Source organism: Boleophthalmus pectinirostris, unplaced genomic scaffold (genome assembly GCF_026225935.1).
Source record: "Boleophthalmus pectinirostris isolate CB_2022bp ecotype Guang Dong unplaced genomic scaffold, ASM2622593v1 HiC_scaffold_6, whole genome shotgun sequence".
In the NCBI taxonomy this organism is placed as follows: domain Eukaryota; kingdom Metazoa; phylum Chordata; class Actinopteri; order Gobiiformes; family Gobiidae; genus Boleophthalmus; species Boleophthalmus pectinirostris.
This window is the reverse complement of record NW_026571447.1, coordinates 3,662,824-3,734,912: the sequence shown is the minus strand read 5'-3', so window position 1 is coordinate 3,734,912 and position 72,089 is coordinate 3,662,824. Positions and strand designations below refer to the sequence as shown.

At 39.3% G+C, this 72,089-nt stretch overlaps 2 protein-coding genes across 2 annotated transcripts in view; one reads left to right on the top strand and one right to left on the bottom strand.

The window, feature by feature from the left end:
* nek10 (NIMA-related kinase 10) overlaps window positions 1-11,814 on the top strand; it is a 24,222-nt gene extending 12,408 nt beyond the window's left edge. Inside the window, 15 exon segments of the mRNA XM_055164290.1 lie at window positions 1,077-1,179; window positions 1,261-1,336; window positions 2,280-2,409; window positions 3,541-3,611; window positions 5,039-5,237; window positions 5,843-5,875; window positions 6,541-6,598; window positions 6,678-6,746; window positions 7,150-7,195; window positions 7,271-7,305; window positions 7,388-7,494; window positions 7,908-8,018; window positions 8,429-8,513; window positions 10,310-10,338; window positions 11,564-11,814. Coding sequence (XP_055020265.1) covers window positions 1,077-1,179; window positions 1,261-1,336; window positions 2,280-2,409; window positions 3,541-3,611; window positions 5,039-5,237; window positions 5,843-5,875; window positions 6,541-6,598; window positions 6,678-6,746; window positions 7,150-7,195; window positions 7,271-7,305; window positions 7,388-7,494; window positions 7,908-8,018; window positions 8,429-8,513; window positions 10,310-10,338; window positions 11,564-11,617 — 1,206 coding nt within the window. The 3' untranslated portion in view covers window positions 11,618-11,814.
* A 7,811-nt stretch (window positions 11,815-19,625) lies between these two features.
* LOC110163988 (retinoic acid receptor alpha-A-like) lies at window positions 19,626-58,952 on the bottom strand. The gene is made up of 8 exons (XM_020929006.2): window positions 58,469-58,952; window positions 39,269-39,441; window positions 34,328-34,469; window positions 28,766-28,932; window positions 27,586-27,762; window positions 21,928-22,132; window positions 20,518-20,676; window positions 19,626-20,442 (listed from the first exon to the last, which is right to left on the bottom strand). The coding sequence occupies exons 1-8, from the start codon at window positions 58,650-58,652 to the stop codon at window positions 20,210-20,212; spliced, it is 1,440 nt and encodes a 479-aa protein (XP_020784665.2). The 5' UTR covers window positions 58,653-58,952; the 3' UTR covers window positions 19,626-20,209.
* Window positions 58,953-72,089: the final 13,137 nt, after the last annotated feature.

Here is a 72,089-nt window from a genome sequence, read left to right as displayed (position 1 = left end):
GAATGTTTAGTGGAAGGAAACTCATTTATGTGACACATTTGACAGATCCTATTTTTCGGATTGTAAGACACACTTAAAATCCTTTAATTTACTCAAAAATCGACAGTGCCCCTCATAATCCGGTGCGCCTTATGTATAAATTCTGGTTGTGCTTACTGACCTCCAACAGATTTTATGTGGTACACAGCGCTCAAAAATGTGACAAAATATTTTAGTATGACTTTGGTAAACTACAAAGCTGCACCACTTGATGGATTGTTGGAGCATTACTGTTCATTGTTTTGATGATTAAAATGTTTGTGTTTCATATTCACTATGCACTAGAAGTGGTTTAACAAAGACTTTTAGTATCACAGCCATAAAAATTAAACATTAAAATATACCGTATCAAATTGAAAGCTCACTGTACTGAGATATGTATCGTATCGTGGCCTATGGATTGAGGTATGTATCATATCTGCAACTTCTTAATGATACCCAGTAGGGATGTAACAATGTCCAAATCTCTCAGTACAATATTATCATGATATGCATCTCACAGTACTATATTCATTGTGATATTTTGGAGTGGCAAATATAATTCTAGATAGGACACGTTTTTGGTTTTTAAAATACCTTGACAAGATTTTGGTGCAAATTATTACTGTCAAAATCTTAAGAATTCCAGTAAAAGACACATTTTTTCATGTTGTCTGTGTTGAAATGAATCATGGGATATGTAGTTCCCAATGTTTATAAGCTGTTTCTACTAAAGAACTATGCATTTAAGCAAAGGAACTTATAATTTGATATGTTATGCCAGCTCTTGATATTATTGTGAAACTTCTGATAATACAATATCATGATATTTCAGTTATTGTTACATCCCTAATACCCAGCCTTACCCATGGAGCATTATGGAACCTACCTGGACCACTGAGGGATTACACAGATTTAAGACCACATTGGAATAGGAAAAAAAAGTACTACGATTTAATGTTAAAAATCACATTCTATTGTCTTCTACTGTGATATCTGAAGCTGTATTGAGTCTATTCCTTAGTATCAAGGAAGCACACTGGTAACTATGTTTTCAGATGTGCCTGGCTCTCAGATACCTGCACAGGGACAAACGCATCGTGCACCGGGACCTGTCTCCAAACAACATCATGTTAGGAGAGCAGGACTGGGTCACTATCAGTGAGTCACAGCACCACACAATACAAGATCATCTGAATACGCTCTGGGTAATGTGTGTGTGTGTGTGATCTCTCTCCTCAGCTGACTTTGGACTGGCCAAACAGAAGCAGGAGAACAGCAAACTCACCTCCGTTGTGGGCACTATTCTGTACTCCTGGTGAGCCAAGAATGACATCAACAGTTAACAACTGAATAGGCAACATTTTCCTCCTCCAGAAAACCATTTTGACATACTTTTTTTTGTCACTTTTTTTATTGGATATGATAAATTTATAATCATAACAAGAAAAAAATAAATAATAATAATAAAGGGAAATAAAAATAGGAACAGAAGCCTAGGTGACACTAGAATAGCCTACTTTTGCATAAATAATGTCAATTTTCCCCATTTCTTCTTCATTTGTACCTCTCGCAATCTCAGTTAGTTATTTTTTCCATGAGATAGTTGTCTTTTATTGTAGATGTCCACTGATCCTTTGAGGGCACAGAAGTTGTGCCCCAGTTCCTGGTTATTGATTTTTTGGCAGCTAATGACATCACTTTGAAAAGATATATATCGCTTTGGTGAATAATGTTTTCTGAGAAGTTATATAAATAGACCAGTTCAGGTGACAAAGGGACAGAATATCTCAGCACCTGCCCCAGTACATCACAAAATATTTCCCAAAATACAGTCATATTTGTACATTTCCAAAATATATGAGAATGGTCCATATTAATCTCTCCACATTTCCGCCAACACATCTGATGCATCTTTAACTGTTTACTCTTTAATTTAGGTGTAATAAAGAATCGAATCAGGTTCTTCCAGGCAAACTCCCTCTATGTTTGAGAGCAGGTGGTGGTGTGGTGATGCCGCCACATGTTTAACCAATCTTTATTTTCAGTTTTTATGTTCAATTCTTTTTCCCAATTCCCCTTCACCTTTAGAGTTGTGTTCTTACAGTTTTTAGGTGTTTATATACATTTTGACATACTTAAAAGCTCATAAAAGTTGATTTAATGAATAGGCAGGTAACTCTGTAGACCATGATTCCTTGCTAATGCTATTCCTGTTTACATTTGTGCTTGATTCTCTTGTTTGTGTGTTTGTGTTTCAGCCCTGAGGTGGTGAAGAGTGAGCCGTATGGGGAGAAGGCAGACGTGTGGGCTCTGGGCTGCGTGCTCTATCAGATGGTCACTCTGCAGCCTCCTTTCTACAGCTCCAACATGCTCTCCCTCGCAAACAAGGTCTCATCATTCACACAATAACATAATACCAATGCACTCTTATTTACGGTAGTGTAGTAGTAGTAGTATATTTGGTCATTTTGCAGCACTACAAAACAAAACAAAACAAAACATAGACTACAACCCCATGGATCATGTACAAAAGGGTTTAGGCTGAAGCAAAAAGTACTTATAATGGCAAACCCTATTAAACAATGACAATTCCAAGAAAGAAAAGCAGTGAAACTTTAATGCATAATTCATTCATTTCAGAGCTCTGTATCTTTCAGAACGTAACGCTTTATACCAGAGGTGTCAAACATAAGGCCCGGGGGTCAGATCCTGCCCTCCAAGACCTTTAATCTGGCCCTTGGCTGATTTTCTACTAAAATATTTGAATTATATTTTCTATTAAAATATTGGTCATTTTTTGCGGTGCTGAGCACAGCAGCGTCTCTAGTATCTCTGTACGTGGCCCCTCCCACCAGAGCAGCACAAATGAAGACTTGTCTCTTTCCAAACGCTCTTAAAGGACGATCGTTTTGACTGTTGACCGTGACACCCTCATCAGAAAAATGTCCAACATGAGAAAAGTGGACGTAGAGAGCAGGATTTTCCAAGAAAAATTTACTTTTTCCTATTTACATACAAGTTCATGTTAAAAAAAAGATTTCTGTAATAGATTTGTGTTTCTCTGCACAAATATTTGAACTTATTGTTATTTTTGGGGTATATATGCTATGAGTTTTCTGATCCAGCCCCTTTGGGATCAAAGTAGGTTGGATACGGCCCCCAGACCAAAATTAGTTTGGCACTCCTGTTTTGTACTCTTTTTAAAGTCTTCTACAGTGTTAGACTTTTTTAAAATCATCCATACAGTAACCCCTCTAACAAAAATACAATCACTTTTATCTTAGTTCTTATCTTCTAATCTAATCTTCATTTTTATAAAGATGCCTTCTTTTTCTTGTTTCTGGTCATACAAACTAATAATAATGATAAAGAAGGCACAAAAGGTATTGTTTATGATCCTACAGTGTCCAACGCATATTCCCTGAAGCATCATGTTATTACTTCTGTTTTCAACATTTGTAAAACATTGCTCTTTTCTAACACATTTAAACAGAACTGAAGTGTGGTTTGTTTGTGCAGATCGTGGAAGCCCAGTATGAACCAGTGAAGAGTGATCAGTACTCAGACAGAGTCGTCCACATGATCAAATGGTGAGAACTCAGTGTTTAAGGTACTACAGTCTGTGACCTGCAGGTAGAGAAACATCCAAGTGTGTCTCATTCTCAGTATATGGACAGGCCTCATGTGAAAACTCAGAACCTCCAGAATTCTGCAGGTGCTCAGGTTTAGGTAGTGTCCTTTTAGGTTTAAAGGTGTATTGTGTAACTTTTCAGGTGGAGGAGCCGTCAAATGCTTTTTTTCATGGAGATATTATTGCTTTACCTGGAATGTTTCACAGTATGGCATTAAACCTTTCTATTGTCATGGAGACCAAACCAGACCAAGTTACAGGTCAGATCTGTGGAGAGGCAACACACTCACTGTCGAATGCCTGTTTTTCAAGGTATTTTTGAGCCAGAACAACCTGTAACTGAATACATGTAAGGTAGGGCTGTTTTTTTTATTTTTTTATTAGTTTTTATTTTGAGTTTGTGCCAAGAGAGAAACAATATTCCTACACATATTAAATATACCATACTATAAAGAACAGAAAAGCACATTTTTCTAAAAAAGTGGGAAGAAGACAAAAAAATATATATATATACCAGAGTTCCCATGGTCATGGAAATACTGGAAAAGTCATGGAAATTGAAAATGTAATTTTCCAAGCCTGGAAAAGTCATGCAATTTTGTAAATTCAATGAAAATTTTGGAAAAGTCACGGATTTTAGTATCTCTTTCACACAATTCCAGTGTTCTGTTAAGTTCTCATGAGACTATTCTGATTATTTCTGAACATCTGCACCTTTTGTTTAAAAGAGACGAAAACAAATGCAAACTATAATCCCAAACCATAAGGTGAGTGGAAAGAGTTAACATTTCATATTTAGCCCTAAAAGTCTGATCAATTTTATATATGTAGGTGCCATAAAGTCATGTAACATTTGTCAGTGAAAAAGAGTGGGAACCCTTTTATATTAACCCAGCCCTATCCACTACGTAGTTTCAAATATTCCAAAATGATTTGGTTGCTGTACATTAAGGATGAAACTTTACAAATATTTACATAACCAAAATAAATTACATACTATGCATACTAAATATAATTTTAACCCAGTTTCTTTCTTTTTTTATATTGTACTGTATTATGGTCGTACAAACTAATAATAATAATATACAGGTGCATACAGGTAGAGCTGTTTAATGTCATACTGTGGAACATTCCAGGAAGAGTAGTTTTGTATTCATAGAAACAAGCAGGCAACAGTCCCCCAAACTAAAAGTTACATAGAGCACCTTTACGCAATGAGTAACAATGAACGCATATTATTAGATGAACTGAAAACATACACAATACATAAGTGTGATAAAATGACAGAAATCCCACACGAGATATTGTTGAGAAGCTCCTTCACAGACAGAGCAGCTCTCTGTCTCCCCCCGTGGATATATTCATTGAAGGAGGTGGTTTGCACAGGTTGCTGAGTCCGTCCCCAGAGCAGCGTCCAGACATCGTACAGGTCAGCTCCAGCATCTCAGATCTCCTGATGAGAGCCATGGACCGCCTCCACTCCTCCCACAATGCACTGGAGCGCAGGGCCCAGAGGGACAGGAAGAGGGCGCACAGATACTTCTTAGAGAGGAACCAGGCCAACGCGCACGCAGCCCCTACACAGGTGAGAATATATTAGCATGTCACAGTGGTGATCCTACACTGACTGGAGCCCTGGTCGAGACCCCCCCAAACCAGGACTATACCAGGACTTAACCAGGTCTAAACCAGGACTAAATCAGTGTTATTAGCATAAATATATACACGCCGCAACCACCAAGCTGATCGCAAGGACTTCACCAGGACTGGACCAGGACTACACCAGGACTCAACTAAGACTGGACCAGGACTGAACCAGGACTACACCAGGACTGGACCAGGACTACACCAGGACTGAACTAAGACTGGACCAGGCCTGAACCAGGACTACACCAGGACTGGACCAGGACTGAACCAGGATTAAACCAGGACTGGACCAGGACTGAACTAAGACTGGACCAGGACTGAACCAGGATTAAACCAGGACTGGACCAGGACTGAACTAAGACTGGACCAGGGCTGAACCAGGATTAAACCAGGACTGGACCAGGATAGAACCAATTATTTTTCTCTCGTTCATTGTTCATTTGATTCACCTGACTCCTCCGTATGTAATCACTACCCGCCCATAACGTTTCCAGATTCTATTTCCAATTCCAGAACGTTAACACCCGCCCGTTTCCGTTTCAGGAAAGGTGCAGGACTCAGGAAGGCAAAGACAAGGTATAAAAATAAGTTTAAATTTTATAAAATAAAATCAAAAGATATAATTTAACAAAGGCTCAAATTAGGCAAATTATTAACAAAAAAAAAAAAAAGCCAGGCCCAACTGGGGAAACTCAAATCCCAGCTGCAATAAGAGACTCCACCACATTCAGTACATTTAAAACTAATCTGAAACGATGGCTTAAGAGAAACCAGATCTGTAACCACTAATGTTATCTTATGTAAATGTCAGTGTTGTATGTCATGCTTGTGTGTTTTTTTTATTGTGACGTGTTTTATGTTCTTATGTCTTTTATGTCTCTATCTCTCTGACCTGCCAGGGACTACAGATGAAAAGTAGCCTTTGGGCTAATTCTGGTGTATTTACAATTGTATGTTCGTGAATATGCATTGTCCCTTTCAAATAAATAAAATTAAAAAAAAATAATAATCAAACTGAACAGAATTGAAAAAAACTAACCCCACCAGACAAAGGAACAGGACTGTTTAAATACTTGAGGACCAACTAAAGCAAGACAAGAGGGAGGGATTACACTAAATAATTATTTTGCTTTTGCTACTTCACTTTGTAAACCTTGTTTTTATACCTTGCTTTATAAACAAAGATGTATTATTTTATGTATTTAGGTTACTTACTGTATACTGTCTGTGTTGTGTTGCAGGATAAGTCCTCAGTGCAGATGGATTCTTCCGCTCCTCGTCAGCACAGTCCTACTCAGGGTGATTATCAAGTGATTTTCTGTGACAATGAAAAGTGCATGAAAGTGATTAGATTGTGAACAGTGTTGTTGTGCTCCAGGTGAAGGCTCAGAGGAAGAAGAGGAACTGTTGGACATCAAAAACAACGGACCCAATGGAGAAATGTGCGGTCAGTTCTTTTTGTTAATCTAACTTCTATAGTCATTTACCAATTCTGTCACAAAACTGTATGTAAAATATAATGTAAATGTGTTTAAACAGCACATGTTCACGAGCCTGTGATCAATACGAGTGTTCAACATCTCAACTTAATAAAAATCTCATAAAAATGTACATTTAAATGACCCATATTACACTGTTCTAATGCTGTTTCTTCATCACAAACACACCTGGAGTTGTGTTTTGTTTAACACACTAACCCTGCAGATTTACGCAGGAGGAGGTAACAATATTATGACATGGTTTAAAGTTCACAAGATTAACTTTCGTGTCATATAAATATTTGTTACACAGGTTTTGAATAGTATATGTTCTTATTATTAAGGTGATAATGTGTTTTATTTTCATTGTAGTTTTCAAATCAAAGCTGTGTTCAACCCCAGAGCAGTTAACAGAGCGGTAAGCCCCTCCCTCTTCTGTCTCACAAATATACAAATATGATTCATTCATTCACATCACATCACTTTGTTTCAGGGACTGTGGCTCTGCTAAGACCAAATCCAGACCAGGTACCACACATGCAGCTTGTGGCTCCAGTGGATATTCAGTCCTGGTGGTGTATAAATGTTCCTCTCCCTGTGTGTTGTTCAGGTTCTGTGTCTGCAGCCCTGTGTGTGTCCCAGAGCCGACTGAGACAGATCGATGACCCCAGCAACAGACTCCTGCTGCAACTACACAAAGTCCTCTTCATAACACAGGTGTACAACAGCACTATGCTCAATGTGTTTTTATGGTTAAAGTATACTTAATCCCCTGTGAGGGAAACTGCATTTGACCCATCTTCACCCAGTGCTGCTGTGGGAGTCTGTCAAGAGCAGTGAGCTGCTGTCATACAGCACCCAGGGGCCCGTCTCCAGATCTTGAGCTATAGACTTAGTCAGGAGGTTCTTCTGGGGGATTTTAAACTATCTGCATGTTTTGTGTGCTATTATACTCACATAAGCTACTTAAACAAATGAAAATATTCAAATTCCCCAGTAAGAAACAATTGTTCTGAGTGAGTTCAGAGTGTAGTTACTCAAGTAACTGTAATGGACAGTATCTCCTTATGAATTGTTTCTAGAGGAGTAGAGAGATGACCGTTAACAGGCTTAAATCCTCTGTTCTCCAGCTTCCTCCTGCTCTTCATCATGACTCCAAGCGCCACCTGGTGGAGAGGTTCAAGAAGTCCCTTTTCAACGCACACAGTGACCCATACAACCTCAAAGGAGAGCTCAGCAAGGTACAGGCTCACCTAGATTGTTAAAGTGTGTATGACAGGTTTTCATGATTTTCTTAGTTTTACATCAGTTTGTGGAAAATAAATTTGAAATGAAAACTAAAGAAAATGCAGGAGGTAGCGCTGAGATCTAAAATTGCATCCCTCTACCTACGTCATCATCAGCAGTGCCTAATCATTGTCTAATTATAACTATTGCGCAATTTAGACAAGTTTTGACCTTGTTTACATTATGGTTTCTTGGTAACAGTTATGGAATTAACTCTATATATGTCAGATGTCCAACCAGGAAGTACAACTGCCTTTTTTAGTCAAATCAAATGAGTAATTTAAATATGTTTGTATTTGACCTAAACTGACTAGAAACAGAATAAAAAATAAGTCTGATATACTATGACCATGTTTTCTTGCAGCTCCTCCAGGCGTCTTCTGAAGTGATGGAGCTCGGTTTGGTCCCTGACTGGTCTCTAGTCCAACAGCCCCCCACACACTCCGCGGGTACACAGCTCTCTGCACATTATTATAAACTTTGATTGGTCCCTGCGTGTTTCAGTAATCCTGTATTGTCCTGAGGCACCTATCCCCTATCTCCGCCCACTGCTCTAGACGTACTTGTGAATAATTTCAGACACCGGATCATGCATGTAGGGTCCAAAAATGTCACTTACTTTTACTTAAACAATGATACACACACATGCAAATCTGCTGCTTCTTGTGGTTACTTTTCACTTTGTAAAGGTGGGGCCAAAATGTAAAATCGAACTAAATTCATGTGTGTAGACTGCTTGCTTGGCTCTTATTAGTGTATTTCATTCTGTCCAGAGGGTGGCAGTATAAGCGCACTTTTATACTCTTAAAATAGGCTCTTTTCACACACACCTGAAGACTTTAGGAAACATGCGCATGATGATTTCCGGTGTAGTGACCGACACTGGGCATGTGATAAAACCGTGGATTCAGCAGCAGCATCTTCACAACCTGCAAAAACTTTCCATGGACAGTGTTGGGAGTAACAGATTACATGTACTGGAGTTATGTAATCAGAGTACTAATTATGAGTAACTGTATTCAGTTACAGTTACTGTTTCAGTGAGTGGTAATTGGATTACAGTTACTTTGTTGAAATAAATGGATTACACAGAGGTATTTTCCTGTTTTCACATTATGTTTATTTTTATTTTTATTTATTTATTTATATATATGTATATATATATATATATATATATATTTTTTTTTTTTTTTTTTTTTTCCCCGGTAATTCCATTCATTGGGCCCACTAAATGAAACTAAACCAGGTCTAAAACCAGGTCTAAACCAGGTCTAAACTAGATCTAAACCAGGACTAAAACCAGGACTAAACCAGGACTAAAACCAGGTCTAAACCAGGACTAAAACCAGGTCTAAACCAGGACTAAAACCAGGTCTAAACCAGGACTAAACCAGGTCTAAACCAGGTCTAAACCAGGACTAAACCAGGTCTAAACCAGGACTAAACCAGGTCTAAACCAGGACTAAACCAGGACTAAAACCAGGTCTAAACCAGGACTAAAACCAGGTCTAAACCAGGACTAAACCAGGTCTAAACCAGGACTAAACCAGGTCTAAACCAGGTCTAAACCAGGTCTAAACTAGATCTAAACCAGGTCTAAACCAGGACTAAACTAGGACTAAAACCAAGTCTAAACTAGATCTAAAACAGGACTAAAACAGGATTTAACAGGACTAAATCATGCTGCGTGGACGTGTCTCCTCCTCTTCGATCAATAATATTTTTAATACGGCTAAAAAAAATCCTCGTCTTTGCTTCTCTACAGCAAATCAAGTAATCTAAAGTATTCAGATTACATTACTCACTTTACGTAATTTAATGGATTACATTACAAACTACATTCTGGGGTATGTAATCTGTAATCTGTAGGGGATTACATTTTAAAAGTCACCTTCCCCACACTGTCCATGGAGGATATGACTCTAACTGCATCTTCATGTCACTCACAACATAATGGAACGGTACTATCACTTCTTTTTTATATATATATATTAAGTTACACAAATTATAATGCACAAATTAATTTATAAAAGGAAAAAAGAACGAATATAGTGACATGTAGATGAAGAAAACTGGGCCATTTTCACAGTTTTTTCCCAGATTTTGTCAGAGTTAGTATCGCAACAGAGCCCAAAGGAAGTCATCACCTGCTTGTTTCCAAATGTCTTCTGGTTTTGTGACGTGACGTAAGCGTGAATATTGCCCATTGTTACTTAACATTGTCTTGTTGCGTTGTTTCCTGCAGCAGATGGAGTCACCTATGAACAGATGCAGGTCAGTGCCATTGTCACTTTATAGGCAAAGGTCCTATATAATGCAAATTTGACTCTTGTGAGCTTTTAGACATGTTATTATACTGTTACCGCCTCAAAAACAGACCTGGAGTTGTGTTTTGTTTCATTCATACACGTTTAAGTAACCCTTTATTACTGGTCTTAAAAAAATCCTAAAATTTTTTCATTCTCGTTGTGGTTTATTTTGTACAATCATAAATGATAAACTTTTTTGCCTTTTTTGTCATTATTATTAGTTTAAATGACCACAAATGAAAATATATTTGTGCATGTATGTGTACATGTGTTTACGCACACTGTATGTATGTATGTGTATGTATGTGTGTATGTATGTGTATGTATGTATGTATGTATGTATCTGTATGTATGTATGTGTGTGTGTGTATGTCTGTATGTATGTATGTATGTATGTGTATGTATGTATGTATGTGTATGTATGTATGTATGTGTGTATGTATGTATGTATGTATGTGTGTGTGTGTGTGTATGTATGTGTGTATGTATGCATGTATGTCTGTATGTGTGTATGTATGTATGTATGTGTGTGTGTGTGTGTGTGTGTGTGTGTGTTGTGTGTGTGTGTGTGTGTATGTATGTATGTATGTATGTATGTATGTATGTATGTATGTGTGTGTGTATGTATGTGTATGTATGTATGTATGTATGTGTATGTGTGTATGTATGTGTATGTGTGTATGTATGTATGTATGTATGTATGTATGTGTGTATGTATGTATGTATGTATGTATGTATATGTCAACCACATGTTAAGGTAAAATAACTGGGGAAGGACATGATGAGTTTTTAAACTTCAACCTCCTCCTTCTGAGCACCACAAATGGTCCCAAACATGTACAAATATATATCCTTATGTTTGTAATATACCGTGCTCAAACAAAAATACTGATTAAATGAAATGAAGTCTGTGTACATCTCCAAAGCTCAAAATGCTCTGTTCCACCTTGTGATGTCATGACGTGTTATTTCTCAAGTGAACAGCTTTACTTTTAGTTCAGTAGAGATTGGCAGGACTGAAATGATCCAAATGATACTGGTGATGTGTGGATGAAACAAAACACAACTGCAGGTGTGTTTGTGATGAGGAAACATTAATATGGGCCCTTTTAAACAATATTTAGAATGATCATTTATCATCTGTTTTCTTCCGCTTTAATGTATGACAATGAATACTTTGATTATTTTAGGTTTTCATTGAAGAGCTGCTTGAAGAAAACGGCTACTACAAATCCACCAGGTGACTTCAGAGCAGCTACAACCGGACCAGAAGATATTTTACACATTTTATTTATCTCTCTCTTTAGGGGTACACAGAAAAGACTTTTACCAACATAGTAGCAACTAAATGTACAAATATAAAAACACACTCAGGCTGTTTTACTTCTTCATTGTTTTGCACTTTTTGAGGTCACACTGTGTGTGTGACAGATAATATTGGAGATGGTTAAACATATATATTAATAAACAAATGAATAATGTAGTAGTTTTTTTTGTTTTGTTTTTTTACATTCACTGTTTAATGACATGTACTGTGTCCACAGAAAACTGTACTGAAAAACCGTATGAAAGTAGATTTAGATAAACCTACAAAGGATGACTGCATAAATCATGGATCTATAATAAGAATTTTATTATAGATCTTGATAAGATTTGATTGTTATATATATTTCGATTTTATTATTAGGGGTGTGCAAAAATATCGGAATATCGATATATTGTATCATTTAATGTGATGATACAGTATCGATATCGTGGGCTGCTGTATCGATATATCACCAAGAATATTTTTACGTGTGTTTTACTAAATTATTTTGTTACAGAGCTACAGTTTTGTTGCTTGTGGAGTGAAAGGAAACTCATTTATGCGACACATTTGACATTTTCACTATTTTGATGATTAAATAATGTTTGTGTTTCATATGAACTTTGCACAAGAAGAAGTGGTTTAACAAAGACTTTTAGTATCACAGCCACGATTTAGCCTTTATTTTTTATTGAACCGTATCGAATCGATTTGAAATATATCATATCGAATCGAAAGTGCACTGTATCGAGATATGTATCGTATCATGGCCTGTGTATCGAGATATGTATCGTATCATGGCCTGTGTATCGAGATATGTATCGTATCATGGCCTGTGTATCGAGATATGTATCGTATCGGCAACTTCTTAATGATACCCAGCCTTATTTATTATAGTTCTATTGCATAAATCCAATGAATTCACAAGAGACTAGATCAAGACCTCAAGCAGCTGCAAACTACAAACCTGAAGGTCTAACGCTGGACGGCAAGACAAGAAGAAATGCATTTTTGTCTTTTTAGACATGTTTAGCTTCTTAACTCAAAATCCAGAGCGTTTATTGGTCATATGGTCTACAATATATTTTTTCTGGTTAATCATTAGGACAAAGCAGATATTTTTTGCATTACTATACTTATTTATTGACTCACTTCTAACTTCATTTGTCCCTGTAGAATTTTCCAAAAATTCTAATAATTTACAGACATGACACAGGTGAACCAGCTGATGTGACGTGGTTGCTGTCTTCAAAATCATATCAGTAACTTGGCGGTTTATTAACTTTTCAATAAAAGTAGGTCTTGTGGTAATTAGTTATTAGAAAGCATTTTACACAAATGAACTGACTTTGTCATAATTTAAGATGCAAAACGTTTCCCATATTCTCCATTAACATGAATGATCCTCATTTAACGGAAGTGTCACCACAAAAATTGCATTTTAGGAAAATTTAGAGACAAAAGTGGGTGAGGTGGAATAAGGTGGACAGGTAAATTCACTAATGTTGACCCTGTTCATTTCTATTAGTGACTAGACCCAAGAGTAAGTTAACCAGACGTCCCTGTTTACCCGGGACAGTCCCAGTTTTGAGCCTGTGTCCCCTGTCCCAGCAGATTTATTCAAAACCATTAATTTGTCTCAGTTTTATACTAAAAATGTCCAAAGTGTCCCTATTTTTGACCAATTTGATCCCTGCCAACAGTAAAGAGAGACATAAACTGTCATTTAAGTAAAATACAGAAAAGCTGCTTAAAAAAGACCAAAACACAAAGAAAATGTGACTATACTGACTCACATTAGTGCCGAGTGCAGAACAGTTTTCCTTATTTACTCACTTGTTTCACAATTTTATTATTACCAACCACCACAAACCAGGGATGTCTCAGTTTTTTATTTTATTTTGAAAATCTGGTCACTTTTTATAGACCAGAAAATAGTATAAAATCCACAGAAGACAATGAGCTGTGAGTGGATTTTAAAGACTAAATAAATGAGGTGAATCATTAACACAGGGATATTTCTGAGGACTCATTCTGAAGCATAATCAAAGTTCAAATAATGCATGGTACTTCTATTTAATGTTTTAATAAAGTTAGGGTGACCAGACGTTTCTAATTACCCAGGACAGTCCCAATTTTATACAAGAAATGTCCCAAATGTCCCTATTTTTGACCAATTTGATCCCTGCCAACAGTAAAGAGAGACATAAATGGTAATTTGTTTAGGTAAAATACAGAAAAACTGCTTAAAAACGACCAAAACACAAAGAAAATGTGACTACACTGACTCATGTTCGTCATAAATGGGCCAAATGCAGAACAATTTTCCTTAATTACGCACTCCTTTCACAGTTTTATTATGACCAACCACCTCAAAGCTGGAGTGTCCCAGTTTTTTATTTGGAAAATCTGATCACCCTTCCCCAGAGCTCACTGTATTACACCACAAACCTACCACGCTATTCTTTTTAACGGCCCCCATCTGTATTATTGGTCTTTAGAATGTTGTAATGTCATCTAAACCAAGCAATTATAAACATATTCAGAAAGTAATAAATGCTTATCCATCATAATACTGCACAGAAATATAATAAGGCTTAGCACAGTGGACATTTCACTTTTGAGGACCCCCTAGTGGCCCAGTCCATGACATTTTGGCTACGTTCAGACTGCAGGGCTTAAAGCTCAATTCCAATTTTTTTGTGAAATCCAATGTTTTTGCGAGGTCGTTCACATTTCCAATTAAATGTGACTTGTATGTGACTCCAGTGTGAACATTAAACGGCCCGAAAGTGTCCCGCATGTGCACTGGAGACACGACGACGTCAACCGCAGCGAGCGTCTCTGTGTTTACAGAAGTTGTCCAAACATGGACGCAGCATCGAGCACCTGGAGATTTTAAAGTTCCTCTCGTACCAGAGCCAGAACATGAACAACTTACTTGTTTTAAGGAGGAGATTGAGAAGGAGAAGGACGAGGTTTTTGGTCGTGGTGTTTTGTGGGGCAGCGGCAGTGACGTCCGTTGAAAGGAACGTGTGGATGTGGAGACGGAGCCAAGAGTGGTGAGTGGTGATGTGCTTCACTTCAGTGACACGGAGTTCATTAACAATTTTCACCTACTTCAGAGCAGAATAGTGACGTTTGTGTCTTGTTGATAACGTGTAGGTCGGATGGATGCACTTTGGCCGTTCACACTGAAGTCGCATGTCAAAAGATCAGATATGTAGAGCGGCAGTAGTTCAGTTGGTAGAGCATTTGCCCACTGATCTGAAGGTTGGTGGTTGGATTCCAGCTCTCGACATAAACATCACAGGTTGAGCATCAAATCCACTGACCCACAGGTTGACTGGTGTGATTCCAGCTCCCACAGATGAATGCTGTCATTGTGTCCTTGGGCAAGACACTTAACCCACCTTGCCCACAGTGTCTGTGTACACTGGTGTGTGAATGTGTGAGTGGTTCCTTGTTGTAAAGTGCTTTGAGCCTTGAAGGTGGAAAAGCCTATAGAAAAATGTGACCATTTACCATATGTATCGGTTTCAGGACCACATATCCAAAGCTGCGTTCAGACTGCAGCCTGAAGTGATCAAAATCCGATTTTTTGGCCTCTATGTGACCTGTATCTGATCTTTTAATGACTGTCTGAACGACACAGATCCGATTTTTTCAAATGTGACCCAGGACACTTGGATATGTGCTCCTGAAACTGATACATATCTGATCTTTTGACATGTGACTTCAGTCTGAACGGCCAAAGTGCATTCATCCACTTACACATTATCAACAAGACACAAACGTCACTATTCTGCGCTGAAGTAGGCGAAAATTGTTAATGAACTCCGTGTCACTGAAGTGAAGCACATCACCACTCACCACTCTTGGTTCCATCTCCGCACCCACACGTTCCTTTCAACGGACGTCGCTGCCGCTGTCCCACAAAACACCACGACCAAAAACCTCGTCCTTCTCCTTCTCAATCTCCTCCTTAAAACAAGTAAGTTGTTCATGTTCTGGCTCCGGTACGAGAGGAACTTTAAAATCTCCAGGTGCTCGATGCTGCGTCCATGTTTGGACAACTTCCGTAAACACAGAGCACGCTCACTGCGGTTGGCGTCGTCGTGTCTCCAGTGTCACATGTGGGACACTTTTGGGCCGTTTAATGTTCACACTGGAGTCACATACAAGTCACATTTAATTGGAAATGTGAACGACCTTGCAAAAACATCGGATTTCACACAAAAATCAGAATTGAGGGTTAAGCTCTGCAGTCCAAGTGGCCTGGGTCGCATTTGAAAAAATCAGATCTGTGTGGTTCAGACTTGTCATTAAAAGATCAGATACAGGTCATACAGAGGCCAAAAAATCGGATTTGGGTCACTTCAGGCTGCAGTCTGAACGCAGCCTTTGTTACACGTCTGTGTTGGAGAAAGAAAACTCTCAAGTCCAGTTCAGAAGACTTTAATAGACCAGCACATGAAACTAGGGATGTAACGATATCCAAAACTCACGATACAATCTGATCACAATGTTCATTTCTCTGTATCATAAACTGTAGATAAGACACTTTTTGCTTTTAAAATACATTGACAAGAGTTCGGTGTGAATCAATACTGTCATAATCCCAAAAATTAAATTAAAAAAACATATTTCTTCGTGTTGTCTGTGCTGAAATGCATCATGGGATATGTAGTTCCCTCTGTTTATTAACTTTTCCTACTATAAACCGATACATTCAAGCAAAGGAACTTGTAGCTGGATATATTCTGACAGCTCTCAATATTATTTTGAGACTTTCGGCGAAACATCACGATATTTCGATTATTGTTACATCCCTACATGAAACACGAAAAGATAAAAATGGACTGAGCTGAACCAGCCCCTGTGTAGAGACATTCACAACCAAAGATGAACACGATTTCTGGATAACATGAAGAGAATGAAAATATATTGTCCTTAAATTGAGCACAAAACTTGATATCCTTGTAGTTTAGACCTCTACGAATGTCTTCTGAAGTACACAGGACTCTGGGATTAGTGTTTCAAACGTGCACTGTGAACTCAAGATGTATTTTAGAATTATCCAGCAGCATCTCATCACAACTGCATCATTCGTTCTGGAGCCTTTAGAACTCTACAGGAGATTCACAGCTTTTGAATCTCATTACTTGTTACAGATTGGCTCCACAAACATACATGACATAAAGTATTCATCTCGTGGCTAAGTGAACTATTCACTTTTTTGTTTTTGTTTCATGTGAGTAATAGGCTCTGTGCAAAATGGCAGAAGGCTTGCTCAAATAACTAAATACATAAAGGTTATTATATAACACAAATTTGACTTGAATAGAGATTCCTGCATTAAAACATAGATCACAAATGAAAATAGCGTAATATGAGCCCTTTAAAAAACCCACAGAGGACAATGAGCTGTGGGTGGATTTTAAAAACTAAATAAATGAGGTGAATCATTAACCCAAAGACATTTCTGAGACTAATTTTGAAGCATAGTCAAAGTTAAAATAATGCAAAGTACTTCTAGTTGATGTTTTAATAAAATTAGGGTGACCAGCACTGTCCCTGTTTTACACAAGAAATGTCCGAGGTGTCCCTATTTTTGACCAATCTGAACCCTGCCAACAGTAAAGAGATTCATACATTGTCATTTGTTTAGATAAAATGCAGAAAAGCTGCTTAAAAAAGACCAAAACACAAAGAAAATGTAACTATACTGACTCACATTAGTGCCGAGTGCAGAACAATTTTCCTTAATAATGTCCCAGTTTTTATTTTCAAAATCTGGTCACCCTACATAGGAAACAGCGTAAAAACCACAGAGGACAATGAGCTGTGAGTGGATTTAAAAGACTAAATAAATGAGGTGAATCGTGAACCCAAGGACATTTCTCAGGACCTTTTGTCTCAAGGCGTAATTAGGGCTGTCGCAATAACCGCCAAAATGAATCACCGCGGTACTAAGAGGCCCACCGCAGTGGATGTTGGGCCACCGTGATCACATGACCACGTGAATTGACCCAGAGTCCTGCACGGGTCAATTTAACATTCCACCCGTTACCGCCCATGCCCGTGATAACCCAGGACTAACCCAGGACTAACCCAGGACTAACTAACCAGGACTACCAGGACTACCCAGGACTAACTCAGGACTAACCAGGACTAACCCAGGTCTAACCCAGGACTAACCCAGGACTAACCCAGGACTAACCCACTAACCCAGGACTAACCCAGGACTAACCCAGGACTAACCCAGGACTAACCCAGGACTAAGGTGTGCCCGTGTAGATCGTTTGGTGACCGCAGGCAAGAGGACCACAGCAGCTCCGCGCCGCACGGAGGTAAGTGCGGCCGTCGCCCGATCGCGCTTTGTGGGCACCTGCTCCGTGTGCTCGTGCCAGGGGCTCTCTCTCTTAAGTCCACGGGTACCCGACCTGGTGCAGGACTCTGACCCGACCTGGTGCAGGATTCTGACCCGACCTGGTGCAGGACTCTGACCTGACCTGATGCAGGACTCTGACCCGAGCTGGTACAGGATTCTGACCCGACCTGGTACAGGATTCTGACCCGACCTGGTGCATGACTCTGACCCGACCTGGTGCATGACTCTGACCCGACCTGGTGCATGACTCTGACCCGACCTGGTGCAGGACTCTGACCCGACCTGGTGCAGGACTCTGACCTGAGCCAGTGCAGGACTCTGACCCGACCTGGCGCAGGACTCTGACCCGACCTGGCGCATGACTCTGACCCGACCTGGTGCAGGACTCTGACCCGACCTGGTGCAGGACTCTGACCCGACCTGGTGCAGGACTCTGACCTGAGCTGGTGCAGGACTCTGACCCGACCTGGTGCAGGACTCTGACCTGAGCTGGCGCAGGACTCTGACCCGACCTGGCGCAGGACTCTGACCCGACCTGGTGCAGGACTCTGACCTGAGCCGGTGCAGGACTCTGACCCGAGCTGCCACAGTGAGAGCTGGAGAGATGCAGCGGCACTTGTTCCAAAGCCAAATGTTTCTTCTCCCGATACACATACACACACTATATCCACACAACAACCAATGTACATGTGCATCTGCAGCAAGCGCATCATCAGAGAGAGTTTTCAGTACCTCTGGAAATATTGTAACTTGAGGATGAGGGAGGAGAAATTTCTGGGAAATTCTGAGAAATTAACCACGATGAAAGTGAAAATAATGCCAGATACTTCTGTTTGATGTTTTAATAAAGTAAAGATTAGTGTGGAGACATGTTGAGCTAGTTTGCGTGCTGCCATGCACAGAGCCTTTCACTGCTCGCTCCAAACATCTGCAACATGACACTTAAACAGCAAATTCCACCATCGAACCCTGACCTGTCTCCAGCTCAGGTGAAACTACAGAGACTTTACAATGAGCTGGTGTGACATGAACCAAACCCACCGTTCCACCCCTCGCCCTCTCTGTGTACTCTCTCAGTACATGAAGTAGAAGTACATAAAGACGCTTCATGGTTATTCCAGTTATTGCAAACATTCCACGGAATAAAAAACATGTAGTTATAACATCTGTATTCACATTTCCCTTTTGTACAATTCAAACTGCCTTGAGTCAAAATCAAATACTGTATACAGACTCTGCTACTCTACTCTACTCTTCAGTCATGAGGTATAAGGTTAGTTTAGTGATGTTTCATGCACGGTTATGTAACTGCATGTGTCTGTACAGCGGCTCTGAGACATGATAATATTAGTGTCATCGTAAAAATGCATTGTATTTTGAGGTAAGAGCGAACAGAGCCCGGTGTAAAAGGTCAATGGTTTGATATATCCAGTCAAATATCCAGTTTTTATACATTTTTACAAAACAAAACAAAGAATATAATAAAATGTTATACCATTATAAGCTTTAAAAGGTTCACCATGTAACTTTTCTGTCAAGAGTTAGCCCCCCAAGCTGGTGTATCACTGTCAATTAACTTATACACATTATCATTCTTAAATCATCGGCACGAATGCTTCACAACAGCAGAACGAACCGGAAAATCAATCTGTAGTTACATCCAGTTGTCCAAAAATGCACAAACCTCTGCACGTCTGCACGCCCGAACCGTCGCTGTTCTGTGACTGGTCCAGTTTAGGCCCCGGGCACCAAGATGGATTCTAGCGAGACGGCAGACCCTCCACTTAGAAAAGCTACATAGTACATCTTTAACGGTGTGTCCTTTTGGTCCCAAGTTCCTACAACAGAAGCAAAGTCTGCGTTTAGTCTCTGGGAGGAGTTATGGCGCTGCCGGAAATAAGTTTTTTAACAATGCGGACAAACGGCGGATCCACCCACACCGGCGCTCCGACTGTTGGTGATCATTTCGTCCGCTGCACCCGCAAAGTCTTTTCTCTAGTGTCACGTCATTATTACAATCGCACACTGGGCCGTCATAAAAGTGAAAGTGTCAGACTCTAGAAAACTATATAAAAATCTTGACATCGCGAGTTCCTGGGTTTTCCGTAGTCCTAGTGTCCTAGTGCCCTGGCCGTCTCAGAGCCTGCCCCCGGTGGACGTGTGTGGGGTGGGCGTGGTTGTGCAGGTGGATGTGGGGCTGGTTGTGCAGGTGGATGTGGGGCTGGTTGTGTTTGTGGGTGTGGGGCTGGTTGTAGAACACTGTCTCCTGTGGCTCATCTGCAGGTTCTGAAGGTCCTCCAGCATCTCGGCGATCAGCGGAGGTAAGGAGCCCGGGATCTCCATCTTCAGGGTGACCACGCGCTCGGCTCCTGATGACAGAACACAGTTAGGATTAGAGTTTTATTGTGTACGTTACAGGCGGAGTAAGAAGTCTACACTCGGACCTTTGGCGCTGATGGTGCGCAGGTCGGTGATCTTCATGAGAGCTTTGGGGAACATGAGGGGCATGCTGGGTCTGCGTCTGCGCGAGTAAACCTTCAGAGCCTCCAGGAGAGGCTCCTGCAGAACCTCCACCTTTGAGGGCTCCTCCAGGTCCTGACGATCTGCAAAACAAAAGGAAGCAAATGGGAAACATCAGAGCTCAGCTTGTTCTACAGAGTGGTACTAAACTTCTCTCTCGTCATGGAGACAAGCAGGTGACTCCATAGTTCATAACACACAGTAAGAAAGCATCGTGTGTCTTATACTGCCATCTATGTACTGTATTTTCTGCACTATTAGGCGCTCTGGATTTTAAGACGCACTGTGATTAAATGGTCTATTTTCGAACTTTTTTCACAAATAAACTGCACCGGACTTTAAAAGAAACACAACAGTGTGATGGGTGAGTGGTTTTGTTTGTTAGTTCACAGTGACTCTGGGCTTTGTTCAGTTGTGGCGTGTAGGGAGGGTGCTGTCTGGGACCAACGGATTGTCGTCGTGTTCACAGTGACTCAGTTGTTCAGTTGTGTCGAGAAGCGGCACATTGGACTCACTTTTTCAGTTTGTTCCTCCGTTCCGTTCCTCGTCGGCGTGGAGTGTGCAATGTTAGGTGTAGGTTACGTTGCTAGGTAAAGTTTTGCAGAGTTGAGAGGCTGGTCCCACATTTCACATTTCATTCATCCACATTAAGCACAATAAACACGCATTTCGTATAACCTTATTTCTATTTGTGGATATTTCTATTTATTTCTATTTCTATTTGTATAAAAACACAATTACAAAATAAAGTGTTACAGAGCTCCAGTGCAGAATGGTTTGTTCCATAAACAGTTAAATTCATCCATCACGCTTGACTAAAAACACAATAAATATAAAATATATATAAAAACACATCGATAAATAAATAGATTACATTCTATTCATAAGTATGATAGCGGCTGGAAAGAAGCTCCTTTAAAAGAATTCTTTCTAGATCTTGGGACTAAAAGCCTCAGACCAGAGGGAAGCAGCTGAAACTCTTTTAGTGGATGTTGCACGTCTTTTAAAATCCTCTGGGACGTCCTCTGTAAGTGTCTTGAGTACAGAGAGTCCAGGCTGTATGTGTATGTATGAAAAAGAAAACTGAGTTGTTGCAAATAAAAGTGATGATCTCTGTTTGCAATTAATTAATAATTGTGATTGAAATTGATGAAATGTTTTAAAGTAACTCTCAGTGTTAATGTAATGTGTGGAAAAGGGCTGAGGGGGCAGATAACATAAGATTTCTCTTCTTTCTGCTCATTTTCATTCATTTCTTGTATGTTGATGTTGTGACACTGTTAAAGTCTTTTTATACTTTAAGAATGAAATAAATAATACAATCATAAAAATACCTCCAGAGACCAGGCAGATGGCGCTGAGCAGGCCGCTCTCTGTGTCGTCCATCCCCAGAGGCAGCAGCTGTCCGGCGAACGAGAAGACGTGGTCGGTGAGCGGTCCGAAGCCGGCGTTGTGGATCTGTGTGCGGGTCAGTGTGAGGCCATCAGAGAACGTCATGGTGTCCTGGTCCGGAGTGTAGCGCGTGCAGATCCTCAAAATCTGAAGGAGAATCATGTTCAGTCATAGTCGAGTTTGATTTAAAGTACGACATTTTCTGATCTACGTTCTATAATGTTGCTTCCTCATCACAAACAGACTGGGAGTTGTGTTTTGTTTCATTCACACATTTTTAACACACAAATCTGGCATATTTAGGCTTCTCTTAAACAGAAAACACTCTGTTCAACCTTGTGAGGTCATGTGGTAATACAGGAATTGCTCCACTGTGTTTTAAACTCCACACACCTTCACTTCAATCACTTTGGATGATTTCAGCCAAGGAATTTCTAATCTCTGCTGAATTAAAGGTAAAAGGAGCTGTTCACATCCATTTTGTCTCCCCAAAAGTGGGGAGATTTTTGTCATTTTAGTTGTAATGCGATAAGATTTGAGCTGGAGAGGGTTGAATAAGGGTTCATATGTTTGCAGTACTGGTAGACAGAGACATGCACTTCCAGTAAAAGTTGGGACTGGGTGCTGGGGCCAAAGACAAAAAAAAACAAAAAAACTGTTTGGCCTTCTGTGTTTTTTATTTGTCTATAAAATGTAATTAGTGTAAATACTTTTGGTTGTGGCAAACTGCGTTAACAAGAACACTTTAAAACAGAGTGAACACCTGTTTCATGCTACAGATTTTTTTCTAACATGTGTAAAACTGAACCTTGCTTGACCCGAAACGTCACATTGTGGTGTCATTAAAATAAACATTTGGGAGTTTCAAAGAACTGCAATGAGGATCTTTTTTCTTCATAGTACGTTTGCAGCTCAATGTAGATATTGTATTTAAGAAAGGTTTGCTAACACTACTAATTTACTTTGAGTCAGTGGTATAAAGTACTGTAATTTCCAGACTATAAGCCGCTACTTTTTTCTCACACTTTGAACCCCAAAGTGTGAAACAAGAATGCAGCAAATATATGGATGGATTATTTATTTATCACCACAGTGGATGTGTGCACAGAAAGTGCCGCTGTCTGTGCGCTTAACATGAAGTTGCATAGGAAATTGCAAACGTCTGTTTTTACCCAGACATGTCAGTTTTTTGCGTCCTGTCCTGGCCATCCAGGGTTTTTTTAAATAAAGTGAATATAAAGTGAATCTAAGGCTATGTTCAGACTGCAGGGCTTAATGCTCAATTTGGATTTTTTTGTGAAATCCAATGTTTTTGCGAGGTCGTTCACATTTCCAATTAAATGTGACTTGTATGTGACTCCAGTGTGAACGGTAAACGGCCCAAAAGTGTCCCGCATGTGCACTGGAGACACGACGACGTCAACCGTAGCGAGCGTGCTCTGTGTTTACAGAAGTTGTCCAAACATGGACGCGAGCATTTGAGCACCTGGAAATTTTAGTCGTTAGTTCGTGAACATGAACAACTTACTTGTTTTAAGGAGGAAACTGAGAAGGAGAAGGATGAGGTTTTTGGCTGTGGTGTTTTGTGAGACAGCGGCAGGAACGTCCGTTGAAAGGAACGTGTGGATGTGGAGACAGAGCCAAGAGTGGTGAGTGGTGATGTGCTTCACTTCAGTGACACGGAGTTCATTAACAATTTTCACCTACTTCAGAGCAGAATAGTGATGTTTGTGTCTTGTTGATAACGTGTAGGTTGGATGGATGCACTTTGGCCGTTCACACTGAAGTCACATGTCAAAAGATCAGATATGTATCGGTTTCAGGAGCACATATCCAAGTGTCCTGGGTCACATTTGCAAAAAATTGGATCTGTGTGGTTCAGACTGTCATTAAAAGATCAGATACAGGTCACATAGGGCCAAAAAATCTGATTTGGGTCACTTCAGGCTGCAGTCTGAACGTAGCCTTAGTAAATAAGTAAATATAAAGCGCAAATGTCCGGGTTTTCATTATTTTTCACTGGGCCATTAAATTGAGCGGCTCTTGTACTGTAGCTCTGTGCATCAGAAGGAGCGAGCAAACACAAACAGTCGGTCTGCAACGTACCGAAGCACAAATGCACATTTAACGATGACTTGTCCAAGAAATTCCTTGCTTTCCATCCCGGTCGAGACAAGTGGGAGGCCATGTGCACAGTGTACAAAGCAGGCACATATGTTTCAGCGTCCAGTGGGGGTGTCAGGGACCTCAAAGCACCAGGACACCAAAAAACATTAAAAATCTTTGCCAGGTGAGAGTAGATCAATGTCGATGACGAGGCCCCACCTCCTACCCCCCGTACCGTCTTAATAACCGGTATGTGTTAAATGCAGGAGTACGGAAATGACAAGAAGAAATGTCTCAAACTTCAGTAGCCGGACATCCACTCATACCTGATCCATACACCTATCCCCGCCCCTGAGAGAGCCTGAAATCTGCTGAAATCCTATGAAACACTGACATGATACAGACAGAACAGAGACTCTTTCTGCAGGAGATGTGTAGTAGTAGTAGTGCCAAGTGACATAGTCTGATAATCCTTCAAAAAGACGACAAAAGCTTTCAGAGGCGATAAAAGCAGATGGCTGAACTTGAAAACGTTCTTGAAGGCGTGAACACCTGCAGCTTATACTCAGGAGGAACCTATATGTGTATTTTTACTTTTAAAATTTAGCTGATGTAGATTAATATTCAGGTGCCCTCACTAGTCCGGAAATTACGGTAGTATTGATATTAATGTTTATCGCAATATTTCTCTCTAGCGATGTATCATGCTTCAAAAAGTGTTAGTGTGAGAGGTAAATGGCAAAAGTCCAGTTTATTCAAAGACTGAACCGTCACTGTAAAACCCTTCATGTGCAGTGCAAAAACCCTCTGGTGAGAAACAGTCCAACGCGTCGGGGTGACACCTCTGAGCACCCGTCTGTAACTCTCACACACATTTGGCAGGAACAGACACAAGAGGAGTGAGAGTGGAGGTGTCGTCAAACCCTAGAGTGACACAACCACACACACACACACACACACACACACACAAATCCACATTCACACACAAACAGTTGCGTTTCCAGGTTTTTTAGGGACATTATCCTGTCTTATAATTATTTCCTGGAGACTGATCCTTATCATAACCATAGTCCAGGGGTGGGCAAACTACGGCCCAGGGGCAGTATGCGGCCCTTTAAACCTTTTAATCCGGCCCGCCGAACTTGAATAAATTATAATAATAAACCTTGTTAATGTTTTATTTTCCCTGCAATTCCGGCGTTTCCCAATAGATGGAAATACATCCACCTTTGTTGAGGTGCGGCGTTTTAAGATGGATTCATGTGGTATTGAAGACTTGCCGAGTTGTTTTTCTGACATGAGGCTGCGTTCATATGATCATCCTGAAAATAGCTACAAAACAAACTAACTCCAGACTTTGATGCTCTGGGTAAAAAGGGACACCAACAACACTGTTCCCACTGAGATCAAAAGTGAGTTTCACTGCTGTTATGTAAAAATGCATTTACATGTTACATGTCATTTCTGTTCAGGTGTGCACTGTTCAGATGTGCACATTATAAACAATATGCACCAGATCAAATATAACACGCTGGCAGACTGGCACACTGTCACTGTTCCGTCCTGGCGCTGGTCGTTGTTGAGTTTTGGCTCTGGGGACGCACACTGAACAGAAGTAGATCTACATCTTCTACTGTTTTTGAAATAAAGAGTCAGGAGGAGAGTGATGATGATAAGATCCTGAAGGAGAACACAACTTTCAGTGCTTTAAAATGGTAAATGTTAGTAAGAATTTTTTAAAAAAAAGCTGTATTTTATTAATTAAATTTTCAGTGTTTTAAAAGTAATTTCAGTAAACACCGTGGGACTTGAAAGACAGATATTTTGTTGTAATGCTTTGTAATGATTTTCTATTGAAATTCAAGCACAGGTTTCCTACATATCCCATGTTATTTTTTCTCTCCACTCCATCCATCTGCTCCTGGTCCGGCCCTTCCATCAAATTTAAGAACCCTTTGTGGCCCACGAGTCAAAACATTTGCCCAACCCTGCCATAGTCCCTAACCTTAAAGGCCCTTTTCTAAGATTTTTACCCATCTATTTGAGCAAAATGTGTCTTGCCCCAGTACAGATGTATTGTATAAGGGTCCGGTCAAGTGGTAACGGAGGGAAACAGGGGCAGATTTTTGACATTCAAATGTCTCTTATTCAGAAACTAGAGGGACTATTGAAATAAGTAAAGTATCAGAATGTAGGAAAGAGTTACACTCCAACAGGGTCAAGTTAAACCTGTGATATTCTTTCAAGTTGTTGACAAAAAATTTAAAAAACTCATGTTGGTAACAGAGGGAATGAAATATGCAGCACTTTTGGGCAATAAATCCAAACAGTGATAACTCTTGGTTCTCACTTCCATATCCTTAACAAACTGGTTTGAATATTTGCTTCATATAGTTTTCTACCATATGGTACAAGATTAGGTTGAAAAACCTCTTACTTTTTGACTCATGAGATTTTTTATTAAGAAAGGTCATGGTAACGGAGGGAAAAGTAACAGAGGGAAAATTGTACAAACAAGTAGAAGGTGCAGGATTTTACATCATTTATCATCTTTTTTCCCCTGAATACTTTAATATTACTTCAAAATGAAAGGAAACTATTTCTATAAAATATGTCAGTCCTTCCAAGCAAATTTTTATCATTTTAAATACTTTTTTTTTTTTGAAAAATCATGTACCTTCATCAACAGTTCAAAGATGGAATAACACAAGATATGATGAAATACATCCATTTATTGACATGATTTGCAGGTCTTTGAAATTTGGGAAATAATTTTTGTTCCATGTTTCATACATGGTCTGTTTAAAACATATGGAACTTTAGAACCAAAAATGGTACAGAAAAAAGGTCAACAGTTTCATAAACTAGAGTACATATGTATCTGTTCAATACATTTTTATATCAGATGCTTTAACTTGAATTTTTGGCCTTGTTGTTTACTTCTGTTTGACCGGGCCCATAAGCAGCTCTTGAGGTCGAAATATGACTGTAGCATGCTGTTTCATTCACACAAACCCTACATATTTAGGTTGAGTTCTTCTCTCTGACTGAAAACACTTACCTTGTCATGTCCTGTGATAATACAGGAAGTACTCCATTGTGTTTTTAAAAACCCCACACACCTTCATTAGAATCATTTGGGCAATTTCAGCCCTGGAATTGCAAATCTCTAATAAACAAAAGGTAAAAGGAGTTGTTCACTTGAAAACTATCACTTCATGACATCACAAGGTGGAACAGAGCATTCTGAGCTTTGAAGATGCAGACAGACTAATGATAAAGGGTTAATCAAACGTGTGAATGAAACAAAACACAACTCCAGGTTTGTTGTTGATGAAGTAACAACATTCTAACATGGTTTAAAACTCACAAGAATCAATTTTGTGTATTATAAGACCATAAACCTGTAGATAGAGGACACCTACATGTTTTCTTTGTATCTCCCTGTCCATATACTGACATAACGTGGTGATTTTAAAGCACATAGTCTGTACCAGTATGTCGAGGCAGGCGGCCTTGAGCAGGGTGATCTGGTCTGCGATGGTGAGCCCGGTGAAGCCTGGCACTCGTTTGGCAAACTCCACCACTTTGATGATGCACTTTGTGGCCAGTTCGCTGAACTTGTCCCACAGGCCGAGGTCCAGCTGGATCCTCTGCTCTGCACTGGAGTTCTGCAACACACACATACACACACAGATACACACATATGAGGTCCTGCTGTTTCTCAAAGTTTGACTTATTTTGGTGGGATAATACCTGCTGTAAATATATACTGTAGTTTTACACCAATCAAGAAGCAGTTTGTGAAGACAAGTTGAAAAATATGTTGAAAATTACAGGAAGTAATGACATCACACCAAGGATCCGAAGGTCTATCCAAACGTTTGCCACAGTTTACACATAAAACTATTTTTATTATTTTTTGTAAAACAGTAATTCTCTATTTTTATTGTAAAATAGTAAAACTCTATGGCATGGTTGAGAGTCAACTTTGTGTATATAGGTAATATAGGACATTTAAAATGGAAAAATGACACAATAGTTATGATTAGACAAATAAAAATAAATAACTGGCTCAATCTCCGTTCCTCCCCTCACCTATGGTCATGAGCTTTGGGTAATGACCAAAAGAACAAGATCGCCGATACAAGCGGTCAAAATGAGTTTCCTTCGCAGGGTGGCTGAGTGATCCCTTAGAGATAGGGTGAGGAGCTCAGTCACACAGGAGGAGCTCGGAGTAGAGCTGCTGCTCCTCATGTTGAGAGGAGTCAGTTGAGGTGGCTCTTACATCTGTTCTGATGCCTCCAGGACACACTGGAGGGACTATGTCTCTCAGCTGGCCTGGAGCTAGAGGAAGTGTCTGGGGTGAGGGAAGTCTGGGAGTCCCTGCTTAGACTGATGCCCTCGCAACCTGGCCCCGGATAAACGGAAGAAAATGGATGGAAAATAAATGACAACACTTTTATTTTGTTAAGTGAAGGTCAGGAATATGTCTTCCTTATGTGTAAATTGTCTCTGCATTTTTGAGATAATTTTCCCTGTTGAGGACATAAGTAGAGAGATTCTTCACAGTCTGCCACATAACTCATGTAAAACTATGATGAATACTGACCATAGGTACAATCCCACCAAACACAAGTCACATAGAATAAAAGGTTGAGGTGTTGTACTGACCGTGGTGTATTTGCCCAGCTGACACAGCGAAGGGAAGGTCTCTCTGTGAGCTCTGCAGATCTTCTCCACGATCAGGCCCAGCTCTGCGCTCAGCTCGTACGTCTCCATGATGGTCATCTTCACTGCCTCCTTCTGACCCTTACGCTTGTTACGGTCATTTCTCACCGCTGCAACACAACACAAGGCTTAGATAAAGAACACATGATGTATTCTTGTGGCTTCAGCTCCCCTTTAAACAATCTTTTGGCCACTTGGAATCAGTATTAGGGCTGTTGCGATAACTGCAAAAATGAATCACTGTGGTACCCACCCAGACCCGTTAACATCCCACCCGTTACCGCCTGTGCCCGTGATAACCCAGGACTAACCCAGGACTAACCCAGGACTAAGGTGCGCCCATTTAGACTGTCGGGTGACCGCAGGCGAAAGGACGGCCGCAGAGCTCCGCACCTCATCAATCGCGCTTTGCGGACACCTGCTCCATGTGCTCAGTGCTCTCTCTCTTAAGTCTGCGGGTTCCCGACCTGGTGCAGCACTCTGACTCGAGCTGCCACAGTGAGAGCTGTAGCGTACGGGTGGGAGGGACGGTCACTGTAACCATCTTTGTCTTTTGAGTTGTAGACCAGCTAATAATAATGCAGGTGTGAACGAAACAAAACACAACTCTGAGTTTTTGAGGAGGTAACATTATAATAAACATCCATCCATCCTTATTATTATTATTATTATTATTATTATTATTATTATTATTATAACATGGCTTAAAATTAAATACACAGAAAAAAAACTCAGATGGGTGTAACAACTAACTGTAATTTTTCTGACAAGCAGTGAGATTATGGTTAAATTTGCCAGAAGAATTGACAAAAAAAAGTGAAATATGAACTGGCAAACTAATACAAAACTGTTTGTGCAGATCTAAAATACAGGGTTAGCAGTTTTTATGCAGAATAGAAGATTTTGTTATTTATGGAGGGAATTCTAAAGAACCCATATCTGATCTATGTTATAATCTGGTTTCCTCATCACAAACAGACCCGGAGTTGTGTTTTGTTTCATTCAAACGTGTTTAACACACAAACCCTGCAGATTTAGACAGTTCCACTCTGATCCACCTTGTAATTTTATGTGCTAATACAGGAAGGGCTCCACTGTGTTCTTCAATTCCTTACACCTTCACTAAAATAATTTGGATCATTTCATTTCATTTCATTATAACATCTATTATACAATCACATATACGTAGACCTTAATTAGAATTTTTGCGATTTAAAAATTTCGTCCATTCAAATTACGATTTCGATTGTGATTTATATTGTAGCCTCGGTAGCTGGTTGATCCCACAGCGTTATGTACTCCCCCTCATCCAAGTGCAGCCTCCTCTAACCAGGTTACCCTTTCATAATGACTTTGGTAGCCTTTGGGTCAACAGAGCATTTCTCCGTCGCCCCACTGACTCTGATTGAGGCCTCCTTCTCCTCTCACATGTCTGAACCGTAGAGGTATTATGCAACAGCCCTGGCTCCTCCCCCTCCCTCAATCCTCTCACTTGTCTAAACACTGGGAGTCAGTATCCAGTTAGAGGGGAGGGTGGAGGAGTGCATCCGTCTGCGCTTACATGGAACTGGGCACAATGTGAGGCAGGTTTATGTAACGCGACGTGGGGCTTCGCGTTGGGCGGAGGAGGAGGGGGCGCGCTCCTCCTCGCTCTCACCATAACACACGCTGCTTCTGTCTGGGTTAGATTTGACATAGATCTGAAGAATTCTGAAGAACTGACAAGAAGAATGAAATATGACAAACTAATACAAGAGTTTCAGTTTTTTTCTATGGAGAATAAAACAGGAGATTATGTTGTTTGTGGAGGAAACCAAGATTGCAGCCTTTGTGATCTGTCACATTCACTCAAATGGCCAGTTCAGTTCTATTGTGATTCATCTTGCAGCCCTAGATGTACACCAGAGAGGAGAACTAAAGTTTGGATTTTAGGAGTTGAGGGGGCAAATGTTTTTAACGTATTTTTGAAGTATGCCAATTTTTTTTTTCCTTTCCACTCTCTTGGGGTGGGTCAATCAGACCCAGAAATGTATTTTCATTTATTTTATCGCCAGGCGTAAATTTTTGGGCCTGAATGACCCGCCCCAAGAGAGTGGGAAGGGAAAAAAAAAGTTTCTTCGGGTCTACGTGACCCCGGGGAGAACATGTTAAAGGTTAAAAGGAAAAAAAAAAAGAAAAAAGAAAATTACTATTATCTCTCCCTAAATGGGCAAAAAATCTGTAAAGGATGGCTCCAGCTGAAGACCAGGTCCAGCAGTTTTGCCGTGGATGACTGACCTGTCTCTGGACAGTCCTCAAGAGCTTAAGGCTGGAGTTTGTACTTCTAAACATGTCACTGTTCTAGTGGGTCTTGTATTCATTTTAAACATAAGTGTTGATTTCTGCTTATATTTTAAGTTACTGGAGACACAGGTTCAGTTGTAATTGTACCTTTATAAAACTGTATAAGTACAATCTACATACAGTTAATTTAAGTTTCTATGCTTTAAATGATCCAAATGTTGAATCTAGTTACCCGATCCTGCTTATTTCTCACAAATGCTGAAGTGTGAATAAAGTGGTGGTGTTCTTGAGGTAGAGTTCCCAGCAGATGCCCCAGTCGAATGCCAAGAACATTAACGCTGCTGCAGTGTTTTTATGTTTGATATCATGTCTGTGGTTATGTCACATCATGTGGAGAGGAGGAGTCCAACTGCTCAGAGCCATTACAACTGAAGAAAGGAGCTAATGGGTCTGAGACATGACCCATCTGTGTCATAACAGAGCATAAGGGCACGCTCACTTCAAATACTGACTTTTGCTCTGGTGATAGACACACAAATACACAAATACACAAATACTTTTACATGTCAAAGCTGGTTCAAGCAGTTTATCCAATTAGAAAGCAGAATATGCTTCACAATTTGGGTCACCTAACTAAATAAATGCAGTTTATTTCAGATTTGTGACTGTCCACAAAAGTGTTTGTGTTACACTGTTATAGCTGCAGTCTGTCACATGTAATAGTGGGATGGTGTGGGAGGCTGTTTCACAAAAAGTACTACAGTCACAAATGAACTTGCCAGAGCTTTAACCTGCAGATAGAGGACACATACAGTTTGTCACATTCTCAGTTTATGAACAGGCCTCATGTGAAGCTCAGAACCTCCAGAATTCCCTCCCTGAGCTGCAGAGGCTGCACTAGCACTGACTTACGATTAGCTGCAGATGCTGGATTCGGGGTTTAGGTAGTGACCTTTCAGATCAGAGAGAGACATTTTAGGTTTAAAACAACTGGATTTTAAGCATTGAAACTGGCAACCCAAATGAGCTTTCTGATTGGATCAAATGCAGCTACGGAGAGAAAAAGAACTTGTCCATTGTTTTTGTAAACAAGAAAATAAAAACTGTATTTGATTTGAACATGCTCACCCCATATCTAAGGACACAGGTAATGTTTATGGCATTTAAAACCTCAGTTCCTTGAATTCTGGAAAACTGGAAAGACGACTGCTTCCCTACATTAAAACATTTCCTGGTAAATTCTGTTTATGTGTATCTTAAGCACAACTCATTCACACTGTGTCATTATTGAGTCTTAAAAGCACTGACTAAAGTACACTGTTCTCATGATGTTAAAATACAGCACTGCATTCTTGGACATTTATGCAAATTTGTGAACCTTTCAGAACCCCTAAAGTCTGTGTACAATCTTGCAGTTGTTTAACTACAGAACTGTTCTTTGGCATTAATATGAATAGTTTGTTTACTCTTATAATAATGAGTTTGTGCTGCCTCAAAATCTGTCTATATCTAGTTAGGTTGTATCATGAGGGAGATAAGATAATATTATTGTTATTGTCTCAGTTATGTAACTCTCCGGACTTGGTCACTGGCCTTTAGCACGCCACACTGACAGCTGTATCTCCCGTAACCACAACCTTTACAACCTCACATGTTTTAGGGGGAGTCTAGTTCATATGAAAAGAACAGCTAGGATTTTCAGTATAGTTACAATATAAAATAAAGAAAAAAAAAAACATTTGAGTCGATGGATTTATTCAGAATTCTGTCAGTTTGAATCATAGAGAGTATAAAAGAAATGCCCCTATAACTGCAGGTCTCGGTGAACTTCATTTGACTGGAAACGAACGCTGTATGGGACATGCATAGACTGGAGAAAGAAGTGGACTGAGGGAGTGTGGTCCAGTCAAATGAAGCTCACAGAGGGTGGCAGTTATATGGGTGAATTTGGAGCAGATTTCCATATTAGGAAGAGGAATTAATTAACATACCACATTTTGAGAAATGCTGTCTGAACATTATATATGATACAGATTCAAAGCCTACAAAGACTATAAAACGACAGCTACATAAAAGAAAGAAGTATTTATTTTTTTGTATTCATGATTCCCACTCTTTTTCACTGACAAAATTTCAAAACTTTTCATGACCTAAAGTGAATTTTCCATGTGTAGAATTGATCAGACTTCTAGGGCTAAATATGAAATGTAAACTCTTTCCACTCACCTTATGGTTTGGGATTAAAATTTTTGAACATTCAAAATCCTGTCAGTGCATTTATTGTCATCTCTTTTAAACAAAAGTCACAGACGTTCAGAAATAATCAGAATAGCCTCATGAGAACTTAAAGAGATACTAAAATTCCATGACTTTTCCAGGCCAGAAACATGACATTTTCAATTTCTGTGACTTTTCCATGACTGTGGGAACCCTGTGTATTATAATTTATGCATTTCTGTTTTCTACGCACATTTTACACATTACTGTCCAACAAACATTCATTCATATATCTGGCTCCATCGACTCTGGCTCCAGTTCTCTTTGTATTGAAAAACTGTCACCCCTCGCTCTTTAACTGCTGCTCTGAGCGTTGGAATTTCAGCCTTACAATGTTGGCATTAACCCGCTCTGCATGATCCTGGTGTTTTTATTTCACTATTTTGTCCCTAAATCAAGATTCCTAATATAGAACTCCAAATTCACTCCTGTAACTGCTAGTCTTGACTTAGTCACTTCCTTATACAGTCTATGGGTAATACACACTTGGGGTTTTCAAAAATATGGCTATATCGATATACTAAATTTGGTGACACTGCATTGTTATCATGAGTGGCTATATCGAGTATTTTTTGGCATTTTTGGCTTTTTTTTGTGACTGCAATACAGTTTTGATGCTTATTTAGTAGAAGGAAACTTGTTTATGCAATACACTTGACATATTTACTGTTTAAAATGGCTGTATTTCATATTAACTTTGCAAATGTAGTGGTTTAACTAAGAAATGCTGTTGCTAAAATGTGTTTGGTTCTTAAAAAATAGCAACATATCTCAGTATCCTGCGCAATATATAGATTATCACAATATTGCAATATCATGTTAATACTGTATTGTGTATCGTACTGAATAGTGAGGGACCCTGTGACTCCCTGTGACTCCCTGTGATTCCCTGTGACTCCCTGTGACTTCCTTTGACACCCTGTGACTCCCAGCTCTCATACGTACACTCTTTGGACATGCCGGCGGCGAAACACTTCTGCAGTCGGCAGTACTGGCAGCGGTTGCGTGTGATCTTGTTGATGATGCAGTTTCTGTCGCGGTGACACGTGTACACCATGTTCTTCTGCACGCTGCGCCGAAAGAAACCCTAAACACACACACAGGGGTTATAATCATATGGTTAGAGGTCCCATTTGACACCAAATTGACTCTTGTGAGCTTTAAGTCATGGTATAATGTTGTTACCTCCTCAAAAACTGACCTGGAGTTGTGTTTTGTTTCATTCACATATGCCTGAGGGACCCTTTAGGTAGTTTTCAAGTGAACAGCTACCTTTTGTTTAGAAGAGACTGGAAAATTCCTGGGCTAAAACTATTCAAATGACTCTACTGAAAGTGTATGGAGCACTTTCTGTATTACCACATGACACCACAAGGTGGTGTTTTCTGTTTGAGAGAAGAACTCAGCCTACATGTGCAGGATTTGTGTGTTAAACATGTGTGAATGAAATAAAACACAACTCCAGGTCTGTTTGCGACGAGGAAACAACATAATAACATAGAGCTTAAAATTGCGTAATATGGGCTCTTTAACCAGTACAACAGATGGTATTTTTCACTTTCACTTTTTTATCCATCGTGCAATAAGCTCTAAATAAACAATACAAATAAATAATGAATAAATAAATAAAACATTACATCTACAAAGAGGGCAGGTACCGTATTTTCCACACTATATGGCGCACTTTAAAGCCTTTCATTTCATCAAAAAACTACTGCGTGCCTTATAATCCAGAGCGCCTGATATATGAATTTATTAGGGTGTCTTAGTACAACTTTAGTAAACTACAAAGCCGCATCACTTGCAGCATTACAGCTCCTGTAGTCAGGAGCATCAGGAGTAATACATACTGTGATTCCTTTTAATATCAAAATGCACCTGTCAAGAGACACACTTACAACGCCCACTTTAAACTCAAGGCTGTTATAAAGTGAAAGTGCGTTTAGCTGCGTGGGAGCAGTGGATGAGAGAAGGAGAACACACATTCACCAAGACAGGGAGACAGCGCCGAGCGACTTATGCCACGATCTGCCAATGGATCGTGGACGCCCGAGCTAAGGATCAGTATCAACTGTGGTCCGAGCTTTCACCAAGACCAGAATCATCACTGAACTGTCAGGGAACAGTAACCACACTGACTCGGATAATGACAAGAGGGATGTGGACGTGATGGACGCCGGAATCACCCAACTGTTTCAACTATTATGAGTTATTGTGAATACACTTTTTTTTACGTGTTACAATTGAACAAAGATGAGAGTTATTATGAACACGTTAAATAAAGTTTAACTGACTTATCTAACTGTTGTGTTTTGTTTAATGCGCCTTATAGTCCGGTGAGGTTTATATGTGAAAAAAGTTTGAAAACAGACCATTCTATGACAGTGCGCCTTATAATCCAGAGCCCCTATAGAGCGGAAAATACAGTATTAGCTAAGATCAGCATGTTTGTATCTCTGCTCCTTCATCCTTCACTTGGTCTGTTTTTGTACTTCTGTGTCCACCTCTAGAGGGGGCACTACACGCATGTGTCACTGGCTGCTTATGAATGAAGAAAAGCAGCAGGATTTCAGTGCGTGGGATTGGCTGTGCTTTGGGACATGCTCAGTATTTCTTATTGCTGGGTTTCAAATGACATGGCACAATTTTACGGGCTAATAATATTTAATACAAAAGGCAGGTGAGATAAATATTATTGAAATGGAGATTCTGGTTGTAATGAAAAAGTGAATGTGTCTAGTAGTGACTCAATATTTGTGAATTTAGCTTTTGAATATTTCATGACCAAGTACAATGTAATAAGGATGGGACAAGATCTTGTGCCACAAGATCTCGTGAGATAAAACTGATAAAATTGGATAGTGCATACAAGAGAAACATTATCTTGTGACATTTTTCCCCTAAGTTTTTACATTTAGATTGGACAAAAAAGGGTTACATGTTGGTGAGTTAAATCTCTTACAGTTCTAAAAAGCAGAACTAGAACAGAAACAAAATATGAAATCAAACTAATAAAACAAAAAAAACTAAAACTGGAAACTGAATCTCGAAATGTATATTAGAAATTATGTTAAAATCTCGTCTTGTCTCATTCTCGTGGACCCAATCTCGTATCTCGTCTCGTCTTTTGGAAATTGTGTCTCGTCCCTTCTCTACAACGTACCGTATTTTGCACACTAGAGGGCGCTCTGGATTATAAATCACAATGTCATTGAGTGGTCTATTTCCACATATAAACTGCACCGGACTATAAGGCGCATTAAACGTAACACAACAGTTAGATAAGTCAGTCAAACTTTATTTAACGCGTTCACAATAACTCTCAACTTTGTTCAATTGTAACTCTTAAAAAAATACTGTCTGAGACGCTAAATTGTTAGAGTATTCACAATAAGTCATAATAGACAGCTCACACTTTCACTTTATAACAGTCTTGAGTTTAAAGTGGGCATTGTGAGTGTGTCTCTTAACAGGTGCATTTTGATATTAAAAGGAATCACAGTATGTATTACTCCTGATGCTCCTGATTACGGGAGCCGTAATGCTGGAAGTGGAGCGGCTTTGTAGTTTACTAAAGTCGTACTAAGACACCCCAGTAAATTCATATATAAGACGCTCTGGATTATAAGGCGCGCAGTCGTTTTTGGATTAAATTAAAGGCTTTTAGTGCACCCTATAGTGCTGAAAATATGGTAATCAATAGGGAAATCTGGCTCTTGTCCCCAATCTGAGGATTCTAGAATCTGAAAACCAACAAAAGAGAAAATTTAAATGGCCAATCTGAAAATACAATGTTCTTGTACAATGTATCAATGTTATAATGTTGTTCTCCTGACCAAAACAATTTAAAGGTTCACTCTGTAACATTTCAAGTGAAGGATGGAGCGAATGAGCAAGACACAAAATGTAAGGGCAAACTTGAGCATCTAGAAAAACACAAAAATCCTTGAAAAAACAAGTATTCTTAATACAGACTGGGTCACCTCTCCACAGATGTGACCTGTAAACTTGAGTATCACTTGTATTTAAATCAAGTTCCATGCCATACTGTGGAACATCCAGGCAAAGCAATAACATCACCATGGAGACAAGCGTGTGGAGGTCCCTTCAGAAAAGTTACCGAGTGCACCTTTATAAATAATTCAAGTTCTAAAACATGAAATATCAATGCTAAGGTACTCAAAAGTATTTTAAAACGCCCTGAGAACAGAATGAGTCCTCAAAGCACCATGATCTTAAAATAACTGTGCATGTGATGTTTGTGTCATCCGTAGTGTTGTCATGATACTAACATTTTCAACTTCATTTCAGTACTAAGGAATAGAATTGATACCGATTCTGATACCACAATGATAATATAAATACTCTTTATTTAGACAACAGAATGTGATTTTCAACATTAAGTTGTAGTACTTTCTTTTCTATTCCCATGTGTCTTATAAGTGTGTAATCCTCAGTGGTCCAGTAGTTTCCATAGTGCTCCATGTGTGTATACTGTACTTTTAGACTTGTTCTGATACAACTCAAGATCATTCTAAAGACAGTCAAGAAAACTTCATCTCTGTCCTAATCATTAAGGTTTTTACATTAAAATGATCATCATTATTATTACTATCTGCACTACTAATCTGCATAAATAAACCCAAGCTTTACAAAATATAAACCATAACCACTCTAGAGCCACATCAGCCTGTTTGACATTATCATGTGTTTAATGCAGCTTTGTGCAAGTCTCACAGAAACCAAACTTAAAACAGCATGGCTAATTTGCATAAACTAAGCAAAGAAATTAAGAAGAAATAAACAGCTCTTGTGCGCTGATGCAGCCAACTTCTGTCGGACTAAAGGACACGACTCAGTGGAATACAGGTTAGTGTGACCATATTTGCATTTGTCAAAACCAGGACACCGTACGGGGGGTGGGAGGTGGGGCCTCGTCATCGACATTGATCTACTCTCACCTGGCAAAACTTCTGAATGTTTTTCGGTGTCCTGGTGCTTTGAGGTCCCTGGCACCACCACTGCACACCGAAACATATGTGCTGCTTTGTAGACTGTGCACATGGCCTCCCACTTGTCCCAACCGAGACAAAAAGCAGGGAATTTATTCTACAAGTCACCCTTAAATGCACATTTGCGTATGTTGCAGACTGATCAACTGTTTGTGTCTGATCGCTCCTTCTGATGCACACAGAGCTACAAGAGACGCTCAATGGCCAGAACAGGACGTGAAAATGGATATGTCCGGGGGAAAAACGGACATTTGGTCACCCAATAGCTGCTACGCACAGCAACCTACATTTGGTTTGTTGATTAAAAATGAACGCAATCGATGAAATTCTTAATGATTAATTATCGATTAATCGACTAATCGTGCCCATCCCTAGTATCGATTAGTTGGTTATAGGGATGTAACATTTACCAAAGTATGTTGATATCGTATCATTGACGTTCTCACAATAATATTGTGGATCATCACAATATATCCAATTACAAGTCGCTTTGCTTTAATGAAGAGTTATGGTGCAGCAATAGCTAAAAAAAGACAGAGGGAACTACATAGACCATGATCCTTTACTCCATTTCTGTGTAGACTATAATAGATATTAGAAATAACAGTTCTAAGCACTTTTAAGTTTTAAGTTTTTGGATTAAGTCTTGTCAAGGCATTTTAAGAGGAAAAAGTAGTATTTGTTAGTTTTGTTAGCCCCAAACAATATTGTTACATCCCTAAATGTTAGCCTCTACAAAATCAAAATAAATATTGTATCATGAGACTTGGATATTGTTGCACCCCTAGTCGGTTAGTATGTGATTTTCAGTAGTTTTGACACCCGTGGTCAGTGTATACAGCAGCTGTGTGAGTGTGGAGGGAGGGGACAGTACCTTGCAGCCTTCACAGGCACTGACTCCATAGTGGTACCCAGACGACTTGTCCTGGCACACGAAGCAGGGCTTGTATGTGCGGGGAGGGGGAGGAGGAGAGGAAGGAGGAGGAGGGGAGGGGGGGCTGGTCAGCAGGTCCTCAGAACACCAACTGGAGCTCTGGCTTTCCACGGCTGGAGACACAAGAACAGGGCATGTGTGTTACCATGGTCCAGTGTGAAGGGAACTCCAACATTCAACACACTAACTGTAATTTAAATGACACAAGATTAGAATCTAAGGTCTAGTCCTCAACAAAAATGATCATCATTTGTGAACTGAACTGACCTTTTAGATATTTCTTGAGATTACAATGTAATGAGGAAATGCATAACAGAATTAGTAGGCGCAGAATTTGATGCTCATGCTGTATCACCCACTTACAGTACATAATGTTCAGTCACTTTTATTTGTATTTATTTATTTATTTATTTAAGGCATATTGCAAATACCTGTAAATATCCAATTTTGTAGGTAAAGCTAAAGTTAAAGCTACATTTCCATCCTCCTGGACCGAGGCCAGCCACACTGTTTATACCACATAACACACAACCTACAATTTATTCACTTTGAGCTAGCACAGTGTGTATAAAACTAGTGTCACATGTGGAACGTCAGTGTAGTGCAGTCTGATACAGGTCTGTGAAACACACAACTGTCTCATTGTACTGAACATTTAACAGTGTTTTGTAATGTCAGTGTCTACAGCAGGTGCTTCACAGGTACAGTAAATGGTTAAAAAAAAAAAAAAAACAGTGCACGAACACACATTAACATAAGTCCATATATAAATACTACACATGTAAAGCTTAAATTGTATTAAAAGCCAAGGGAAAGAAATGTGTGTTAAGATCAGATTTAAAAGACTCTGATGTGCAGAGGTAAACAGTTCCACAATTTGGCAGCCACAAATTCTGGGCACATTTAATAAACGCTGGTTTTCTGACCTCACCGATTTGTCTGGGACAAAAGGCAAGTCAGGTCTTCAGGGGCCAAGTCATTTAAACATTTAAAAACAAACCTCAGAATCTTCTGAATCTTCAAATCAGTCTTAAATGTGACAGAGAGAAAAGCACAATCTGTGTAATGGGACATAGAGCCAGTACAGTGTGTGTAAGGGACGTGGAGCCAGTACGGTGTGTGTAATGGGACATGGAGCCAACACAGTGTGTGTAATGGGACATGGAGCCAGTACAGTGTGTGTAATGGTACATAATAAACAGTACAGTCAGTCACAATAGTCTAATGTAGACAATATTAAGAAGTAAATAACTCATTCAGTCACTTGCTGGATGGTAAAGCCTTTACTTCAGATTCTGAGCCGATAGTTTACAAAAGAAAAGATGATTTGTGTTATATTTAGCTATTGCACCACACTACATTTACATTACACTGACATTTCAATACAAATTATCTCAGTAAAATACAATAAACTGTGACCACTTCAAATACATGATATGGTTTCCCACAAATCCCTGCAGCTCCTGTGATGCAAATGTCCGACATGGCTGACTGACTGTGGCTCGTAGATGGGCAAATGTCCAGTAAATGTCCCAGTGGAGTTTGCACATCCTCCAGCCATCTTTAAAAGGTCCAATGTTACAAAAATGGACTGTCGTAACATTTAAGTCAAGTTATAATGTTTTTACCTCCTCAAAAACAGACCTGGAGATGTGTTTGGTTTCATTCACGTACAGTAATCCTGTGTTATTAGGTTGTCGGCATCGCTAATGCTCAAAATGCTCTGTTCCACCTTGTGATGTCATACAGTGGTAGTGCTCAAGTGAACAGCTCCTTTTACCTGTTGTTCAGTAGACACTGGCAATTCCAGGGCTAAAATTATCCAAATGATTCTAATGAAGTTGTATGGCATATGATGTCACAAGGTGAAACAGAGTGTCAGTCTAAATGTGCAGGGTTTGTGTTAAACATGTGTGAATGAAACAACACACAACTGCAGGTCTGTTTGGGATGAACAAATAACATTATAACATAGATCAGACAATAGTGATTCAATTATTTTTCATTATTACAAATGAAAGGGTTTGGGGTTTGTATTCGACTGGATGTTATACTGTATTTATGGTATTATCCTGCTAGTGCTTGTACTGTGCTCACTACAAAAGAAGCACAGTGGGTTTAGTGTTCACTCACCAACCAGAGACTGAGTGGCTCTAACCTTGATCACACACTATTGTTGTGTTCCTGGGCCAGACACTTTCCACAGACTGTAGTGTCGAAAGTGTGAGTGTGACCGGTTCACTGTGGCGCCCCCCAAAGGAAATATGAGATACAAGACGCAATGTTTACTACAAAGATCACTGTCACTTCAGCGTCACTTGTATGAAAAGTATACAGGTCTGAAAACATGTTATTAGTCAGTAATATTTTAACCTCAGAATTATGTTTAAAATATATTTAAAAAATATGCTCAAAACTTTAAAACCCTCATATTTTGAGTATGCAGCAGTATGAGCGTACACACACATGTCAGCCGGGTGCTGCTGACTCTAGAGTCATTTATGTTGTTGTAGTTAAAGGGCCTGTACACACTTTTTGTTTTACTCCCCCAAGTATCAGAGCAACAGTTCTCTCACTCCAGTAAAATTATATTGTTATATTGATATATATTGAGGTCAGAATAAATCTGCTGTGTATAATCTGTATCTAATTATTACTATTAAAGCTGTACTGTCTGACAATAAGGAAATGTTCATTAGCATGCTAGTTGTTGTTAGCTTTACTGTGAAGCCACCCTCTCTCTCACCTCCTCTCTCCTCTTTCTTTCCTCCTCTCTCTCCTCCTCTCCTCTTTCTCTCCTCCTCGCGCTCCTCCTATCTCTCCTCCTCTCTTTCCTCTCTCCTCCTCTCTTTCCTCTCTCTCTCCTCTCCTCTCTTTCGTCTCTTCTTCAAACTTCAAAGTATGCATGTGAGTCAGAGTGTGTAAAGATGATTGATGGAGTGACTTTAAGGAGGGAGCAGAGACACAAAGCAGCTCCAGTCTGCGGCCCCCCCGCCGCCCCGGCCGCCGCACAGGGCCTTTCACAGGGCAACAAAAGCAGAGCCACAGCCCCGTCCCCTTGAACCTATGGCCTCTGGGTGAACCTGGAGGAGCGGGTCACACCGGAGGAGCGGGCGCAGACTGTATTTATAAATGGACAAACTAACCTGCTAGCCGCCGCATTCTAAATAGGAAGTGATCATGGGGGCGCTTCTGGCTCCACTGACTCTGGCTCCAATAGAAGCATCAAGAATTTCAGACTTCCGGTCATCGCGCAATGCATACTGGGAAGGATTTTCTGAAAAAACGAGCATCAAACCGCCATGTTTGTTTTCCCAGTGGGATGCATTGTCAAAGCCAGTTTTTTCTAGTCTTTTGAAACATATCACTTTTGTTTCTGGTTCTGATATTGTCATATTTTAGTTTTGGGATTCGGACATTGTAATTGTGTGGTTGTTGGATCCTAACAGTGGAAAACAGCTTGAGAAATGTGTTTGCGAACTCCATAAATGCAAAAGTGAATCAGATGTGTGTGACTGCAAACCTCTGTTCAAACTGTTTCCCTTCCCAACGGAATTGAAACATAGTGAAAGGTGAAGGCGATGGGCAGTATTGATCCACAGAAAGGACCAAAAAGGAAACATTTGACTGTCTAAATCATCCTGAGTTTGCAGTGAACATTTTGTATGTGGAGTCATCAAAGTTTTACAGCAACATTAAGTCTTGGTCTCTTTGCAGTAGAAGGTGTTTCTTGGTGAACAGTTGGTGTCTTTCGATTTGGCGTTGACTTTTTAAATTCATAACCAAGGTGGAGCGAGGGATCAGGGTTTTGCTTTGATGATGCTCCACATGCAAAAAGTTTGCTGCAAACTCGGGATGATTTAGGCAGTCAAATGTTTCCTTTTTGGTCCTTCCTGTGGATCAATCCTGCCCATCACCTTCACCTTTCACTATTTTTCAATTCCGTTGGGAAGAGAAACAGTTTGAACAGAGGTTTGCAGTCCCACACATCTGATTCCCTTTTGCATCTATGGAGTTCGCAAACAAATTTCTCAAGCCGTTTTCCGCTGTTAGGATCCAACAACCACACAATTACAATGTCCGAATCCCAAAACTAAAATATGACAATATCAGAACCAGAAACAAAAGTGATATGGTTCAAAAGACTTGAAAAGGTCGGCTTTGTAAATAGACGGTTTTGACAGTTGGCGATTTGATGCTCACTTTATTGGAAAATCCTTCCCAGCATGAATTGCGCAATGACCAGAAGTTCGCGATTCTTTTTTTTTTTATCACTTTATTTTTATTATATTTGACAGGTTGTAAACATAAGAAAATATAAAAAGAGAAATAATAATGACAATGGAAGGAAATAAAACAAAACAGAAGCCTATGACATTGATTATTCTACTTTTGCATATATGATGTCCATTTTTCCCATTTCTTCTTCATTTGTGACTCTTGCAACCTCAGTCTATGAGTTATCTTTTCATTAGATATATGTCTTTATTGTAGATGTCCACTGATCCTTTGAGGGCACAGAAGTTGTGCCCCAGTTCCTGGTTATTGATTTTTTGCAGCTAATGACATGACTTTGAAAAGATATATATCGCCTTGGTGAATAATGTTTCCTGAGAAGTTGCATAGATAGACAGTTCAGGCGACAAAGGGACAGGATATCCCAGCACCTGCCCCAGTACATCACAAACCATCTCCCAAAATACAGTCATATTTGCACAATTCCAAAATATATGAGAATGGTCTACATTAATCTTCCCATTTCCGCCAACACATTTGATGTATCCTTTGTTTACTCTTTAATTTAGGTGTAATAAAGAATCGAATCAGGTTCTTCCAGGCAAACTCCCTCCATGTTCGAGAGCAGGTGGTGGTGTGATGATCGCCACATGTTTAACCAATCTTTTATCTCCAATTTTTATATTCAATTCTTTTTCCCAATTCCCCTTCGCGATTCTTGATGCGTGTATTGACTTCACATAAAAGAATGTCACCCCTCTCTCTGTGACTGCTGCAGTGAGCCTCTTTATTTAGGTCTTAAATTGTTCGTATAAACCCGCTCTACATGGTCCTGGTGCTAGCCTCATGAGCTTCGTTTGACTGGAGCTGAACGCTATAGGCGACGTCACACTCTGTTAGCCCACAGTCTATGGTCACAGGGGTGGGTCACTCCAGGACACCCACAGCAGCCTGGGCTCTCCCCACACTCTGAGTGATGAGGATGGGAGTGGGTCTGCTGCTCCTCACAAAGCACTTTCAAACTCACAAACAATGTCAGAGCAGAGTGTGTGGACCCCAGGGCAGCCGCTCTGCTACTTTGGCCCATTTCTGAGGGAATTACTCCCAAGAAATACCCCCCTCTGCACACAGATGGGGTCTTTCTAATCACACTTGACCTGGTTTGATCCTGGTTTTGGTCCTGGTTTAGTCCTGGTTTGGTCCTGGTTTAATCCTGGTTTGGTCCTGGTTTAATCCTGGTTTGGTCCTGGTTTGGTCCTGGTTTTGGTCGTAGTTTTGGTCCTAGTTTAGTCCTGGTTTGGGCCTAGTTTTGGTCCTGGTTTAGTCCTGGTTTGGTCCTGATTTGGTCCTGGTTTGGTCCTAGTTTTGGTCCTGGTTTAGTCTTGGTTTGGGCCTAGTTTTGGTCCTGGTTTAGTCCTGGTTTGGTCCTGGTTTTGGTCCTGGTTTGGTCCTGGTTTAGTCCTGGTTTGGTCCTGGTTTTGGTCCTGGTTTGGTCCTGGTTTGGTCCTGGTTTTGGCCCCGGTTTAGTCCTGGTTTAGTCCTGATCTCGTCTTGGTCTAGTCCTGGTTTAGTCCTGGTTTTGTCCTGAGTTAGTCCTAGTCTAGTCCTGATCTCGTCCTGGTTTAGTCCTGGTTTTATCCTGGTCTAGTCCTGGTTTGGTCCTGGTTTAGTCCTGGTTTAGTCCTGGTTTTATGCTGGTCTAGTCCTGGTCTAGTCCTGGTTTGGTCCTGGTTTGGTCCTTGTCTAATCCTGGTTTAGTCCTGATCTCGTCTTGGTTTAGTCCTGGTTTGGTCCTTGTCTAATCCTGGTTTAGTCCTGATCTCGTCTTGGTTTAGTCCTGGTTTTATCCTGGTCTAGTCCTGGTCGAGTCCTGGTTTAGTCCTGGTTTAGTCCTGGTTTAGTCCTGGTTTAGTCCTGTTCTGGTCCTAGTTTGAGCGTTGCCAAACTGTGCTGCAAAATAAATCGCAGTGTAATCTAATCAAAACTGTAATGTGAATAGTAGCAGTTTCCCCTGACCTACTCTCCACTGATCTGTGTGTCGCTCTCTGAATTGAGTTCTCCACATCATCGATCTGAAACGACTCTCACTGAAACTGATCGGAAAACACAGTGTCATGACGACTATCTGAATCTGATTGGACGAAGCATCACTACGGTGGAACAAGACAAGAAATCAAACTTTAGTTAAATCCAGATGAGAAAAAAGTACAGACATCTTCAAACTCTTCTACATCTAAATCGTCCTTATTGGCGCCGAGTTGGTTTTGGTTCGTTTGGGCTGCTCTGTGATCGTCGATCTATCTCATCAGAAAACAAGAGCAAGGTTAGTCGCACTTAGCAAATCATTAAGACTTACAGTGATCTCAAGAGTATCTGAATCGTACCAGACAGCCCCGCCCCCTCCTCCAGCCACTGACGACTTTGGACGTGAAGATTTGTCACTGAATTTTTTATTAAGAAACGTAGACTTGGTTCGGTCCTTTTCTAGTGCAGGTTTAGTCCCGCTTTATATAAATAAAAAATATCCTGACTGTGGACTTGATCTAATCTTTGGTTTGGTCCTGGTTTTGGTTCTGGTTTGGTCCTGGTTTAGACCTGGTTTAATCCTAGTTTAGTCCTGGTTTTGGTCCTGGTTTAGTCATGGTTTGGTCCTGGTTCAGACCTGGTTTAATCCTAGTTTGGTCCTGGTTTTGGTCCTGGTCTAGTCCTGGTTTGGTCCTGGTTTGGTCCTGGTTTAGTCCTGGTTTTGGTCCTGGTTTAGTCCTGGTTTTGGTCATGGTTTAGACCTGGTTTAGTCCTGGTTTGGTCTTGGTTTATACCTGGTTTAGTCCTGGTTTGGTCTTGGTTTATACCTGGTTTAGTCCTGGTTTAGTCCTGGTTTGGTCCTGGTTTTGGTTACCTGGTTTCCTGGTTTAGTCCTGGTCCTGGTTTCCTGGTTTTAGTCCTGGTTTAGCTGGTTTAGTCCTGGTTTGGTCCTGGTTTGGCCCTGGTTTAGTCCTGGTTTGGTCCTGGTTTGGCCCTGGTTTAGTCCTGGTTTAGTCCTGGTTTAGTCCTGGTTTGGTCCTGGTTTAGTCCTGGTTTAGTCCTGGTTTTGGTCCTGGTTTAGTCCTGGTTTAGTCCTGGTTTAGTCCTGGTTTAGTCCTGGTTTTGGTCCTGGTTTGGTCCTGGTTTAGTCCTGGTTTAGTCCTGGTATAGTCCTTGTTTTGGTCCTGGTTCCTGACTGTGGACTTGATCTAATCTGGACCCACAGATCTGGAGACGCTGGCACTGCTGACAGTTTACTCTTGTGATGGACGAGACTGAAGCAGAGGACATGTCCCTCCACGGCGACGCAAACGAGAAGATCTTTTCAGGATATAACATGGCGTGAAGCTCATATGAGTCCACTTTGCATAATATAGGATCTTTAAATATTTGATGTTGATCCAAGGCAAATCATTTTGTTTTTATAAAGATACATTTTTTAAGTCAATTTAAAATAAAAGCTTTATGAGAAAAGTTGACACGATATAGCTTTATTTTATCTTCCTGTTTTCTTCCACACTCTGTTCTTTCCTCTCCTCCCCTCTCTCTCCTCCTCTCTCTCTTCTCCTCTGTGGCCTGTTGAGTAGCTGACCGCTGGTTGAACCCGTGGTGACCTCACAGTGACCGCTCTGGGCCCTGCTCTGGTCTCGCCTCTGTCCCACTCTCCCTCTCTCTCTGCTGCTCTGTGGACAGAAGAGGCTCCCACACCCACCTCCAAACATCAACACAGGACTACAGCTACAATATGGAGCTCAGAGGACTTCAGGAATACTACAGAAATGGCGCCATGAGTGACTATGAAGCTGAACCGTAACATGAATCAATATTAGAATTTGAATTTCAGTGGTTTGTATAGTTTACTTAGGCATTCTGCAGAAGGAAAACAATCATTACAACTTCATAGAAATTGTAGATGAGCAGCAATATTTGAGTGATACAAAGTGGAATCAAATCCTAAATCCATTTTTATTTATTTAATTTAATGAGACAGAGACACAATGTTTACATGAACCTGAACAGGAGAGATGTTTGTACCAGGATGTAGCACCAGTGCCAATTTCCACCTGTCGTCCTTGGGCAGGTTCATGGATTAACTGTATTTAACTAACTTGGCTTTCAACTGTTCTTCCTGGAGACCTGTGTAGCATGTTTTGGGTTGGGTTTGGGTTTCTTGAAAAAAATCTAACTGATGGGTTTCAGATGACATCACAGCGTTCTATAGGCGAGTTTCAGCTGACATCATTGTTATTAAAAACCCGCATTGCATGCTGGGAAATATTTTGGTCGGAGGCAAGAAACACGGTAGCGTCAAACACAGTGCGTAACCTCGTGTATTTCTCCCCGATAATGGTAAATTCCTGTTGCATTATCAGATGCACAAATAGAAGCACGGAAGAAGGAAAATGTCTTTTTCGTATTCTGAGTGAAAAGATCCGCTAACGGAGAATTAAACGGCTTTCAAACATTCCACAGAGCAAACGTAGAAGATCCTAACAAACCGTGGACTCCAACAAGTTCAACAACACATCGAGACTCTTGGAGGTTTTCATCTTTTCTGCTGTGAATGGCCCAGGAGTTTCCACCAAGTCATTGTGGATATCACCAAAGTGAATATTTGTCCAGGTAGTTGGCGATTCAGACCAGAAATTTGGTTTGGTCCACCAATTTTTTTCGGGGTTGAAAAGGGTGATTTGGCTCCGTCGATGCTTATGACCAATTTCTGGTCAAATGGTCTTGGGTCCTCTGCTGTTAGAGTGGATAAATAACCGGGATCAATACCCTTTACGTGCTTTCTCGCTCCGTCCGCCATGTTGAATTAGTGTTTCTTGCCGCCGAATAAAATAATTCCCAGCATGCAATGCGCGCTTTTGTCAACAATGAAACTCACCTATAGGCCAATATTAATAAATACAAATGATGGGCAGTTAAAACGAATATTGTTAAAATGCTAAATTATGCTGTAATACAGTGAGCAGGGCTGTGCAAAAATATCGATATATCGTACTGTTTAATGATATGATACAGAATCGATATCATGGGCTGCTGTACCAATATAACGCCAAGAGTATTTTTTGGTATATTTTACTAAATTATTTTGTTAGAGTGCTACATTTTTGTTGCTTGTTTAGAGGAAGGAAACTCGTTTATGCAGCACAATTGACATACTCACTGTTCTGATGATTAAAATGGGTGTGCTTCATATTCACTTTGCACATGGAATCGTATTGAATTATAAGTGCACTGTATCGAGATATGTATCGTATTGGCAACTTCTGAATGATACCCAGCCCTAACAGTGAGTTCTTGGGTTTAGTCAGTAATTGAAAATACAAGGTTCAACATTTCTGAATTTACCTTTTAGATATTTCGTGGTAAAATACAATGTCAAAAAGAAAATCTGGCCCTTGCCCCGTCTGGGAGTATGACATCACATTTTAGAACCTGAAAGCAGACCTCATCAAACATACGGCCCGGGGTCCAGATCCGGCCCTCCAAGACCTTTAATCTGGCCCTCGACTGATTTTCTACTAAAATATTTTAATTATATTTCCTATTAAAATATTAAAATTAAATATAATTTTCTGCGGTGTTTATCATAGCAACGTCTCCAGCGTCTCTGTACGTGGCCCCTCCCACCAGAGCAGCACAAATGAAGACTTGTCTCTTTCCAAACGCTCTTAAAGGACGATCGTTTTGACTGTTGACCGTGACACCCTCATCAGAAAAATGTCCAACATGAGAAAAGTGGAGCCGAGTGCAGGATTTTCCAACAAAAACTGACTTATTCCTATTAAAACACAAGTTTCAGGTTGTTCATGATATGATAATATTTTGTAAAAGAAAGAGAAAAAAGATTTGTGTTTCTCTGTACAAATATTTGAACTTATTGTTATTTTTGGAGTATATATGTCATGAGTTTTCTGATCCGGTCCCTTTAGGATCAAAGTAGGTTGGATACGGCCCTCAGACCAAAATGAGTTTGACACCCCTGATCTACACTATAATTTGTGTCCATTAAGATACCAGGCAAAGCAATAACATTTCCATAGTGACGCATGTGGAATTCCCTGACAGGAAAAGTGACACAGTGTCCCTTTAAAGCCAGTTGCTTTCTGATGACAAACACAAACTTGAAGTAGGGCTGCCACCAACAATTACTGTGAAAATCAGTTCATCTGTGGATTATTTTTTGTGTTAGTGTTGATTAATCCACGTTTACATCACAAATGACTCCAGCATTCGCCCCAGATAAAGCTAAAGTGATGTCGCAGGAGAAGAAAATAACAAATTAAACTTCCTGTGTCATTTTGATGCACACTGCTAAAGGCCGCCACACACTGCAGGATTTTTTGGTCTTAAATGATTTTTAAACGTGTGACAAAAAGCACACGCCACAGACACAAGGAGAATCTTTTGAGACTTAAAATCTCTGACCGGAAAGACTGCAGCGGGATATGAACACAGGATATAAAGTTGTGAGCACGATCGCCTCAACTGTTTCCTGTCTACAGTAAAACCAGTCGATTTGAGACTTTTAAGTGTTCAAAAGATCAGAGCTCTGCACTTCTAGTTTAGATACAAGTCAAAACTGTGTTGTTATTATTTGTGAAATGTAGTGCAAAACTTCAGATTAGGAGTGTGCAAAAATATCAAAATACTGATATATCGTATCGTTTAATGTGATGATACAGTATCAATATCTGCTGTTGGATCGATATATTGCCAAGAGCATTTTTTTGGTATATTTTACTAAATTATTGTATTACAGTGCTACAGTTTTGTTGCTTGTTTGAATGAAGGAAACTTTTTTATGCACCACATTTGACATATTCACTTTTTTGATTATTAAAATGTGTATTTCATATAAACTTTGCACAAGAAGTGGTTTAACAAAAACTTTTAGTATCACAGCCATGTGTTAGGCTTTATTTTTTATTGAACTCTATTGAATCCATTTGAAATATATCGTATGGAATCGTATCGAATAGAAAGCTCACTGTATCGAGATATGTATCGTATCGTGGCCTATGTATCGAGGTATGTATCGTATCGGCAAATTATTAATGATACCCAGCCCTACTTCAGATACATGATTTTTAATGCACAAAAGTTTGGTAATAAAATGCACAGGAAGTAGAGGCAATATCGCTAATCTGTAGTTTCACCTCGATTCGTGCGCTGTGTGGATGTAAACAGACACAGTGAGGAACTACTCTCACCTTTTTACTTTTAAAGAACGCATCAAATTGCCTTAATAATGCTGTTTTGTGGATTAGGGGTCATTATCTGCACAAAGCAATACTGCATTTCTATGGACAATATGGGTGAAAATACTGCAGTTTAACTTACAACTTTACGAGAGTGTGTAATAATTATTTTCACTATATGTTACTGTATATGATATAGCTCAAAGTCACATTGACACCACAGACATGAAGAGCGCAGCGGCTTCAAAAACCGCACACAAAGACACAAAGTCGGGTCATGCCTCTCCGCACTCGGGGAGAAGCAAATGGCAGCCTAAATCGGGCAAATTCTCCTGTCGTGTGTGGCGGCCTTTAGGCGGAGTCATAAAAGCGCCTCATAAAACCACGTTTCATGGCCTTTTACAAGCCTGTGTGAAGATACTCGACGAAATAACTTAATGAATTAGCCAATGATTATTTGAAAAGTTTGTTTGTTGTGATTAATAGTTTTGCTTGTGATATTTTTGGACTTTTGTGTTTAATTTTACAGTCAGTTCAGGTCAAAGGCACTGGCAATCCTTGAACCTCAACGATGACATTTACAGGCAAAATTTAGCTCAATTTAGAACTGTCATCCTGATGCCTCTCTCTAATTCTGCAGGAGTTGGTGCAGGATTATACAGTATTAGTTGTAAGGCCTGAAACAGATCTGCATATTTCAGTTTTTGATCAAACATTTGCTCCTGGACGAGTCATTATAACAACCGAAGATCTGTATTTTATTGAGTTTCTTAATGTAATTCAGGACAATAAAACTCCTGCTGTTAAATCCGATTTGAATTAATGTCAAGGAATTAGGCCGGAGAGGACTGCTGCAGCTTTGGGCACACTGTATTGGCGTGATGTCTTGTGCTCACATTGCAATAGGAGCTCGATGCAATTTAGTCTTACTATAAAAATATTACAGGAGAACTGTGAATGCATCAATAACACTGCTTTACTTCACTGTGGTATTCAGTACTAGGGATGGGCATGATTAGTCGATTAATCGATAATTGTAGGTTGCTGTGCATAGTGTAGAATGACCAAACGTCCATGTCCGGGGACAAACGGGGGTCCGGACATGTAGCTCTGCACTCAGGAGGAGTGAGCAGACACAAACAGTCGGTGAGCCTGCAATATGCCGAAGTACAAATGCGGATTTAACGATGACTTGTACAAAAAATTCCACACTTTCCATTCAGGTTGGGACAAGTGTGAGTCCATGTGCACAATGTACAAAGCAGCACATATGTTTCGGTGTCCAGTGGGAAAAAGTTCACCAGGACACAGAAAACATGAAAAAGTTTTGCCAGGTGAGAGTAGCACAATGTGGATGACGAGGTCCCACCTCCCTCCCCCCGTACGGTGTTCTGGTTTTGACAAACGCAAATATGGTCACACTAACTTGTATTCCACTGAGTCGTGTCCTTTAATCCGACAGAAGTTGAATCGCATCAGCCACAAGAGCTGTTTTTTTCTTTGCTTAGTTTATTCAAATGAGCCATGCGGTTTTAAGTTTAGTTTCTATGAGACTTGTGCAAAGCTGCATTAAACACATTATAATGTCAAACGGGCTGATGTGGCTCTAGAGTGGTTACGGTTTATATGTCGTAAAGTTGAATTTATTTATGCAGATTAGTGGTGCAGATAGTAATAATAATGATGATCATTTTAATGTAAAAATATTAATGATTAAATCGATAATTGATCGTTAATTCTCCCAACGATCGATTAAGAAAATTTTATCAAATGCCCATCCCTAATCGATACTAAAACTAGTAACGAAAAAGTCATATTGACAGGACAGAGATGAAGTTTTCCTGACTGTCTTTAGAATGATGTTGAGTTGTATCAGAAGAAGTACAGTATACACACATGGAGCACTATGGAAACTACTGGACCACTGAGGATTACACACTTATAAGACACATGGGAATAGAAAAGAAAGTACTACGACTTAATGTTGAAAATCACATTCTGTTGTCTAAATAAAGAGTATTTATAGTATCATTGTGGTGTCAGAATTGGTATGGACTCTATAAGAAAATTGAATCGAATGCCCATCCCCATTCAGTGCTACAAACTTTAACTATAATTGTGAAGCCTCTACTATGGCTCATCCAGCTGGTTGTCAGAAGTGTTGTAATGTATGGAATGCTCTTATCTGACCTCTTTAATCTTTATCTCAAACATGATAAGGAAGAATCTGTGTCTTTACAAACCACAGGTGGGTTCAGAGATTACAACAGAAGAGTCAGGGTGAGAAACTGTACTTAAAGGGCCCATATTACACCATTTTCTGCTCCCTGTTATAATGTTTCCTCATCACAAACAGACCTGGAGTTTTTGTTTTGTTTCTTTCACACACTCCACTGTGTTTTTAAACTCCATGCACCTTCACTGAATTCGTTTGGATGATTTCAAGCTCTGGAATTGCCAGTCTGTGCTGTTAACTTGAAAACGACCACTTCATGACATCACAAGCATTTTGAGATTTGGAAATGTAGACAGAATAATAAAGAAAAAAGAGTTACTCAAACATGTGTGAATGAAACAAAACACAACTCCAGGTCTGTTTTTGATGAGGGAACAACATTTTAACATGACTTAAAAGATCATAAAGGTTTATTTTGTGCCATATATGACCTTTAAGTAAAAGAGAAGACAAGGAAAGCAGTCCTGAAGTCAGCTCAATGCAAGAACAAGACTTGGACAATAAACAGCTCCACCCTGACAGTATCTGATACCCAGCAGGAATCATGTGGTTGCAATTTAGATTATTGTTTTAATAGAAATCTGTTAAAAAGAACTATTGACAAAAAGACTCAAATACGCACTGACAAACGAATACAAGAACATTTCAGAACATGTATGCATTTGATTTGATTGTGATGAATCTTGGAGCTCCAGTACACAAGCCATAAGGAAGGAGGACTGAGTGTGAGAGCCACTGTCCAAGATAAATCCATAAGTACACGCCCAGATCTACTGTCATTATCCGACTTGACACCTTTAAAATTTTACCAACTGCACTTTTTTACACAGATTTTATTTTATTTTTTACATTATTCTGTGTTCTATCTCCTGTAGCCATAGATATTGCTCAGCTTAAATGTATTCACAACAAAGGTTGACAATTTTCACTAAATTTCAATAGAAACTAAAACAATGAATGTGACCATAATGTTTGAAGTTCGCCGTTTTATCCATGAAGACTTTACTCCAGTCTGCTCTTTTTTGTAATGTTTATTACTAGGGACGTAGCAATAACCCAAATATCGTGATATCGTATCGTCAAAAGTCTAACAATATAATATCCATCACAATATATCGAATAAATCAATTTGCTTAAATTCATTGTTATGGTGCAGCAACAGCTAAAAAAACAGGGAACTACATCGACCATGATATTTGTGCTGTTTCAGTCCAATCCACATGTTGAAATAACAGTTATTAAGCACTTTTAAATCTTAATTATTTGGATTATGATGAGACAAAGGGAGCATATTCACAGTTTTGTTAACCTACATAAAATATTGGAATAAATATTGTACCGTGAGCTGCATATCGTATCGAGAGAATTGGATATTGTTACATCTCGATCAGTTTAACTACATACTTTTACAGACTATGTATTTATCACTAAAACTGTTTAAATTCCAAGAGAAAATCTGATCAAACAGATCTCAAAAATTGGAAAACTGCTAAATCGAACAATGACAACGACAAAGACAGAAGAAGTCCCTGAGACAGTCCAGCCATAATCACAGGGTGTAAAAAGCTGCAGGGAAAGCATAAATGGAGAGGAAAAACCAAGAGGCGCCATAGTGTACAGAAACATCTGTGCAGAGTACGGACCGGAGACCCCAAGGTCAAAGTGGGAAACACCTCCAAACATTTAAAGGTAGTGAAGAATGACCCAGCAAGATTCTCTGGGGCTTCAGATATAGACTGACAGACAGGATGGTGAAGGAACCAACCATTAAGTGTAGGAGAAGCCCAAACAGGAAGAGGAGCTGAGATTTAGCTCTAGTTACACGCTCTACATGCATCGCATCAGCTGCATGCTCTGCCTGTGACTATGCATGACTCAAATGTCCCTGTCAAATAAAAATAAATAATAAATACATTCAAATCATATATTTTTTAAAACATTGCGGTGGTGGATATAGCAGAGGAAAGCAATACCACAAAACACACATCTCCTTTCCACTGTTGTCCATAAAACTTTATATTAATCAACTAAAAAATATTGGTTGACAAAAACTTCATCACCCAATTATGTAATTTAGGGAAAATAATCCATAAAAAGCCATAAATATCTTCAGAATTTATTGGCCATTGGTTTCTCTGTATTCTAATTGGCACTGGCCATGAAAAAGCCCGTATTGGTTGATCTCTAATTTAAACGCATCCAGAAAACAAAAAGACTGAAATCTGACAACCACATAGGACATGCGGATCAGGGTGATCAGGGTGAGCAGTTTTTATTCAGAATAAGAGGAGATTTTATCGTTTGCAGAGGAAATTATTGTACTATAAAAATTGCAGCCTTTGATTTCCTAATTCAGATTATGATTTCGTTTGCGATTAATCCTGCAGCCCTGCTTATGAACTTTATGGTCCAGAGTCAGTGCCGTGGAGGAGCTTAACCCACATCACATTGTTGTCATTCTTTAGCATCGCCATAGCAACAAAAGCCACGTTAACAAGAGAACTGTGTCAAACTCTATTCTGCCCACTGTGGCCACTGCTCAATCATTACCATGGGCCAACAACTACAAAACTACAGAGAGAGCAATGCACTTTAATGCCACACTAAATACTGGAATTATAACAGGAAATAATGTTTAGTAAGAACGGGTCAGAAGTAGATGTGTCTGGTATGTAGAGATTTCTTTAGACTTTCTTTTTTTTAACTATTGAAATGAGAAAAAAAAAGGAATGAAAAGAAAGAGGGAAAGAAACTGCTGTTTACTTACTCCATTAGTTTAGTAAAATAACTAAAAGTGATAAATAGGCCAAAATATAAATATAAAGGGGCCTAGCTGTATGGTTATGCTGCAGTACCACATGACTTTTATTTTTATTTAGGTAAATTTAACCTTTATTTTTTTTTAAATTTACTTAAATTTGGGGGGAAGGGTGGGTTAGGGATGGGGAGCTTTGTTGTTTTATGGTTGTTTTAGGCATTGTTTTATGTTTTTGTGTCTTGTTTTCATGTTTATCATTGGATTTTATTTAATGTAATATTCAATTTTCTTTAATAAAATATATAAATATTTTTAAAGTAGTAAAAAAAAAACTAATATATTTTTTTTTTTACTAAAGGGTATTGAGACACCTTTATAAAATTACTAGTGAGTTCCAGACAATTTAAATTTAACCAGGTATTGTTTAAAGTCACAGTATGTAATTTCTGGAGGTGGCATGACATGATTCCATCAAAATTGAAAGTTTAAGTCATAGTTCTGAACATTCTCCATAGATATATGTTTTATGCCAGACTGTGGAAGATTATAGCCAAAGAACAGCAATAGAAACAAGCAGGAAGTGGCCCTCCTCCAGGCCAAAAAAAGAGCACAGTTTGTGGAGATACAAGCCCGCTAAAATGTTTTCTACGTTCTTCAATGCAATAAACACAACCAAAATGAAAAGAGAAAACATGCTTTTATGGCTAAAAAAGTTGGGCTTTAATTAGAAAGTTGTATTGACAAGATACAAACATTTTTAACTTCATTTTGATCCTGAAAAAAAGGCTAAATACTCAATACAAGATTTGACAAGGGTTTTTTGTTTTGTTTTTATCACAAAATAATAGTCTAGCTTCTTTGATCATGTGGTCACTTACTTTTAACAGAAGATACAGGAGAAGTCCAAAATATTGTCCAATTAATTCATCAATTATTCACACATTAGCAGTTCTACTTTACTTTTTTCCCATAGACAAAATGTATTCTCTTTTTACCAAACTCTAAATTCATGGTACTGACATTGGTATTTCAAGTTCCTCTCTTTTCACAGTAGCCTGCATGACAAAATATACATGAACTTAAACTTACAGTAATATGAACATGTACTTGTTTGGATGTTTCCTGTGTCACATCCTTGAGACACTAATTGCATAGCTTACCTGATGTTATTTTCAGAGCTCTTACTCCTAATTGGATCAAGTGAAGAGGACACTTGAGTTTATGACTGTTGCAAAGCAGAAATACTGCAACATCAATATTACATTTTACCAGTCTTCACTTAAGCCAATAGACCTATAATTCAAAATAAAACCAGCCAGGCACTCCAAAAACACATTTTATAGATGCTTATGTTCAATTTACTGGGTGGTACAAACTTAAATCAGTATATTTCAGCTATATACGACCTCTTATATATAGCTGAGATATTTTTATTACTTATTTTCTATTTTATTTTTACTTGTACATATACATTTATACAAGTATGCCTTATTTGACATCAATCTCTCTCTTTTGTTGCTAATTTATTATTATCATTTACAGTTTAACTCTTTGTTATTTTAATATATTGTAATGTGAAGTGTCTATGTAATTTCCCTTGTGGATCAATAAAGTTTAAGTCGAAGGCTAAGCTTGTTTTAAATCAGCAGGAATTAACCAAAAATGAAAGTGGTCTAAACTTGGACTACATTTGGTCTACATTTTGGTCTGATAACTGATTTAACTTATTTATTGGCTTATTTATTTCTATTCTATGATTTTGTTTTTATTTTGTTTTACTGGTTTTATTATTTTAAGACTAGTATTATTTTAGTAGTTTATTTTATCATCTTATAATTGTTGTTATTATTATGTAGTTGTGCAACACTTTAGAAACTGTTTGTGAAATGTGCTATAGAAATAAAGTGGATTGGATAATGACACGAACAAATGTGTAAACCTGATCTGTATTTAGTACTAAACCAGAATAACAATATTTAAACCAGCAACAAAATAGAACTAAACCAGGACTAAAGAACAGAAGGACTAAACCTGGACTTTTGTCAGAATTAATCAGTTCTAAACCAGGACTAAACCAAAGAACTAACCCAGATTTATGGTGCGAGTTTATCTATATAAGGCCTAAACAAGGTCAAAAATAGGGTTGCATTCAGTTTTGTACACATAAATACAGGGACTAAACCAGGTCTAAACTACAGAAGAACTAAACTAAAACTAGAAATCCTGACATTTATCAGAATTAACCAATTGTAAACCAGGACTAAACCACAAAAATTATCCAAGTATAAGATTTAAATTATACATACAAAGCGTAAACCAGGTCAAAACTAGGGGTGCATTCCTTCTTGCATGCACACATAAATATAATGAATAAACTGGGACTAAAACTACAACTAACCCAGGTGCAACTTTATCTATATGGCCTAAAATAGGTCAAAACTTGGGGTGCATTCATTCTTGCACACATAGTACATAAAAATAAGGAATAAAACAGTACTAGACCAGAACAGTACCAAAACAAGTGTACACCAGGATTAACTGCGCTCCAACCTGAACCAGAGCAGATTAATGTAAACGCACGCTAGATCTAAACTAAACCAAAGAAAATCAGTGCTAAAATAAACTCCAGAACACAAAATAATAATAAAACAGAACTTCTATTTGCAGTGTGGACCTACATTGTGAACATCGGTGCCCGCGCCACTCCGCCTCCAGCAGCTCCGGGAAAAACGCCGCCAAATCGGGCTGCCCCTGCTCCTGCTCCTGCTCCTCGGGTCCGGGGTTCGGGCTGGAGCTGGCGGTGTACAGGTCCAGGAGCTCCGCGGACGGTCCGAAGGCGTCCCACTCCAGGTAGTCGAACATGGTGGAGGGTCCCGGGACAACCAACCAACCAACCGCTGCAGGTCCCGCTACGCAACTGTGGACATCCAGCAAGCGCGTACACAATACATAGACATTACACAGACATAACACAGAGCGAAGGGGCGTGTACGCACCAGCTAGCACAACTTGTATCCCCCCGTTTATCGTTAAAATGTTAAATATTTCTACACAAAAACAGACTTAAATATATTCCTGGGCTTGTTCTTGACTTGTTCTGGTAAGTTGTTCATTGACCCAGCGGTGCGTCTCGGTGTCCTGCTCGGTTTCAGACTGCGGGTACGGATCGGGCAGGGAGCGGAGTTACCTAATGCGGGCGCCATGCGTGAACTCTCCGTGAACCGTCTTCGCTGCGGCTGACCTTCGCGTGACCCAGCCGCGCCGTGACGTCACCAGCGCGCAGGAAGACGAGAGAGGCTCCGCGCGCCGTGAAAGTGGCAATTTACTAAATTACAACCAATTCTGTGCAAAACATGATTTTAATCCCTCATATTTGGACTTCATGCGTTTGTGTAATGCACTCCCTGAAGAATTTCTTTATCTCTCAAGGAACATTTTGGCAAACCAATATACACCCACATATACCCAGTGTGGGAAGGTGACTTTTAAAATGTATTCCCCTACAGATTACAGATTACATACACCAAAATGTAGTTTGTAACGTAATCCATTAAATTACTTAAACTGAGTAACGTAATCTGAATACTTTGGATTACTTGATTTGCTGTAGAGAAGCAAAGATGAGGATATTGTAACATAAGATGTTTTGTCTGATAAAAGACAGATTTATACAAAACCACTGATTTGTCCCAGTTTTATACAAGAAATGTCCCAGGTATTTCTATTTTTGACCAATTTGATTCTGGTCAAGAGTAAAGAGAAGCATAATTTGTTATTTGTTTTGGTAAAATACAGAAAAACTGCTTAAAAATGACCAAAACACAAAGAAAATCTGACTGCACAGACCCCAGGGTTCTGATAGTTATGGAAATCCTGGAAAAGCCATGGAATTTTGTAATTTCAGTAAAAGTTTTGGAAAAGTCATGGAATTTTAGTATCTGTTTCACTCTACAGCATTCTGTTATTAGTCGGCTATTATGATTATTTCTGAACATATGCGCGTTTTGTTTAATAGAGACGACAATAAATACACTGACAGTATTTTGAATGTTAAAAAACTAAACTATAAGGTGAGTGGAAAGTGTTAAGATTTCATATTTAGCCCTAAAACTCTGATAAATTCCACACATATAGGTGCCATAAAGTCATGGAAAATTCACTTTAGGTCTTGAAATAGTGATGGAAAATTTTAGAATTTTTGTTAGTGAAAAAGAGTGGAAACTGTGTACAAAAAATGTATTTCGACCAATTTGATACTGGTCAACATTAAAGAGAAGCATAAATTTAATAATAATAATAATAATCATTTGTTTTATTAAAATACAGAAAAATGCTTAAAAATGACCAAAACACAAAGAAAATGTGACTGTACAGACCCCAGGGTTCCCATAGTCATGGAAATGCTGGAAAAGTCATGGAAATTGAAAAAAATGTAGTTTTCCAGGCCTGGAAAAGTCATGGAATTTTGTAAATTTAGTGAAAGTTTTGGAAAAGTCATGGAATTTTAGTATCTCTTTTACCCAAACTACAGCGTTCTCTTATCATTAGACTATTATGATTATTTCCGATCGTATGCACCTTTTGTTGAATAGAGACGACAACAAATGCACTGGCAGGATTTTGAATGTTAAAAAACTAAACCATGATGTGAGTGGAAAGTGTTAACATTTCATATTTAGCGATAAAACTATAATCAATTCCACACATGCAGGTGCTGTAAAGTCATGGAAAATCCACTTTAGGTCATGAAAAAGTCATGGAAAAGTTTAGAATTTCTGAGTGGGAACTGTATACAAGAAATGTCCTAGGTGTCCCTATTTTGACCAATTTGATACGTACCAGCAGTAATGAGAAGCATTAATTGTTATTTGTTTCGGTAAAATACAGAAAAGCTGCTTAAAAATGACCAATACACAAAGAAAATGTGATTATACTGACTCACCGGGTGCATAACAGTTTTCCTGAATTACACACTCGTTTCACAATTTTATTATTACCAACCACCCCGAACCGAGAGTGTCCCAGATTTTGATTTTGAAATTGTGGTCACCCTAGTACACAAATTGATTTTTGTAAGCTTTAAGCTATGTTAAAATGTTACGTTTGTATCAAAAACTTACCTGGGGGAGTTGTGATTTGTTTCGTTTTAATATGTTTGAGTAACCCTTTATTATTAGTCTGTTTACATGTCCAAACCTCAAAATGCTTAAACTTCACCTTGCAATGTCATGTCATTGTAGATGCAGTTTTCAATTTGACAGCTTCCATTTATCTAGACATTGTCAATTCCAGGGCTGAAATTATCCAAATGATTCTAGTGAAGCTGTACGGAGTTTAAAAACACAGAGGAGCACTTTCTGTGTTACTACATGACATCATAAGCTGGTATGTTTTCCTGGTCCCTTTAAAAAAAATTTGATCTGGTTCCTATAGTTCACGTTAAAGAACTGTTCAAAAAATCTGACTTGTTCAGTACTTGGTTTGTTCTGTCTAGTGATAAGATGTTTTTAAAATTAAGTGATTATTATTATAGTGTAGCTTTGTTTTTATTAAGGTTATGTATAATTCCAAACGGTAACATACTCCCACTCTCAGTTTGAACCATCTGTGCCTTGGTCACTTCTTTCTGTGATTAGTTTGTCGATAAAATGCGTTCTAACATTGGCTTAAGTCATGAAATCAATATAAATCAATATAAAAAAGAGCCAGTCTTTTGAACGGCTCTTCGAAATGAACCGATCCAAAAGATTCGGATCACTTAAACGAGCCGAAAGTCCCATCACTAGTGCTGTCTGCTGCTCGGTTTGTCCGGCGCTGAGCTTTCTGTTGTGCTACTTTCACGGAATATTAATAGACCAAAACAAAGGCTGCTGAAAGGATGTTGAGGAATTCCTTGAGAACTTCCCTCAAAGCTTGTTTTAACCAGCGAATGTTTACAGAGGATGTCCTTTTAAAGCAAGACTAAAATAACCACGTTCAAGCTTCAGTTCAATCCTGATAGAAGACGGTACGACTGAAGCACAGAAATGGACTGAAAGTGAGTGTGTGACGTCACCCACTCAGTCAAATGAAGCTCACCGAGGCTGCAGTTGTAGGGGTGATGTTGAGGAAAACAGTCATTTCCTCTCACGTTCATTAGTTTCTGCTTGGATAAAGAATATACTTGAAACAGAAATAAAGTCCAGATAATTTACTTATTCAAATATTAGAGAGTGTTACTTATACAAAGGACTCTGTGCTGACATTCCCATGCACAGAATCAGTGTTTACACCTATTATGGTTTTGCATGTGTCGTGGCAGTCACATGATTTAATGTTTTGGCAGCCATACTGGGCTGGGATTATTCTGGACTAGACTGGGATTATTCAGTTTATTTCAATATAATCATGGAGACTTTAAACAGCACAAATGACATAAAAGTGTCAGAAATCACCAGCTCGTTAGATCAGCCGTCTTTAGAAAGGTATAAAGGTCCTAGAAGATTACACCAAATGAAAATAAAAGACAATCCATACTGCCATTTTTGCATAGAACAAACTGTGGGCACTTATGTACATATGATATGGGAGTCCCCGGAGGTGGCACAATTTTGGGAAAACGTCACAAAGACAATGTCTAAATTAATAGGAATAACCACACCTTGCACTCAGAGGTTTCTTTTGCTAAACGACATGTCCAAACTAAATCTGACAATTAACGATCGTCGCATATTACTAGCAGGTTTTACAGCTGCCAAAAAAATGGTAATATGCTGATGGAAATCAGTTCAACCTCTGACTGTGAGAGAATGGCTCCTATCTGGATTCCGTGTCAATTCACCGGCGAGAAAAATACTTTTGGTATCTATCATTTCATTTAGTGTAAATCCCTTCTTCGTTTGTGTGGAGCTGGTCCCTCATCAGAAATAAAATGTTGACTGCACAGATGACTGTACTCAGTGGGCTCCATCCCTCTCTTTTTATGTCGCTCTCTACCTCTGTCTGTGATCTTTATCAGCCGGGATCTGATAGAAAGATACTCTGGCCTCCTTCTTTAGCAGACTGACTCCGGCCAGAACATCCAACAGCAACACAGATCAAAACCATTGTTATTCAGTTCAAATGTTATCACACACAAATACTACACGTTGGTCCAGGTGGATAGTTTGACCTCAAATATGGCGACATCAACACCAGGTCACGTGGTTTTGTGACGTAGATACAAAACCTTAATACAATGACTTTTATCTACAAACTATAGCGGGAGGCTACCGTGCTTTAAACTTAGTGCCTCTTCATTGGTGCACATGCCAGCCAGGCCTCTTGGCACGTTGCACAGTCTTATCAGACTGCGATGAGCATCCTTCGGGGGTGTTGTATCTTACTCTCAATACTGGAGCATCTTGCTGGTATGATCAGGGTGACGAGTCCTGAGTCAGCACATCCCTATTAATAAGTCCTTGTCCTATTTAGTTATTTTACTGTTAGATAGATTGGAATATCATGCATTTTCCCAGACATATATCTATGAGTCTCCCAGCTGTGATCAAAGCCCTTATCTTCACATGATCTCGGTACAATAATGAATTATACAAGTGATTATACAAAATAGCTAAGCCTAGTTATTTATCCTAACAGTGAATTTGGAGTTCCATTTTAGCAACTGGACTTGATTTAAGGACAAAATAGCTAAATCAAAACACCAGGATCATGTAGAGTGGGTTAATACGAACATTTTAAGACCAAAATCATGACGCTCACAGCAGCAGTTACAGAGAGAGGGGTGACAATTTTCAATACAAAGTGATTTGGAACCGGGGTTGATGGAGCCGGAAGTGCGTCCATGCTCACTTCCTAGTGGGCAGTGATGCCACTAATGCGCTACTTAGTAACTCGTTACTGTAGCCTGACTACTTTTTTCAGTAACGAGTGGCTAACGCAGTGTTATTTCCAAACCAGTAGTCAGATTTAAGTTACTTATCTAATACACTGTGCGTTACTATTTTTGTGTTTCAGGGCGACATAGGTTATTTATTTATTTTAATTTTTTGGCGACGTGGGTTATGTGACCCCAAAGATCGTATAAATTGTCTCTGGTGACACGTTTTCTATGATGTTACATCACCTCCGCTCCGCCACGAGTCAGATGTAAACAATAGAGGGAGAGAGGTACGACTTTTGCAGCAGGAAATACAAACATTATTTTGATTTTATTTCAGCTGAGGATGGCAACATAAAGGTTGGTGGTTCACTCTGTGCTGGCTACAAAGTGTTGTCTGTCTTCAAGAAAACAACATCAAGACACATCGAGACACAGCGCAGCACATCCACTTTAACAGAGCAGGTCTCGCCCGGTGCAAAGAAAACAGTAACGTAAAGTAACTTGTAATCTAACTTAGTTACTTTTAAAAGCAAGTAGTCAGTAACTTAACTAAGTTACTTTTTAAAGAAGTAATCAGTAGTCAGTAGTCAGATTACTATTTCAAAGTTTCAAAGGGTTAGTTATGTCCTTTTATATACACAGTCAATGGGTCAAAGAGTAAAATAGTTGGCATATGGATTATATTATTATTATGCAGGGTTTCATTTAGTTTCATTAGTTTTTATGCAGGATCTTGAATGATTTCCAGTCATATTTAGCACTTCTCATGGCATTTGTGCATGTTTGTGTATAACTCGATACGCACAATAGTGAAACAACTTTCACATTTGAGATTGTTTCTGTCTGTGCTTTGTACAGTGTAATCTGTATAAATCCAAACACCACAGCTCACAGTGAATTAAACAAACTAAATCAAAAAAAGAATAAACAATCATCAGTAATATAATTTATTTGCATCTCTTTACATATTTACTCAGCATACCTGAACCATGTTATTTAAAATTGTGTTTAATATACAATACTAATAATTATTTTTAGTTGACATATTTAAAAAAAAAAATCGTAATAAGTCTCGTGCTAAAAGAATCATTACAGGTAGAACACGACCTAACTATCTGTATGTGCAGACCAATGTAACATAACACACACAACATGTTTGTTCAAATAGACCACATGGAGTCCTGTTATAGTTTCACCTGAGCTAGACTAGTGGGCCTCATTATAATCTGACCTCATGCCAGTCTAATAGGCTTATGTTACACTTGTTTTTGGACCAATTGTGGTCATTTCAGACCAAAGCCAGTTCAAGGCTGGGTTAAGATAAGGTTAAGTTTATCATCTTATTGCAAATTTCTATACAGTTTTTTTTTTTTTTTTTTAAATAGATATAATTTATAATACATAGTTTATCACATAATTAAGCTGCTCTGTCAAAAGCCTTATGTTGTAACTTGGAGAAAATTCAGTTCACACCTGGCATCAAAATGTTGCCAAACGCCTCGAGTTGGAGCCTTTGCATTTGAGCGCAGACGCTTGAAACTTGTCGATGCGTGGCCAATTTTGCAGAAAATTCAAATGTTTGGATGCGCTGTGTGAAGCTTGAAATGTGCCATGGAAATTTGGTCAAGCTGAAAAGCACGTCCTCCGTAGTCTTTGCACGTAAACCTTTTACACCACGGTGTGAACTCAGCATCACAGTTGTAGAAATCACAGCTGAACCTGTGTTTCCAGATGCTTAACCTGAAAAAGAGACACATACACATTTGTCTCATTCTTAGTTTATGGACAGGCCTCATGTGGAAGCTCAGAATTCTCTCAGTGAGCTGCATAGGTTGCACTAGCACTGTCTCATTAGGTAGCGACCATTCGGATCAGAATCAACAAAAAAATTAACAACGCGACCATCATATGTTTTTTGTAATTAAGAATAAATCAGCATTCCACTTGTTATCTGTAAAAGATATATTTGACTTGATCATTTTTACCTCATATCTGGGGACACAGTTAGGTCACGTTTAGGGGAATTTAAATCAGAATCTCACAGACGGTTCCTTTAAAGCTCTAACTATGTGAAAGTCAGATTCCGACCATGACCACTACGAAATCATCTTGACACCACACAAGGCTGCCCTGTGTTCAGCCCCGGCACCACCCAGCTCTGCACCACCCAGCTCCGCACATCCTCCTCCAGAACATCACAACAGCACCATACATCCACCGCCATATATCACCATTCAACACTTCTGTGTGTGTGTGTGTGCTCACAGCAGACACACACACACACACACACACACACCGAGCTCTGAGCAGACTGCAATGGTCAAGGCCTGGGAACCACTGCCAAACAATGGGACCTTTTACTTTATTACCTTGTTACGTCCACAATATAACGTCTGGCATTGGTGGTACAAAGCATGCATCATAAACCATCAGAGACCAACTCCTGGTCTAGAAAAGCAGTTAGCCTTGTATACCTCCAGCCTGGGACGCCTACACTACTGCAATTAAAGAGCCTATATTGCGCTATTTATTTTTTTTCATCTACCGTATTTTTCTAACTATAGGCGCACTTAAAATCTGTCAGTGTGCCTTATAATCCGGTGCGCCTTATGTATTAATTCTGGTTGTGTTACTGACCTCAAACTGATTTTATTATTATTATTATTTGGTACACGATGCTCAAAAATCTGTCAAAATGTTTTAGTACGACTTTGGTAAGAGACGAAGCCACACCACTTGATGGATTGTCGGAGCATTGCGGCTACCGTAGTCCAACAGAAGCTGAAACGCATCAGCGCGCAAAGAGCGAGCTGTTTTTTCAGTGCTTATAGTTTATGCAAATGAGCCATGTGGTTTTAAGTTTCCTTTCTGTAAAACATAAACAAATGTGCGCAAAGCTGCATTAAACACATTATTACTCAATGTATATTTGAGTCCTCGTTGTAGGAAATAAAATACAAACTTAAATGATCCACCCACATTCACCAAGACAGGGAGGAAACGCTGGGCGAATTACACCACAATCTGCCAATGGATGGTAAATGGTCACATTTTTCTATAGCACTTTTCCACCTTCAAGGCACTTTACAACAAGGAACCACTCACCCATTCAGAGGCACATTCACACACCAGTGTACGCAGACACTAGGGACAAGGTAGGTTAAGTGTCTTGCCCAAGGACACAACAACAGCATTCATCTGTGGGAGCTGGAATCACACCAGCCAACCTGTGGGTCAGTGGATCTGACCGCTCAACCTGTGATGTTTTATGTCAAGAGTGGGATTTGAACCGCCAACCTTCAGATCAGTGAACAAACACTCTACCACCTGAGCTACTGCCACCCGTACCACCTGAGCTACTGCCACCCGTACCACCTGAGCTACTGCCACCCGTACCACCTGAGCTACTGCCACCCGTACCACCTGAGCTACTGCCACCCGTACCACCTGAGCTACTGCCACCCGTACCACCTGAGCAACTGCCCGATCATGGATGTCTGGGCTAATGTCTCAAGTGTCGTCCGTTTGTTTCGCTTAATGCACCTTATAATCTGGTGCACCTTATGTATGAAAATAGATGAGAGAATCCAACATTATTGATACTGCATTTTATAATCCAATCTGAAAAATACGGTGTTATAATCCTGTTTCCTCCTCAAAAACAGACCTGGAGTGGTGTTTAGTTTAATTCACACATGTTTCAGTAATCAGAATCCTCTGTTCCACCTTCTGATGTCATGAAGTGGTAGTCTTCATGTCAACAGCTACGTTTTAATTTTAGTTTAGTAGAGATAATAGACCTTTTTTCAGCTGGAAGTCCCGTCTAGTAGGTTTGCGGAACTTCAAGTTAATACTTTTCTGTAGCAAAATGTCCAAATCTTCAACCAACAAGTTCCACAAAGGATAAACATTCTACCATGAAGAATTTATTAACAACAATCAAGAGAAGAAAGACGAAAGCTTAAAGGCGAACAACAAAGATGCATTAGTGAACTACTCCTGAGCAAAACTAACATTATGGTCATGAATAACGTAAGTAATAAGTAATTCATTATTAGTTACTTTGTTAACTTAGACCAATTATAGAATTAAAATAAAAAATCAATTTCATGATGTAGATATTAGCATAGAGATGTCAAATATCTCTCATTCAAACTGCAGAAATCTCTCTGTGTATGCTAATATCTACATCATGAAATCGATTTTAAAATTTTTACTGCAGAATCAGTCTGACTTAACAAGTTACTTCTGTTTTATTCATGACCATAACGTTGGTTTTGCTCGTAGTTCACTAATGCGTCGTTGTTGTTGTGGGAGCATGTCTATGTTCCCTCAGCCTCATGTTCCCTCATTTCTCAACCTCATTTCAAGTTTTGTTTTTTGTTTTTTTTCAAAAATTAGGCCCTATGTTCCTATATTTCCTTTATCATCATTTTGTATCAGATTTGATCCTCATTTCTCGTAATTTGTTCGTCAGTTACACCCAACCTATTCTCTAGCAGCAGAGATTACAGATATAATGTAGAGGACATGGAGCAAAGGATTCTAGGTTGAAATGACTCATCCCTTGTTGAAATGACTCTGAATCATCCCTTTAATGCAGTATAAAAATAAAAATGACTTGAATTAGAGTTAAATTTTGAGAAAAAGAGAACATAGGCCTGAGGGAACATAGAACTAGTGCTTTCAAGCGATAAAAAAAAAAAAAATTGAGAGAGTTATTAATAATGATCTGTAATTAATTAATCTAATTAATCTTTTTTAATCTCACCTAAAAAATTGCTGAGAAAATCTTCAACTTGAGGTATTTTCATTTAAATTCATTCATTCATATCATCATCATTATGGCTATGACTAATCTGCATAAATAAACTCAAGTTTACAACATATAATCATCACCACTCCAGAGCCACATCAGCCCGTTTGACATTATCATGTGTTTAATGCAGTTTTGTGCAAGTCTCACAGAAACCAAACTTAAAACCACATGGCTCATTTGCATAAACTAAGCAGAGAAAAGAAAAAAACAAACGCTCTTGTGCACTGATGCGGTTCAGCTTCTGCTAAAGGACACGACTCAGTGGAATATAGATGTTCTGTCTGTGACAGAGGATGTTGATGGTGAAGGTGAGTCTGTTCTGTGTCTGTGTCGTGATGTTTTCAGAGATCAGACGTGTGCAGGTTTATCAAAAATGCAGCGAGAACAGGAATGAAAATTAGGCTACAATTCTTTGCGGGAGCGAGCGGAGCAGGACTGCACAGTGCGGGAATGTGTCCTAACAACACATAAAAACAGATTTTATAATAAGACAACTCGCACAGAAACAGTAAAGTTAGTATTAAAAATAAGATTAACGAGATAAATGTAGCTGTAATTATTTAATCGCAATTAATGTGATAATTTGACACCTCTACATAGAACTGCCCCTTTGTTTGCCTTTTAAGCTTTTGTCTTTCTTCTCTTGATAGTTGTGGATAAATTCTTCATGTTAGAATGTTTATCCTTTGTGGACCTTGTTGGTTGAAGTTTTGGTGATGGGGCAGATTTATGAAGCTGGTGGAGAATACACCAGACATTTCCACAGACATTTTGCCAAAGAAAAGCCTTAACCAAAAGTTCCACAAACCTACACTTTCAATCGTTGTGAAAAAGGTCTAGAGCGAAAGAAAAATATGGATCCTACCTGGATGACTGAGGGATTACACAGACTTTACACAGACAGAGACCGGCAATTCCAGATCTGAAATGATCCAGATGACTCTAGTGAAGGTGTATGGAGTTTAAAAACACAGTGAAACACTTCTTATATTACAACATGACATCACAAGGTGGAACAGTGAGAAGAACTCAGCTATAAATATGCAGGATTTTTGTGTTAAACCTCTGTGAATGAAACAAAACACAAGGTCCATGTCTGTTTGTGAAGAAGAAACAACATTGTAACAGAAAAAAAAAAAAAAACGGCGTAACATAGACCCTTTAAACGGTGGTCATTAGCGTAGCGGTATTGGCATCCGTGATTAAAATCAAGTGTCTCTTTCCGCAATCAATACTTTTTATCCGGCGTTTCTCTTCGTTTCTGTCCTTGTTAATTGGCTGTTTCTGACTCTAAGTGAGAGGTATCTACAGCCCGGACATCCCGTAATGAAATGAAGGAGACAGAGTGGGTCAGCGAGAGGAGCGGGTGGGCGGAGGGTGGAAACACTTGAAATAATGGAAGTCATTTATTAAGTCGAGATAGGATGAAATGGTCCATACTGTATGTATTTGAAGAAATTACCGTAAAGGTCAAAACTGACTCCTGTGAGCTTTAAGTTGAGTTCTAAATGTGTTACCTCATCAGAAACAGACGTGGAGTTGGGTTCTGTTTCATTCACACGTTTGAGTAATTCTTTTCTTCTTTTACTCCGTCTACATGTCCAAAGCTTAAAATACTACCTACCTTTTTTCAGTTCAGTAGAGACTGGTTGAAATCCAAAGGATTCTCATCATCATTATCATCTTTATTCCGAACTCATGGTCCATTTTAAAAACAGACAAGGACAGTGACAATACAAAACAATAAACATTCATGTTTTTAAAAGACAGTCACACCAGTGTCTCCACATACTGGACTAATATCTTATTGCACTGAATCTTATATTTGTGAGTGACATTATTATTTCATTGTCTGATTTGTTCAGTCTGCAGATAAAACTGTACATTAAAATTCTTAGTGCAGCTTGCAAAGTGTTCACTCGAGCAGTAACAAACATTTGAGTCGCACTCTGGATTTTTCATAATTAGTCCAGAGGTGAGCTGTGCACAATGCTGTACAATATGATTTAAACAAAAACACCTTTACATCATTTGTACAAGAACCAAACTTATGCATAAGAATATTTGTCTGATTACAGAGCGTCCTACACTGTCTGTACACATCATCATCATCTGTCATGTCTGCACTGATGATCTGCCCGAGATATTGAATTTTTGTTGTAACAGACAACACAACATTTGACAGACAAAAGTCAGGAAATCTCATGTGCTTATCTTCTTTGGTCCTACAGATCATGACCAGACTCTTGGTTGCATTATACTTTAGATCATGCTCCACACTGTGAGCTGAACACATGTTAAGTATCTGCTGGAGACCAGAGGTGCTTGGACTAAAAACAACCAAATCATCTGCAAACATTAAATGATTCACAACAACATTTCCAGCCACACAAGCTGTTTTACATGTTCTAAGCTTTGGTGACATTTCAAATAAATAAAAATTAAATAAAACTGGGGACAGACACAATCTATTTGAGAGTAGAACTAAATATGCAGGGTTTGCGTGATAAATGTATGAATGAAACAAAACTCCAGGTCTGTTTGTGATGAGGAAACAACATTGTAACCATAGACTGTATCAAAAAGTGGACTAAGTGGACACCCATTGCTTTAAAACTATAATAAAATCTGGAAGATATCGCCACTTTGTTTTCAGTGGCTTGTGCTGAATGGTGCATGGGCCCAAAAAAAAAAATTCACTTCCGCATTTACTTCCTCAATCCGGGCAAGCGCCTCCCAGTCGTGTGACGTCTATAATGTCCAAGACGTGGAGCGTTTAGACCAATCAGAGCAAGAGCTGCTAGAGCGAGCGAAGAGCGACGAGGATAAGTCTGACAAAGATCACTTTTAGGAGCTTTGAGGATTTAAAAAGTTTATGTTGTGAAAATAGAAAAGAATCATTACAAAATCCTTGCCTGATTCATCAGTTGGTTTCACTTGGTGGAAACCCTCCGACCTCGCAGCATTAGGATTCATTCACTCGACGGTAGGCGGGTACTTTTTTATTTAACCGATCACTGATATTTGGTTGTGACGTATGTAATGTGCCAAATGCCGTAGAAAGAAGGACAATAACGTTTTTCCCTTTGATAAAATTCACCAAACATTCTCTTTGTTCCGGCTTTAAATCCTCGATCTCAGGAATCGTTGCCAACACAGAATCTTCGTCTACATCCATCTCGACGCTTTGTTTACTGTTGTGCTGTAACACAAAAAGGGACCTAGACAGACGCAACAAGTTTAACGTCATGACCTCACAGCTCACAGCTGATTGGCCGGTGCGCGGTTTTCAACTTCTGGGGTTCTTGCAAACCGTCTAGTGTGTTATCACTCCTGACTTAGTCGCTGGAGAGAAACTAATTTGAACGGAAAGCTAAAAAATATTCACTCCTGCGTTTATTTCCTCAATCTGGACAAGTTCCTCCCACTTGTGCGATGTCTGTAACATGCACGGCATGGACCAATCAGAGTGAGAGCTACTAAAGCATTGTGAGGATAAGTCTTACAATGATCACTTTTAGGCACTTTGAGGATTTAAAAAATTTAAAAAGTTTGTATTGTGAAAACAGACAAGAATCCCTACACCAACCTTTGTGAAAGTTGCTGCAAACTCGGGATG

Excerpts from the sequence above, each read along its gene's own strand:
- LOC110163988 (XM_020929006.2), bottom strand. The coding sequence starts at position 58,652 with ATGTTCGACTACCTGGAGTGGGACGCCTTCGGACCGTCCGCGGAGCTC. Across the intron at positions 20,677-21,927 it reads CATCTGCCTGGTCTCTGGAG|ATCGTCAGGACCTGGAGGAG; the intron begins GTATTTTTATGA and ends TTTGTTTTGCAG. Across the intron at positions 20,443-20,517 it reads GCGCACCATCAGCGCCAAAG|GAGCCGAGCGCGTGGTCACC; the intron begins GTCCGAGTGTAG and ends TTCTGTCATCAG.